The following is a 72,089-nucleotide window of genomic DNA, read 5'->3' as shown; positions in this document are numbered from 1 at the left end:
GGGGTGGGGGTGGGAGTGGCAGGAGCCTCGCAACGTCATCCAAGCATAATATTTTGAGGGAAAGAGCCAAGAGCTCAGGCTTTAAAATGATTTCTTCTGCATCTTGGTGAGTGTGTGCACGTTTGTGTGGTCACCAGGGCCGAGGGGTTTAAGGTGCACACAGACTGGAGGGGCTATACCCTGGAGCTCTACCCCTACTCTCATAAGCTGGAAAATAGCGAACTCGATGAAGAGAAACCTCTTCCAGAACCAGACTGTTTTCTAGTCCCTGGCCCCTATTCAAGCCGTGGCTCACGCTCCAGATTAAAGGAGGAGTGGGGAGTCAGAACAGGCCGCTGGAATAACCAACATCATTCATTGTAGCTCCAGTATAGTGGGAAACAAACCCAAAGTACACCTGCGGGGGCTACCTGCATATGTGATGATACATTATGGATATAGGTAGAATATTATTTGTCATGAAAAAAATGAGAGTGCTCTGTGTGTAGGAACATGGAAAGATCTCCATCTATTGGAAGAATGGGTGTCTGTTATGCTACTTCTTCTGGGGAAAAATAAGAATTCATATTTTTTTTCTAGTATATACATTAAGGACAATATAGAAAACACGGGGACCACCAATTAAAGCCATCCTATAAAGAAGACTTACACCATATTCACAGGTCAGAAGCTTCACTGTTGCAGCTGTCAGTTCTCCTCAATTATTCTTTAAAAAAACCTTTAAATTTTATTTTTTACTCTTTTAATTTTTTATTTATTAAATTTTTAAATTAAATTAAATTAAAAATTTTTTTCAGTGTTCCAAGATTCATTGTGCACCACACCCAGTGCTCCATGTAATACATGCCCTCCTTAATACCACCACCAGGCTCACTCATCCCCCCGCTCCCCTGCCCTCTGAAACTCTCAGTTGGTTTCTCAGAGTCCACAGTCTCTCATGGCTTGTCTCCCAGTCTGATTTCCCCCAACTCACTTCTCCTCTCCATCTCCCCATGTCCTCCGTGTTATTCCTTATGCTCCACAAGTAATTTTCACTGTTTTTAATTTGAGTGTAGTAGACAACGCTTTTTGGTTTTAGGTGTACAACTTAGTGATTTGATAAGTTTGTATATTATGCTGTTTCCCACAAGCTACCATCTGTTCCTACACATTGCTATTATGATATTACTGAGTATCTTCCTTATGCTGCGTCTTTTATTCCTGTGACTTTGTCATTTCATAACTAGAAGCCTGTATCTCTTACTCCCCTTCACCTATTTTGTTCGACCTGCTACTCCCTTCCCCTCTGGTACCATCGGTTTGTTTTATGTATTTATCGGTTTGATTCTGCTTTTTATTTGTTTATTCTTTTTTTTTTTTTTAAGATTCCAGTTATGAGTAAAATCCTACCCTATGTGTCTTTCTCAGTCTGACTTATTTCACTGAGCAAAATACCATCTAGGACCATCCATGTTGTCTCAAATAGTTAATTCCCCTCCATTACACTATGGATTCAATTCAATGCCAGTGGAAACCCCAGCACGATTAATTAATTAATTAATTGTGTTTATTTAATTTTAATTTCAAGTCTTTATTTAAATCCCAGTTAATTAACATACAGTGTAGTATGTAGTATCAGTTTCAGGAGTAGAATTTAGTGATTCATCACTTACATACAACACTTAGTGCTCATCATAACAAGTGCTCTCCTTAATGCCCATCAAACTATGTCCCCTCGCAACCCTCAGTCTGTTCTTTTTAGTAAGAACCCATTTAATGGTTTGCCTCTCTCTCTTTTTTGCTCCTTCTGATCATCAGTTTCATTTCTTAAGTTCCATATATGAGGGGCACCTGGCGGCTCAGTGGTTAAGTATCTGCCTTTGGTTTGGGTCATGATCCCAGGGTCCCTGCATTGGGCTCCCTGCTCAGCAGGAAGACTGCTTCTCCCTCTCCCACTCCTCCTGCTTGTGTTCCCTCTCTGTGTTTCTCTTTGTCAAGTAAATAAAATCTTTAAAATAAAAATAAAATTCCAGGGTGCCTAGGTGGCTCAGTTGGTTAAGTGACTGCCTTCGACTAAGGTCATGATCCTGGAGTCCCTGGATCAAGTCCCACATTGGGCTCTCCGCTCAGTGGGGGGGGGGAGTCTGCTTCTCCTGCTTACCTCTCTGCTCTCTTTCGCTCATTCTCTCTGTCAAATAAATAAAATCTTAAAAAAAAATTCCATATATGAGTGAGATCATTTGGTATTTATTTATTATTATAAAATTGAGGTGAAAGTCACATAGCACAAAATTTACCTTTTTAAAATGACCAGTTTGGTGGCATTTAGTACATTCGCAACCTCTATCAGTTCAAAACATTTTCACTGAAAGCCGACGTTTAGAAAATGTTCTAAAATTATTTCAATCTCCTGAAAAGGAAGCCCTGCAGCCATTAAGCAGTTGTTCCTTGGATTGCGAAAGCCTCACCCTGCCTCACCCTGCCTTCATGTGGCTGCCTTCCTCTGTGTCTCTTCTCTTTTTATAAGGACATCAGTTACGGAATTAAGGCCCAACAGAATTCAGTGCATCAGCAAAGACCCAATCTCCAAATAAGGTTATATTCATGGACACTGGGGGTTAATTAAGACTTCAGCATGTCTTTTTGGGGACACTGTTAACCCTTTCTGCCACCAATATGCATTCTGTTTCTGGATTTCCCTATTCTGGGTATGAGATTTTGCATCATAAATACTAATTATAAAGTTACCACTCATTCTAGAATGAAAAGCTACTGTACTTTGAACTCCTAGTTTGCTCCAATGGACTTTTCTTTTATAACAGGTACTCCCAACTTCCCCCTTTTCTCTATAAAACAGCATTCTTCTCCTTTGCTCTCCAGACTTGCCTATAGTTTTGCCATAGCTTGCTTGTCCTGGATTGTAATTCCTTGCTATTCCCCAAAATAGCAAAACCCCATTTTTGCTGATAAAATAACTGACAGTTTTATTTTTAACATTAACAGTTCTTTAGTAAGTCAAGTCTTAATTCTCTTCCATCCTTTCATTCTACTCCTCTCTCGCCTAATGACATTTGTCCTGCTTTGACATGTATCATTAAATTCATTTGCATCTTTGAGAAGTCTGTGTTGTAGTTTGTGTTTTTATCTTTAATTTACGACTAGTACAATTCTCTGGAACAGGTTCTTTTTAATTTTTTCTCACAGAATTGTGATCTATGTCCATTTTGCCGTGGGGACAGTGGAAACAGAGTTAGAAAATAGAGTTATAATTGCTAGGTGTTCCCAAAATGGAGCCAGGAGGCCATTAGGAAAACAGTTTATGCACTTCCACACCCAGATGGAAACAACTCTCACACCTGAGCCTTAACCACATAACCACATCCTGCAACATTTCATGTATTAGATAGTCAAACTTAAACTTTCTCAGCATCAGTCACAACTTTTTCAACAACAGTTATATAACCTTGCAGTTTTGGTCTTTATAACCCCTAATTTCTCCCCCAAATTGGGACACTCATTCAATTCCTCTTGAGTCTTTTGTCTCCTGAATTGCAACTCCTAAGACCCCAAATAAATGCGTTGTTGGTTTATACAGCCTCAGTCTGAAATTTGTTAACTATATTTCCATGGTGTATGTGTGGTATACATGATGTATGTGTGGTATACATGGCATATACATGGCATATACATGTATACATGGTATACTGTGGCTCTTTTTGCAACATCTCCCCCACCCGTGGCCTCACCTTCCTCGTCTTTGATACTCACAGAGGAGTGCCCCATGTTTGTTTTAATTTCCATTTTTCCTTAGGACATTTGACCTTGAACAATCTTTCTTGTATGTATTGGTCTTTAAGGTTTCTCCTTGTGTGGATTGTCTTTTCATAATATTTTTTTTCCATAATGCTGCCTGTTCATTTCTTCTCAAGTTGTAGAATATATTCTGGCCATTGACAGATGTTTTAAATATCTTTTTCTGGGAAGTGATAAAAGAAGGAGATTTGGAACACAAAGAAGGAAGAAAGAACAACAGAAAAAGTGAACTATGGGGAGATATAAAAACTATCTTCCTCTTGAGCTTTCTAAAATGTGTTAGATGCTTAAAGCAAAATTATTGTCTAATGTGGTTCTCAGTGCTTGTAGAGAAAATATTTAAGACCATTATAGTCTAAAGTGGGGAAGGATAAAAGGGCCTAAATGGAAATAAAGCCTCTACACTTAAACATTTTTTAATATCTTTTTCTTATCTGGCTTCTACTGTTGTGTGTATGGTGACTGTCATTGAAGAGAAACCTTCAGTTTTGATGTCATCAAAGCCAACAATTTTCTTTTTTAGGTTTTTGCTTTAGGGATTAAAAAATATCATCTACATTATTTTTTTAAATGAAAGTTTGAGATAACTGTAGGTTCACATATAGTTTTTTTTTTAAAGATTTTATTTATTTATTTGACAGGCAGAGAGGCAGACAGAAAGAGAGAGGGGGGAAGCAGGCTCACCACTGAGCAGAGAGCCCGATGCAGGGCTGGATTCCAGAACCCTGGGATCATGACCTGAGCCGAAGGCAGAGGCTTTAACCCACTGAGCCACCCAGGTGCCCCTCACATATAGTTTTTAAAAATGTTTAATTCAAGTATAATTAGCAATACTGTGTTATATTAGTTTCAGGTGTAAGATCTAATGACTCAGCTATTCTATACACTTCTCAGTGCTCATTAAAGTAAGTGTACTCTTAATCCCCTTCATCTATTTCATCCCTCCCCCCATTCAGCTCCTCTCTCGCAATCACCACTGTGTTCTCTATATTTAAGAGTCTGTTTTCGCCCGGCGCGGTGGCGCGCGCCTGTAGTCCCAGCTACTCGGGAGGCTGAGGCAGGAGGATCGCTTGAGCCCAGGAGTTCTGGGCTGTAGTGCGCTAAGCCGATCGGGTGTCCGCACTAAGTTCGGCATCAATATGGTGACCTCCCGGGAGCGGGGGACCACCAGGTTGCCTAAGGAGGGGTGAACCGGCCCAGGTCGGAAACGGAGCAGGTCAAAACTCCCGTGCTGATCAGTAGTGGGATCGCGCCTGTGAATAGCCACTGCACTCCAGCCTGGGCAACATAGCGAGACCCCGTCTCTTATAAAAAAAAAAAAAAAAAAAAGAGTCTGTTTTCTTGTTTGTCTCTTTTATTCTATGTTCTTTTGTTTCTTAAGTTCCACGTGTGAGTGAAATCATATGAAAACAGATGAATATATGGGTAGATGTGTATATGTATGTACATATTGGGTATATGTATATATGTATATACACATAATGACATATTAGTCATCAAAAAGAATAAAATCTTGCCATTTGCAATAATACGGAGGGAGCTAGAGTGTATTATGTGAAGCAAAATAAGCCACAGAAATATAAATACCATATGATTTCACTCATATGTGGAATTTAAGAAAGAAAACAGATGAATATTCGGGAGGGGGGGAATGGAGGGGCAGAGGAGGGAAGCAAACCATAAAAGAATCAGTGATAGAGAAAAAACTGAGGTTGATGGAGGGAGGTGAGTGGGGGTTGTGCTAGTGGGCGTTACGTATTAAGTAACGAATCACAAAAATTCTACTCCTGGAACCAGTATTACACTATGTGTTAACTAACTAGAATTTAAATAAAGATTTGAAAAGAAAAAAAAATAAAGCTAAGTGTATTAGACATCAGAATGTTATTCTTCCTTTCTTTCTCACTTTTGGCTGAGGCTTGGCAACAATTACTGCTCCATTTCAAGGGAAACTGCCACACAGAAATTTCAGATGTGGTCAGGAACTGATTAGATACTGTCACAACTCTCGCGTGTATAGAAGGTACAAGGTGGTAGGTGTGAAGGAATTCCTAGAAGGAATTCCTTGGAATTTCCTGAGCAATAGGAATGTCTTTTGTATGCCAATGAGATGACTGGGGTAGAGAGCCTTCAGGAGGGGGGTGCTAATGGCCAAAAAGACCAAGCCAAGGTTAGAGGGTTAGAACTTTCAGCCTCCTTCTTTCCTTCCTTCCCCCAACCTCCAGGGAGGTGAGGGGAACTAGAGACTGAGTTCAACCACTAATGGCCAGTGATTGCATCAATTGTGTCTATGTAATAAAACTTCTATGAAAACCCCTAACGGGGTCAGTTCCTCACTTGCTCAGTATTGTTTGGGGCATCTCTCTACGTTGATGTGCCTAGGTCTACTTCATTCCTTCTGACAGAGTGGTCAGTCAAACATATATTCTACTATTTATTAACTATAAAATTATAATTTTATTAAGTAAAGTTATAATACAAATATATTAATTATAAAAGATGTGGCATTACCCAGTGTATAGGCAAAACTACTGTCAAAGAAGGACTCAATCACAGAGAATGAGAACCAGGATAACTTCTCTTTCCCTCTTAGGACAGTGCAGAGGCTGTGTGCTGAGCCTCCAGCCAGGCAGAATTCAGGCCCTGCCTATATTCACACTCCAACATCTCCATGCACTTGTCCCCATCTGAATATTTGTCTCAGTGGAGCAAATACTAGTGGCCAGTACTACTACTAGTGGGCAGTAGAGGATGGCCCTGCTCTGCTTATCACATTAAGTTTGTCTAACGTTTCACTTAGTTATCTCACACCTCCTCTATATCTCGTAGGGTTGGAAAGCCAACCCTACGAAATCAGGATTTCCATTCCTAGAGCTCCAGTGTTACTACAGTATTTAGCACACAGTAGAAACCCAATAAGAATTTGCTTAGAAGTATAAAGAAAGAACTTGCTTCTAGAATAAAGGAACGAAAGAAGGAATTGTCAACCTGAAAATAAAGAACCACAATGAGATAAAAATGAGCATGTATTTGGTATTAAGGAATCGCAATTGTCGGGGCACAGATTCAGGTAAATACCCAAGCAGTGTTCCCACTCAGAGAGTGAAAGCAAAAGTTTTTATTTTTTATTTAAATTCAATTTAGTTAACATATACTGTATTCTTAGTCTCAGGAGTAGAATTTAGTGATTGGTCACTTGCATATAACATCCAGGGTTTATTACATCAAGTGCTCTCCTTAATGCCCATCACCCAACCCTTTAACCACCTTCCAACAACCCTCAGTTTATTTCCTAGAGTTAAGAGTCTTATGATTTCCTCCTTCTCTGTGTTCATCTTATTTTATTTGTCCTCCCCTGCTTTCATCTGTTCCATTTCTTAAATTCCTCATATGAGTGAAATCATATGGTATTTATCTTTCTCTGACTGACTTATTTTGCTTTGCATAATACATTCTAGCTCCCTCCATGTTGTTGCAAATGGCAAAATTTCGTTCTTTTTGATGACTGAGGATTATGTCATTGTGTGTATATACCTGTATATACATAACTATACACATATACACACTTTCTTTTTCATTCATCAGCCCATGGGTATTTAGGCTCTTTCCATATTTTGGCAATTGTTAATAATGCTGCTATAAACATTGGGGTGCATATACACTTTCAAATCTGTATTTTTTTAAAGATTTTATTTATTTATTTGACAGATAGAGATCACAAGTAGGCAGAGAGGCAGGCAGAGAGAGAGAGAGGAGGAAGCAGGCTCCCTGCTGAGCAGAGAGCCCGATGCAGGGTTCGATGCAGGGCTCGATCCCAGGACCCTAGGATCATGACCTGAGCTGAAAGCAGAGGCTTTAACACACTGAGCCACCCAGGCGCCCCTCAAATCTGTATTTTTGTATCCTTTGGGTAAATACCTAGTAGTGCAATTGCTGAGATGTTATTCAATTAATGAATCATTTAGGGTAGTTCTATTTTTAACTTTTTGAGGAACCTTCAAACTATTTTTAACTTTTTGAGGAACCTTCAAACTATTTTGCATTCCCACTCATAGTATTGCATGTAGCTTTAAACCATAAAAGGAAAGATACTTGAACAAGGAGAAGCCATTTCATTTCAAAGGTGGAAGAAAAATCAAATAAATAACCACTTTATTTAATTAAAGCAGGAAGTAGGTAAGACAGAACAAGCCTTGCTTTGTGTATACTCTCTCCCCACAGTGAGTTCCCAAATTTGAGGTGTTCATAGGCTCAGTCCTGCTTCACATATATTTATTAAAAAGAAAAACCACAGGCCCATAATGGAGTCCCCTAAGTTAAGCTCCCATGTCAGTGAACTAAGATTTAATACCTAACCTAACTGCAGTTTCAAACCCCTAACTGGAATTGCCTGGCCAGCAGTCCTCTGAGAGAACTTTCTCCCTTACGAGGGCAATCTTAACTAAGCAATATATTCCTTGCCAATAGATTCCTTTCTTTTTTAAGCCCTCTCTCTGCCTTTAAAAATATTTTCTTTTCTGCAACTCAGCAGAGCTCCTTTGTATGTACTAGATGAGATGTTACTCAATTCATGAATCATTTAATAAAGCAAATTAGATCTTCAAATTTACTTGACTGAATTATTTTTTTTAAAGATTTTATTTATTTATTTGACAGAGAGGAGGAATACAAGCAGGGGGAGTGGGAGAGGGAGAAGCAGTAGGCTTGCCGCTGAGCAGGGAGCCCAATGTGGGGCTGAAACCCAGGACACTGGGATCATGATCTGAGACAAAAGCAGATGCTTAATGACTGAGCTTAATGACCCAGGAGCCCTTTGCTGAATTGTTTTAAAAACATATCCACTTCCTTGGTTATCTTATCTTGTTTTGTGTTGTCCAGTATTGATTATAAATTGCCAACTCTCAAATTTGTCTCCCAGGTCTCTCCCCAGAATCCAGACCCAAATACCCTAATGTTTATGCCACATCCTACCCTTTATGTCTAGGATGATCTGGAGTAACTGAACATGCCCAGACTTAAATGGAACCCCTACCCCTTTCTCCTTTCCAGTTAATTGCAGTGTCACCGCCCCCCCCACCCCCGCCCCATTTGCTCTTGAGCCCATCCACACAATCTTTGTTCTTTCATGTTCCTGCAGTACTGCAGCTTGACCTTCCAGGTCTCCTGAGAATGGACTGACTTCTTTTATCCTCACAACTATCACCCTGGTCCAAATACCATGATCTCTACCTGGGATAATTGTAATTGGCCTCCCAGGGGCGGCCCACAAAAGGATCAGGACACACTGCCCCTAAAAAGACTGCTTTGGTATATTGATTATTTTGAATTGAAGGCACTCGACAAAACAGCAAATTCAGGAAGACGCTTTCTCTGAACTCCATTTATTTTTGTAAAGACAGATCTTTCAAAAGGAATTCAACTGCCATAAATACCTTGCCTGGTATTTCATCAGCCATGGAAGAATGACTCATTACAGGAGAGCAGAGTGGAAGTCCATACCCCATGCAGACAAACTTTGTCATAAACTATCAAACCTCCCATGTATTCTCCAAAGGGCCCATTCATCTTTCCTAAAAACCATTTTTTCTCTACTAAGAGGACTACATTTCCCTTACCTTACCATATTAAGATGGTAGATAAGCTCTCAAATCTCTCAGCCATGATATTCAATCTTTTTTTGTGTGTAATGTTCCGATGGTATAATATAGTAAAAAATTAATAGATTTGTATACTTTTTGTCCTGTTATTCTTCCAGTTGTGGGCATACTTCATTGACCCAGCTATAGAACCTTGGAGAACAGATGGAAACATTTCCTCGCCTACCCTACCTCTGTCCTGGCCTTTCCTCAGGCAGTCTTACCAGAAAGAGCAACCTGTGACTTTTTTTTTTTTCTTTTTGTATAGGACTCCTTTCTCCACACAACCTGCCACTAGCTTTGGCCTCGCTGGGGGAAAAACATATTCCTTGAAGGTCCTCCCTGTGTCCTGTCTGCACTCCCTCTACACCCTGCCTCCTCCTCTCATCTTGTTTTGTCTCCATCACCTCCTTATTGTTCCTCTAATGGGCCAGACCTGTTCCCACCTCTGTTTCCTTGCATTTATGGATCCAGAGAGCCCCAAGCCTCACTGTCTGTTCCCTTTCAGGTTTTACCTTTTCAGGGGTGCTTTCTTGACCACTCTAATTAACCTGCAACCTGCTTCTACTGGTCCTCCATACCACCAGCACTTGATAGCACCTGAAAGATTGTATATTTTCTATCTTTTTAAAAACATTTTATTTGACAGATAGAGATCACAAGTAGGCAGAAAGGCAGGCAGAGAGAGAGAGGTGGGTGGTGGGGGAAGCAGGCTCCCTGCTGAGCAGAGAGCCTGATGCGGGGCTTGATCCCAGGACCCCGAGATCATGACCTGTGCCGAAGGCAGAGGCTTAACCCTCTGAGCCACCAAGGTGCCCTGTATATTTTCTTTTCTTCCTTTTTTTTTTTTTTTTAGATTTTGTTTATTTATTTGACAGACAGAGATCACAAGTAGGCAGAGAGGCAGGCAGAGAGAGAAAGAGGAAGGGAAGCAGGCTCCATGCTGATCAGAGAGCCTGATGCTGGGCTTGATCCCAGGATTCTGGGATCATGACCTGAGCTGAAGGCAGAGGTTTTAACCCACTGAGCCACCCAGGCACCCCTGCCCCGTATATTTTCTACCTTAATCTACTATTTGTCTGTATCTTTTCTGGTCCCATGTACCACCCCCCGCCCCGCCACCCACCCATAAGGGAAGACATTTTTGTTTTGTTTCCTACTTTTTCTCTTGTAACTAGAAAAATATATAATGATATGATCCATAAACACTAGTGAAATGGATACATGAAGAGGAGGTATTTGAATGGAAGTGAACAGGGAATGCATTCAAATTTCCACCTTTAAGACTCTCCATGTATGGAAAGGATGAACCAATGATGAGCCTTAGATGAGCCTTCTCCTTCATGTGTGTGTGTGTGAGGGGGTGGCTTTTTTTATAGTTATCACAGCAGAGAAATTCACTTACTTCTACTTACATACTTACTCTTCAGAGACTGACTCATTGCAGACATGTTTGATGTTCTCTCTGCACATCCCCTGGAATCCCTTTAGTCATGTTTCTGAAGGGTGTGCCCACCCAAGCTGTTCAGGTGCTTCAGTGGACTTCTCTCTCTGTAATTCCCTGGAGGATGAGCAATTCCATGTTGAGCTAGTGAGTCACTCACCAGGAGGAGGGGAGCATCACGGAAGTCCAAGAAACGAGGGAGCAAAGGAAAAACCTCAGGACAGAGCCTGGATGAGTGATGTGTTCATCTAAACTCCATGCCTGAATGAATTCCTACCACATGAATTCCCACCCTACTACCCAGACCTATACTAAACTTGAGGTTGTGTGTGTGGTTCTGTTAAACATCATTCTCTTCAGTAAGAATCAGGATAGGGTAACAAGGGCAGGGGTCTTGGTAGGATCCTCAGGACTTGTCATCCAGCCTGGGGAAGTGTGTTCACTGATGGAAACAGAGGAAGAAGTAGGAGGGAATGTGAGAAATTTATATTAATAAAACTTCATATGTGTGTGTAGACATACATTTCTCATTTCATCTTCTTAATAGCTCTCCAAAGGCATTATACAACCCTTTCTGTCTTCAGATGAAGGATCTGAGTCTGGGACCTGAGAGATGTGTACCTGGAAGTCTTTCTAGGGGACCTCCCAGGCATCACTAGGGGCCTGTTCCCTAGAGCTTGAGCAGGTTCTCTGCCCTCTCACACTCTGTGAGCCACCCAGGAGGAGATATAGTTCACTGCACAAACACCACAGCTTTTCCACAGCCAGCAATGCCTCTCAGCCCTCCATGCACAAGCCAGCATCCCATCACTGCAGGTGCAGTTTGCTCACCCACTAAATCCGGAGAGAAAAGAGGTTTCTGATGTCAGCGATCACAGATATTTCCACTAAAACAACAGAAAATGTTGAGTCTGATGAAGTGTCCCCTGGAGCCCCTGACCTGGGAATACTCCACGGAACTATTCTCCCTGGGAAATGCAGGCACTGTGTGCTCCTGAGGTCACTGCACTGAGCAAGGGGCTGGAGAGCCACTGTCCTGCCTGGGTAAAGTGTGAAAGACAGTAGGAAGGATGACAGCCTCTGACTTGAGCCCCTCCCTCAGGAAGACTTGGGTGATAGTTGCAAACCCAGACTGACAGGATGTGAAAGTGAAACCATCATTTCTTCAAAGAACAAAGAGTTCCAGGAAAAGAAACAAAAAAGTGTTTTGACTTCAGGAGGCTCAGGGACAGAGGGGAGGGCAAAGAGACACTAGGGCCATGCAAGACACGTCTCTGATAATGCCTGTGAGGGCATCTAGCCAAGACTCCCATGGGAGCCCTACAAATAGGGAGGAAGGCTGTGAGCAAGTTTCCAAGGCTTCCAGTGAATGAGAGAAGCATTTTCCATCAGAAACCCTAACTTTTTGTGTCTTTCTGTTTCTTTCACTTTTAAGAGTCCTGTTGCTGGCTGCCATGTTGTCACACTTGGCCATGATTGACCCTGGCAGATCGTGGGGTCACATCCCATGAACAACTTAAACAACTAGGAGGGGTTTTGGGGAAATTTGACAAAACAGTAGGGTAGGATTCTAAAATCATATGGATTCTAAAATTTATACAGACCATTATAAGGTAAGTAGAAAGAGGCTGGATTCTAAAATTTATATTGACCATCAAGAGGAAAACACCAGAATTTCTTTAGAAGAAGAAAATAAGAGGGTCTGCTGTATCAGATAACATTTATTTTAATGGGATAGTATCTAAAACAGTTGATTTGGGCATAAGGATTGACCAACTGACTCACAGAAAGAGGACACAAGGCCCTGTGTAGGATTCAGGCATGTGTGGAGTTCTATGTCATGGGAGAAGTGTATGAAGTGTATTGGATGTCAGTGGGTATAGAAGGCAGCATCTAGTAAACAGAGCGGACAAACTGGTTCTCCACATGGACAGAGGTTACTGAATCTACTTATATCACTTATGATAATCAACTCCAGATGGATTTAAGACCTAAATTTCAAGTGGAAACTGTAGAAAGAAATATAGCTATGCTTAGAGAAAGTTTCCTTATATGAGATGGTACATGTATAAAGATACCAAGATGATAGCTGTATAGAAGAGACTGGCCAATATGATACTTTTGACTTTTTAAGATTTACTTGTTTATTTGACAGACAGGGAAGAAGGGGCAAAGGGAGAGGGAGAGAGAGTGTCAAACAGATTCTGTACTGAGCATGGAACCTGTCAGAGGGCTCCATCTCATTACCTCAAGATCATGACCCAAGCTGAAACCATGTCTGTCGCTTAATAGACAGCATCACCCAGGTGCTCTGAGAAATTAATCTTTTTACATAGTGTTGAGATTAAATATTAAGAACCAGTAGAATGCTTTTGTCTTTACTGAAGATGGTCTGTAAGATGGTGGTTTGGGTCACTTTCTGGGAGTTGTCTCAGTTTTCCTGCGTGTCTCGTGTATATATGGGAGGTGTTCCTGGATTTCAGGCCTTCTGACTTTGACATTTACACCACTGGCCTTCCAGTTCTCAGCCTCCAGACTCGAACTAGTAAACTGCTGGCTTTCCTGGTTCTCCAGTGCACAGACTTCTCAGCCTCCATCATCACTGGCGGTGGTGGTGGTGGAGGGAGTTAATACGATGCACGTGTCTGCATACATGATCAGACTCTAACAAGCCTAGAGCCAGCTGTGTCTTTGTAAGTCAACAAAAAGAATATATTTCCTCAGCATAAACTGTTCTACTCACCATAGCAGTGAAACTTGTCTTAATCTCTGGCTCTGGAGTTAGGCTTACAACACATGATAGTGGTAAAGGCTAAATGCACAATGTGTGAACATCCCTAGCCTTGTGCCAGGAATGCACTAGGTGTTCAATAAACAATGGTGTCGGGGGAGGAGTCAAGATGGCGGAGAAGTAGCAGGCTGAGACTACTTCAGCTAGCCGGAGATCAGCTAGACAGCTTATCTAAAGATTGCAAACACCTGAAAATCCATCGGCAGATCGAAGAGAAGAAGAACAGCAATTCTGGAAACAGAAAAATAACCACTTTCTGAAAGGTAGGACCGGCGGAGAAGTGAATCCAAAGTGACGGGAAGATAGACCCCAGGGGGAGGGGTCGGCTCCCGGCAAGTGGCAGAGCAACAGAGCACAAAATCAGGACTTTTAAAATCTGTTCCGCTGAGGGACATCGCTCCAGAGGCTAAACCGGGGCGACGCCCACGCGGGGTCAGCGTGGCCTCAGGTCCCGCAGGGTCACAGAAGGATCGGGGTGTCTGAGTGTCGCAGAGCTTGCGGGTATTGGAACGGGAAAGCCAGCTACAGAGACAGAGCCGACAGTAAGCTTGCAGCTCGGTGTTACCTTGAACCGGTTGCAGGCTCAGTGAGCTCGGAGCGCGGGCGGAGGTCAGGCAGAGGGGAGTAACTGGGCACTGTTCTCTGAGGGCGCACTGAGGAGTGGGGCCCTGGGCTCTGGCTCCTCCGGGCTGGAGACCAGGAGGCCGCCATTTGTATTCCCGTCCTCCGGAACTCTATGGAAAGCGCTCAGGGAACAAAAGCTCCTGAAAGCAAACCCGAGCGGATTACTCACCCCAGCCCCTGGTAAGGGGGGTGCAATTCCGCCTGGGGCAAAGACACTTGAGAATCACTACAACAGGCCCCTCCCCCAGAAGATCAACAAGAAATCCAGCCGATACCAAGTTCACCTACCAAGGAGTGCGGTTTCAATACCAAGGAGAGCAGCAGAATTCCAGAGGATGAGAAAGCAAAGCACGGAACTCATGGCTTTTTCCCTGTGATTTTTTTTTTAGTCTTGAAGTTAATTTAATTTTTTTCTTTTTCATTTTGTGTTTTTTTTCCTCGCCTTCTGGTAAATTTTTTTTAAACTTTTACCTTTTTCTTTTTTAACGTTTTTTAACTAGTTTATCTAATATATATATTTTTTCTTTTTTATATTTTTCTTATTTGTTTTCTTTTTTAAAATTCTTTTCCTTTTTTTTTTTTCTTTTCTTTCTTCCTTTTTGAACCTCTTTTTATCCCCTTTCTCCCCCCTCACAATTTCGATCTCTTCTAATTTGGTTAAAGCATATTTTCCTGGGGTTGTTGCCACCCTTTTAGTATTTTCCTTTCTCCTTCATATACTCTTATCTGGACAAAATGACAAGACGGAAAATTTCAACACACACAAAAAAAGAACAAGAGGCAGTACCGAAGGCTAGGGACCTAATCAATACAGACATTGGTAATATGTCAGATCTAGAGTTCAGAATGACAATTCTCAAGGTTCTAGCTGGGCTCGAAAAAGGCATGGAAGATATTAGAGAAACCCTCTCGAGAGATATAAAAGCCCTTTCTGGAGAAATAAAAGACTAAAATCTAACCAAGTTGAAATAAAAAAAGCTATTAATGAGGTGCAATCAAAATGGAGGCTCTCACTGCTAGGATAAATGAGGCAGAAGAAAGAATTAGTGATATAGAAGACCAAATGACAGAGAATAAAGAAGCTGAGCAAAAGAGGGACAAACAGCTACTGGACCACGAGGGGAGAATTCGAGAGATAAGTGACACCATAAGACGAAACAACATTAGAATAATTGGGATTCCAGAAGAAGAAAGAGAGAGGGGAGCAGAAAGTATACTGGAGAGAAATATTGGGGAGAATTTCCCCAATATGGCAAAGGGAACGAGCATCTAAATTCAGGAGGTTCAGAGAACGCCCCTCAAAATCAATAAGAATAGGCCCACACCCCGTCACCTAATAGTAAAATTTACAAGTCTCAGTGACAAAGAGAAAATCCTGAAAGCAGCCCGGGACAAGAAGTCTGTAACATACAATGGTAAAAATATTAGATTGGCAGCTGACTTATCCACAGAGACCTGGCAGGCCAGAAAGAGCTGGCATGATATTTTCAGAGCACTAAACAAGAAAAACATGCAGCCAAGAATACTATATCCAGCTAGGCTATCATTGAAAATAGAAGGAGAGATTAAAAGCTTCCAGGACAAACAACAACTGAAAGAATTTGCAAACACCAAACCAGCTCTACAGGAAATCTTGAAAGGGGTCCTCTAAGCAAAGAGAGAGCCTACAAGTGGTAGATCAGAAAGGAACAGAGACCATATACAGTAACAGTCACCTTACAGGCAATACAATGGCACTAAATTCATATCTCTCAATAGTTACCCTGAATGTGAATGGGCTAAATGCCCCTGTCAAAAGACACAGGGTATCAGAATGGATAAAAAAACAAAGCCCATCTATATGTTGCCTCCAAGAAACTCATTTTAAGCCCGAAGACACCTCCAGATTTAAAGTGAGGGGGTGGAAAAGAATTTACCATGCTAATGGACATCAGAAGAAAGCAGGAGTGGCAATCCTTATATCAGATCAATTAGATTTTAAGCCAAAGACTATAATAAGAGATGAGGAAGGACACTATATCATACTCAAAGGGTCTGTCCAACAAGATGATTTAACAATTTTAAATATCTATGCCCCCAACGTGGGAGCAGCCAGCCAACCATATAAACCAATTAATAGCAAAATCAAAGAAACACATCAACAATAATACAATAATAGTAGGGGACTTTAACACTCCCCTCACTGAAATGGACAGATCATCCAAGCAAAAGATCAACAAGGAAATAAAGGCCTTAAACGACACACTGGACCAGATGGACATCACAGATATATTCAAACATTTCATCCCAAAGCAACAAAATACACATTCTTCTCTAGTGCACATGGAACATTCTCCAGAATAGATCATATCCTCGGTCCTAAATCAGGACTCAACCGGTATCAAAAGATTGGGATCATTCCCAGCATATTTTCAGACCACAATGCTCTAAAGCTAGAACTCAACCACAAAAGGAAGTTTGGAAAGAACCCAAATACATGGAGACTAAACAGCATCCTTCTAAAGAATGAATGGGTCAACCAGGAAATTAAAGAAGAATTGAAAAAAATCATGGAAACAAGTGATAATGAAAATACAACGGTTCAAAATCTGTGGGACACACCAAAGGCAGTCCTGAGAGGAAAATATAGAGCGGTACAAGCCTTTCCCAAGAAACAAGAAAGGTCTCAGGTACACAACTTAACCCTACACCTAATGGAGCTGGAGAAAGAACAAGAAAGAAACCCTAAGCCCAGCAGGAGAAGAGAAATTATAAAGATCAGAGCAGAAATCAATGAAATAGAGACCAAAAAAACAATAGAACAAATCAACGAAAGTAGGAGCTGGTTCTTTGAAAGAATTAATAAAATTGATAAACCCCTGGCCCGACTTATCCAAAAGAAAAGAGAAAGGACCCAAATAAATAAAATCATGAATGAAAGAGGAGAGATCACAACTAACACCAAAGAAATACAAACTATTATAAGAACATACTATGAGCAACTCTACGCCAATAAATTTGACAATCTGGATGAAATGGATGCATTCCTAGAAACATATAAACTGCCACAACTGAACCAGGAAGAAATAGAAAGCCTAAACAGACCCATAACCAGTAAGGAGATTGAAACAGTCATTAAAAATCTCCAAACAAACAAATCCCAGGGCCAGACGGCTTCCCGGGGGAATTCTACCAAACATTTAAAGAAGAACTAATTCCTATTCTCCTGAAACTGTTCCAAAAAATAGAAATGGAAGGAAAACTTCCAAACTCATTTTATGAGGCCAGCATCACCTTGATCCCAAAACCAGACAAGGATCCCATCAAAAAAGAGAGCCTTAGACCAATATCCTTGATGAACACAGATGCGAAAATACTCAACAAAATATTAGCCAATAGGATTCAACAGTACATTAAAAGGATTATTCACCACGACCAAGTGGGATTTATTCCAGGGCTGCAAGTTTGGTTCAACATCCGCAAATCAGTCAATGTGATACAACACATCAATAAAAGAAAGAACAAGAACCATAGGATACTCTCAATAGATGCTGAAAAAGCATTTGACAAAGTACAGCATCCCTTCCTGATCAAAACTCTTCAAAGTGTAGGGATAGAGGGCACATACCTCAATATCATCAAAGCCATCTATGAAAAACCCACTGCAAATATCATTCTCAATGGAGAAAAATCGAAAGCTTTTCCGCTAAGGTCAGGAACACGGCAGGGAGGTCCATTATCACCACTGCTATTCAACATAGTACTAGAGGTCCTAGCCTCAGCAATCAGACAACAAAAGGAAATTAAAGGCATCCAAATCGGCAAAGAAGAAGTCAAATTATCACTCTTCGCAGATGATATGATACTATATGTGGAAAACCCAAAAGACTCCACTCCAAAACTGCTAGAACTTGTACAGGAATTCAGTAACGTGTCAGGATATAAAATCAATGCACAGAAATCAGTTGCATTTCTCTACACCAACAGTAAGACAGAAGAAAGATAAATTAAGGAGTCAATCCCATTTACAATTGCACCCAAAACCATAAGATACCTAGGAATAAACCTAATCAAAGAGGCACAGAATCTATACTCAGAAAACTATAAAATACTCATGAAAGAAATTGAGGAAGACACAAAGAAATGGAAAAATGTTCCTTGCTCCTGGATTGGAAGAATAAATATTGTGAAAATGTCTATGCCACCTAAAGCAATCTACACATTTAATGCAATTCCTATCAAAGAACCATCCATCTTTTTCAAAGAAATGGAACAAATAATTCTAAAATTTATATGGAACCAGAAAAGACCTCGAATAGCCAGAGGAATATTGAAAAAGAAAGCCAACGTTGGTGGCATCACAATTCCGGACTTCAAGCTCTATTACAAAGCTGTCATCATCAAGACAGCATGGTACTGGCACAAAAACAGACACATAGGTCAATGGAACAGAATAGAGAGCCCAGAAACAGACCCTCAACTCTACAGTCAATTAATCTTCGACAAAGCAGGAAAGAATGTCCAATGGAAAAAAGACAGCCTCTTCAATAAATGGTGCTGGGAAAATTGGACAGCCACATGCAGAAAAATGAAATTGGACCATTTCCTTACACCACACACAAAAATAGACTCAACATGGATGAAGGACCTCAATGTGCGAAAGGAATCCATCAAAATCCTTGAGGAGAACACAGGCAGCAACCTCTTCGACCTCAGCCGCAGCAACATTTTCCTAGGAACAACGCAGAAGGCAAGGGAAGCAAGGCCAAAAATGAACTATTGGGATTTCATCAATATCAAAAGCTTTTGCACAGCAAAGGAAACAGTTAACAAAATCAGAAGACAACTGACAGAATGGGAGAAGATATTTGCAAACGACATATCAGATATAGGACTAGTGTCCAGAATCTATAAAGAACTTAGCAAACTCAACACCCAAAGAACAAATAATCCAATCAAGAAATGGGCAGAGGACATGAACAGACATTTCTGCAAAGAAGACATCCAGATGGCCAACAGACACATGAAAAAGTGCTCCATATCACTCGGCATCAGGGAAATACAAATCAAAACCACAATGCGATATCACCTCACACCAGTCAGAATGGCTAAAATCAACAAGTCAGGAAATGAGAGATGCTGGCGAGGATGCGGAGAAAGGGGAACCCTCCTCCACTGTTGGTGGGAATTGAAGCTGGTGCAGCCACTCTGGAAAACAGCATGGAGGTTCCTCAAAATGTTGAAAATAGAACTGCCCTATGACCCAGCAATTGCACTACTGGGTATTTACCCTTAGATACAAACGTAGTGATCCAAAGGGGCACGTGCACCCGAATGTTTATAGCAGCAATGTCCACAATAGCCATACTATGGAAAGAACCTAGATGCCTATCAACAGATGAATGGATCACGAAGATGTCGTATATATACACAATGGAATACTATGCAGCCATCAAAAGAAATGAAATCTTGCCATTTGCGACAACATGGATGGAACTAGAGCGTATCATGCTTAGCGAAACAAGTCAAGCAGAGAAAGACAATTATCATATGATCTCCCTGATATGAGGAAGTGGTGATGCAACATGGGGGCTTAAGTGGGTAGGAGAAGAATAAATGAAACAAGATGGGATTGGGAGGGAGCCAAACCATAAGTGACTCTTAATCTCACAAAACAAACTGAGGGTTGCTGGGGGGAGGGGTTTTGGGAGAAGGGGGTGGGATTATGGACATTGGTGAGGGTATGTGCTTTGGTGAGTGCTGTGAAGTGTGTAAACCTGGTGATTCACAGACCTGTACCCCTGGGGATAAAAATATATGTTTATTAAAAAAAAAAAGAACCAGTAGAATACCTGTTAAATAAAGCTTCAAGAAAACTAAAAAAAATATTGTATAGACATGCATATGTAAGTGATAAGGCCACAAAAAGGAGAAAAGTATCATAAGCATATACTTCATGAAGTTGTTACCCAGGCCATTGTTAGAGATGTTCTATTTCTTGGGATGATTGTTCAGTATGTAGATGACCACTGTATTACCTGAGTAAGTAAAAGATACAAAATAGAGAAATATCTTAGTTCATTTCAGATTGTTGCTGTATCTATTCTTCTGTGTGTATTCGGTCCTGAATCTCTCCCTCCTGCTGTATTTTGGGGACATCAGAGAAATGTCCTCCATCTGACATATAGAGACAATCACTGCAATGATGGGACAAAGACTGAGAAATCATTCAGGGAGGAAGCATTGGGCAAGAGAGTCTGAAATTCCAGGTAGAAGCAATGGCAAGGCAAAGATGCAGGCTCACACATGAACTTGACATCTGGCTGTGGATGCAGAGGAGCACACACAGCCAGCCAATTACAGCTGCTGATAGTAAGGTAGGAAAATCCTCTGAGGCCCTGGTACCCTGGCAGTGATGGGGCTCTTTGTAGAGGGTGAGAGAAAGCTCCCATAATGGACTCCCCAGGGTTCATCTGCTCCCCAGCAGTGTGTGAGAATCTCTCTGGACATGGTGCTCTCTGTTGGGTTGGCTGAGGTCCGCAGTGTCCTTTGCACCCAAGGGGCTGGGGGCTGATGCCCCAGAATGCACAGCACAAGGTCCAGACTCAAACTCACTGCTCCTAAGTCACCATTCAGAAATCAGGATATGTCCTAATTTATGAGGATATTGTAACATTCTCTCTGCTCAGAGGAAAGGAAATCAATTACTTTTTATGTCCAGAGCAGAGCTCCTGCCTATGGAGACAAAAGAATGTCTGGATCCTGAGATTAACCTGTATTTGGGTACACATGTATACACACTAAAACTGGCACATATTAAACAGTGCCTCATGCCTGAATCCTTTGTTTGTCCATGAGCACAAATATTGTACAACTACTGTAAAGGACCAAGGACGTGGACAGCACATATGTGCTTGGCAGATTGCTCTGCTGGCCATTTATAGAGGGCTTTGTAGCTGAGACCAAGTGCACAGCTCCTTCTCCACTGGTCAGTAGTGGCTACAGTGCTCAGTGGGCTGATGCCTGATATCCAGAATGCACAATTCACAAGTCATAGTCCGACCCTCTGGTCTGAGCCCTCTGTGATCACATGACTCTTCCTCAAGACAAGTGGATGAGAACAGGTGTGGGATGGTCACTCTAGTGCCCATAACAAGTGGAATTGTCCTCTGGACACCAGCACAGCTGGTGCCTCTGAGGGTGAAATCCCTACTGGGCCACATCGGAGGTCTGCAGGCCTCTGCTGACTCCTCCCCCATGGAGCAGGAATCCATGGAAGAACGTGGAGCCCAGGAGAGACATACAAAATAGCAGACAGTACTTGAGGCCAAAATGAGCAGTACTAGGATTTGGGCCCTCATTTGGTGGGGGACAGGTGCATGGACACCAGGTGAGATCACAGCTGAGGTGAGGAAGAGAATTCCGTGGTGGCTGGAGCATCCTTACTGTGGTCTCTGTTGGTGGAAGTGAGTGATTCCCCTGAGCTGTGCAGGTTGGGTAATGTCAGGGAAGAGTTTTATTATTTATTTATTTATTTATTTATTTATTTATTTATTTATTTAAAAGAGTGTGCAAAGTCTAAGACCAAGTCTAAGATCAGGATACCAGTAGGTTTTGCTTCTCCTGAAGCCCCTCTCATTGGCTTGTAGTTGGTCATCTTCCTGCTGTGTCTTCACATGGCCTTTCTGTGTGTGTGTGTATCCCTGGTGCTCTTCTAAGGACACAAGTCCTACTGGATAGGCTCCCACCCATCTGAGGGAGTTAATCTTCACTATCTCCTTATACAACCTCCTACAAATACAGGTACAATGGGGTCTAGAGCTTCAACATAGGACTTTGGGAGGGATATACTTCAGTCAGAACAAATCGTAGTCGAAAATAGTTTATAGTAGCAGTACTCCGTGTGTAATGTAAGAGATGGACTAGAAAATGGTGTGGGTATGTCTGAGAACCCAGCACCCCTGGGGAAATTCATTCAGAGGAAGACCCAGGAGGATGACCCAGCAGCTCCTGCAGAACTTAAAGGACATGATTCAGGAAGCTGTTTCAGAGGTGGATGTGTCCATCACCATGTAACCTCCTCAAGACAGAAATCGGTGGTCACAGGCATCAAGTTATAAGTGTACTCTGTATTTGAGATATAAGGGTAGGAAATCCTTCTCAACTGTCTTATAGTAATAGAAATATAGAAAATATCTGAGTGATGGGAGATTTGAGGCTCTTCGATTAAGTAATGCATTCTCTTTCTTTGGTGCAATGTGTTAAGAATCCATATGTTGGGGGACCTGGGTGGCTCAATTGTTAAGTGTCTGCCTTTGGGTCAGGTCATGTTCCCAGGGTCCTGAGATAGAGCCCCACATTAGGCTCTCTGCTCAGCGGGAAGCCTGCTTCTCTTTTTCCCACTCCTACTCACCCTGCTTGTGTTGCATCTCTCGCTGACTCTCTCTCTCTGTGTCAAATAAATTTTTAAAAAGTCTTAAAAAATTAAAAAAAGAGGGGTGCCTGGGTGGCTCAGTGGGTTAAGCCTCTGCCTTTGGCTCAGGTCATGATCTCAGGGTCCTGGAATCGAGCCCCGTGTCCGGCTTTCTGCTCAGCGGGGAGCCTGCTTCCCCCCCTCTCTCTGTCTGCTTCTCTGCCTATTTGTGATCTCTCTCTCTGTCAAATAAATAAATAAAATCTTAAAAAATAAAACAACAACAACAAAAAAAAATTCATATGTTATGAATTACACTCCTATTTCTGGAGACGTTTCTACACAGGTGTACCGGAAACATGTATAAGATGTTTACAGGAGAAGTCTTTGAAGAGAAAGAAACAACTGTAAAGAACCCCTATCCAAAATGTCCACTGACAGGAAATAGATAATATGTTCTACCTTTGCAAAATGGAAAACACATGCGATAGAAACAATTGTAAATGAAAAGCAGCTTACAGAAGATTCTATTTTTCTAAAGCACCCAAACACACAAAATTATACAATGTATTGTCTGAAGAAACACACATAAATGGTAAAAACCAATGAAAGCAAAAAAAAAAAAAGTTAAAATTTGAAGGATTTGTACTTCTGAGATGAGATGTGGAGAGAATATGGGGTAAAGCTTGTGGAAATATTCAGTGATATAAGAAACACCTAGTTCCTCATTCGGGAGTTGAGTACACAAGTATTTATATTTATATCTTGCTTTATTCTGCGTGTATGTATGCATGAAATATCATATATCCTATTGTAGTTAGCTGCTGAACACATATTACTCTTAGGAAATGTAACAAAGGACAATGCCAAAGCTGAAGAACATTGTAAGCAGACATTATCTTTTTCAATAGACTACTTTAGAGCAGTTTTGGGTAAATAGCAATATTGAGCAGAAGGTACAGAGGGTTCCCATGTACCCCATGCCCTTATACAAGTACAGCCTCCCCACTGTCAACAACTCACACCATCCTACAGTTCATGAGCTCAAACTGACCCATCTTTCTCCGTCCATGTCCATAGTTTACATTGGCTTCCCTCTTGGGGTTGTGTATTTTATGGGATTTGACAAAAGTATAATTTGTCTGCCATTAGCCCATCATTACCACATCACACAGAGTGGTTTCACTGCTCTAAATGGCCTCTGTGCTCCATCGGCTTGTCCCTCCCTCCCCTGAATCCTTGGAAACCACTAATCTTTTTATTGAATTTTAGTTTTGCCTTTTTCGGAATGTTACACAGTTGGAATCGTGCAGTATATAGCCTTTCCAGATTGGTTTCTCCCACTTGGTAATATGCATCTCCATGCCTTTTCACATCAGCTGTCATTTAAGGATGCTTCTGAATGGAGTGTTGATGGAAGTGCTCTAGGTCATCAGTCCCTGGTGATATTTCTGACATAGTCCCTAGGGATGAAGAGTTCCTACAATTTTCCATGGAGATAACCAGGCGACCATCCAAGGAATGCGAATGGAATTGATATTGGGCTTTTTACTGGCAAAATGGCATGCTGGAAGGAGATAGATCTTCAGAATTCTAAGATGAAATGATGTTGTATCCAGAATCCCACACTCAGGCTATGTATTGAAAGTGAGCACTAAATAAAAGTATTAATTGGAAATGCAAAGACTAGAAACTTTACCTCCCAGGGAACTTTCCCCCTTCTCACTTTATTTGAGAATGGATGCAATGTAAATGAACAGGGAACAGGAAATCCAAGACCAGCACAATGTAATGGACAGAAGTGAGCAAGGCCTGTGCTCCAGGCTGGGAGAGCAAGTAGTCCAAGTGAGAGCAGGAATTAGAGGTGTTGTACAGAACTTCTTCAGGGAGAACCCTAGCCTGCTGTTCCTCAGGGGAGTGCTCACATTCTACTGTCATTTACTCTCCTTCCAACTACTGAGCATCACTCTTTTTTACCCCTTCCTTTTCTTAAATATAGAGCCTCAAACTGGATAACTCCGTATGGCCTGAGGCTGAGTGAAAAGAACTGTGAATGTTGGCATGGGTTGGTCCTTCAACAGAAAGCTGGGAAGGACATGTCCAGGGGGGCAAAGAGGGAAGGGCTGTGATTGAAGAAGGTGCAGCTTCTTCATGCGAGGTCCATGCAGGAGTGACCGTCACAGACAGAGGTCATTCACAGCTACCTTTCTGTCAGGAGCTTCTTGATGTTATGATCTGTTACCTGTTGTTGTGGAACAAATACCCTGAAACATAGTAGCTTAAAAAACAAGTGTTTATTTGCTTATAGACACTCTCTAATATAGAGTATCTTGTAAAGCCAGAAGCTGCAGAATTTCCATAACAAAATTTTTGTATTCTTGGTCATTCCATTCTTGCTGGCACATTCCATTAGTCATTCCAGGGAAGGATTAAACAAAGCCACAAAAATAGGAGACAATGTTGGAGGCCATCTTAAAGGTGCCCACCACTGACCTAGGGGCAGGTCAAGATTGTGATTTCCCTTCGTATTGGACCTCACCCCTGCTGGGACTCCCTGTTGCACTGAAGAAGAAACTCTCATCAGAGCTTTTGATCACTAGCCTTCTTGAGGATCTCTCCTCTTTTGTCTTTGATTGGTTTTCTATGTTAGCTTCCTATGTGGTACAATACATGATCTCAAACTCCCCAGTAGAACTCGGGCTTCCTGGTGTGACCTGGTTTTCTTTGTGGCTGTGCTATGGGAGGCTCCAGTGGGTAGGAGCTCTTCTTTACCCTCCCTCATCATGATCACCCAGAAGAGGCAGGTTAGGGTTGGGTTTACACTAAGAAGTCTGAACCTACAGTCATTCTGACCTCTGAAACCCTTTGACTACTCATCTCAATTGTCTCATCCCTCATTCTCGGGAGATCTCAGGATGCAGGATAGTGATCTGTATGGGACTGTCTTCTGCTTCATGAACTTTCCAAAAGGGAAACTTAAGCTGAGTTGGAGAAAGAATGAGAAGTAACTGTGGCTTCAAGGCTTCCATGTGAATGCAGGTCTCTTCCAGCAAACTTTTCTCTTTCCATTGGACGGACAATCTGAGGACGCTCATCTTTTGGTGGAACTGTCTTTCAGTGTTATCTCTTCTTAGCCGTGAAGAGAAGGAATATAATACCAAACATTTATAGAATTACATGCCTGACACTATTCTTTGTGCTTTATTTGCCTTAATTCATTAAATCCTCACGTTACCTAGATGTGGATGGGTATCTTAGGATGTAATATTTTGAGAAATTAAGAGAGAGGAATGTCAGTTGATTTGCCCAAGATCACATGGCAAGGGCAGGCTGGAACCAGGATTTAACCTTGGGATTCCTAACCACTCCACTATGCCTCTTTTGGTTCACTTCCATTCAATATTAATTTCACTCTCTATCCCAATGAATAGTCATGATAACCTCTGATAAACCCTCCTTTTTGAGCAGAAGCCTAAAAATGGGCAAAAATTTTATATATTAAGCCAGTTCAGACATCTACCAAATTCAGATTGGACTTCGCACTAGGTGAAATCTTCCCAGGTAAATAGAGTAAGCTGATGGTGGTGACAGAAATGATGCAGGGATGGAGAGTTGCTCTTGTGAGGACTGAATGATTCCCACAGTGGTGATAACCAGGTCGTGACACTTCTAGTGGTGGACAGTGAGGTTTCAAATTTTATTTGAAAAAAAATTTTTTTTAATTTCTTTTCAGCGTAACAGTATTCATTGTTTTTGTACCACATCCAGTGCTCCATGCGATATGTGCCCTCCCCAATAGCCACTACCTGGTTCCCCCAACCTCCCACCCCCCGCCCCTTCAAAATCCTCAGATTGTTTTTCAGTGTTCATAATCTCTTATGGTTCACCTCCCCTTCCAATTTCCCTCAACTCCCTTCTCCTCTCCATCTCCCCATGTCCTCTGTGTTATTCCTTATGCTCCACAAATAAGTGAAACCATATAATTGACTCTCTCTGCTTGACTTATTTCACTCAGCATAATCTCTTCCAGTCCCATCCATGTTGCTACAAAAGTTGGGTATTCATCCTTTCTGATGGAGCCATAATACTCCATAGTGTATATGGACCACATCTTCCTTATCCATTTGTCTGTTGAAGGGCACCTTGGTTCTTTCCACAGTTTGGCGACCGTGGCCATTGCTGCTATAAACATTGGGGTAGAGATGGCCCTTCTTTTCACTACATCTGTTATCTTTGGGGTAAATACTCAGTAATGCAATTGCAGGGTCATAGGGAAGTTCTATTTTTAATTTCTTGAGGAATCTCCACACTGTTCTACAAAGAAGCTGCACCAATTTGCATTCCCACCAACAGTGTAAGAGGGTTCCCCTTTCTCCACATCCTCTCCAATACACGTTGTTTCCTATCTTGCTAATTTTGGCCATTCTAACTGGTGTAAGGTGGTATCTCAATGTGGTTTTAATTTGAATTTCCCTAATGGCTAGTGATGATGAACATTTTGAAAAAAATTTTTTGATAAAAAACTATTTTTATTACATACATGCCCAGCAAGGAGAAAAATCTAGGGCTAGGGTCTGGAGTGGTTTCCAATTAGGAGAACTTCCATACAGTCTATATAGTTTGGGTTAACTGTATAAACAGTGAGATCATAGACAGAGGGTTGATTTCCTTAATGCTGATGCTCAAATTTAGTTGCCTTTGACCAACATGGGAAATAACTTTGGAGAAGAACAGAACATAGCAGGTACTTTATTTTTATTTTTAATTATTTTTTAAAAGATTTTATTTATTTATTTGACAGAGATCATGATTAGGGAGAGAGGCATGCAGAGGGAGGGGAAGAAGAAGGCCCCCCGCTGAGCAGAGAGCCCGATGTGGGGCTCAATCCCAGGACCCTGAGATCATGACTTGAGCCAAAGACAGAGGCCCAACCCACTGAGCCATCCACGTGCCTCAGCAGGTACTTTATGTGAGCAAAAATTTCTGCATAGCAAACATAATCTAACAGGCACTACTTCCCATGACAGGCCCACCATAAGCGTGTGCATATGAAGAGCATGGAACCTCTTGGTGTTTGGTACTTAAAATAGTCAGGTTTGCCTTTTCGATTCAACAATTTCTCAATCCCAGTAAAATGGCCTTTGAGTCCACCCCCTGTATCCTTTTTTGGATATAAATGATTTGGGCATTTGCTGAGGATAGATATAAGGACAGAGCTTTACAGGACACAAGACTGGCCTTGGATCCTGGTACCACTACACAATACTTTTCGGAGAACAACTAAACACACATTCTCCAATTATACTTCTCCAAAGGGAACATCCCAAAGGATGTTCTATTCTCTGACTCCAGATGTGTCTCTTTGAGTCCATGTACTGAGAAGTGAGAACTGAAGGAACAGAAGAAAATCAAGAGGCCTTGGAAAAATGATGCCAATGTTAAGTGATAAAGGGATGTCAGAATGAGACTGTATGTCACACTGTGCAATCTTTTCTTCCATCTTTGGATCCCAGCTCATTTAATAAATGAGAAGTAGGACATATTTGGAGATTTGCTGAGATGTGGGTTCAAAATGTTCTAGTCAGCTCATCTACCTCAAGGAACTTAGAACTAACAAAAGTGGAAATACTGAACTGATTGAGAATTCTAAAGGATACAGTGTGAGGAGAGGACCGCAGATATCCTGACTTTCCCCAAGAAGGAGCCTGCTGAGACCTTACCCTTCAGATGGCAGTATCTCTCAAAACTTTCTTCAGGATGGTGTTGGTGCCCTTGGCGACGTTGTCAAGGAGGCGCCACTGATGCCACGCTCTAAGGCAGTAGAAACTGGTGTTACCTACAAATGGGATTCTGTTCAGAACCGAATATAAGCAAGTGTCTGTATTACAATTTGTCCATGAAAATATCCAGTCCCTGCTGAGGACAGTGTGTAGATCCTGAGACTTCATAATGGCCTTATACTCCTCCATAGGTTTTCCCATACTCTGGGCCACCTCCTGGAGAGACTCATCATCCAAACCAAAGAATGAGTGGCAGACATTCAAAAACTTCTCAAGGTAATCTGCATTCTGGATGCCGAAGCTGTCCTGGAAAGACTCTGAGCGTGTTTGCCTCCAAAAAGTGATTGCTTTGTCATTAATGATCTTCCCATAGGTGTCAGACAGGTTCTGTTGGGGCTCATGATACCTGATGTCAGACACTTCTTTGCACAACCTCTTCCTAAGCTCTGGGAAGCCATACAAGGAGGGGTCAAAGTTGGAGACCAGAAATATGATGGGTTCATACATTCCCTCATTCTGGAGAGCTACCCGGATATTCTCCTGGATATCCTGCAGGAGTTGTTCCTTTGAGACTACTTGTGTATTGAGGTCTCTGTCCAGCTTGGTCCAGACAACGTAGAACCTCTTTCCCTGTCCCTGGATGATTTTGGCAAGCTTCACGAGATTCATGCTGAACTGTTCAGATGCAATGATGATGAAGAGGTCATACTTGCTAAACTGGATTTCCTCCAGATAGGTCTCCAGGCTTTGGGTGGCAGCTCCTGTGCCAGGTAGGTCCCATAGCTCCACACTGGGCATGTCAGAGAAACGGTAGAGAGTGGGTTTCTGGGTGGTTCTCACCACACCTGTGGGAGCTGAGTCCTCCTCCTCCTGCCCAATTCCCCGCAGTGCATTGATGAAGGAGGACATGCCATTTCCAGAGTCCCCAGTCACTGCAATTCTCACTGAGGCACTGGATGCTGTCTTCATGGTCTCCTTGACCGCAGAGACTATTTCTGGCAACTTCCATTCTTCGGAAGCTTTTTCTGTGTTCCTGACATCCGACATAGATAAGATGATCCAATCTTCATGGTGTGGCCCAGCAGAGGTAAAGGATGTAGGTGATGGGGTGTGAAGGGACGGGGAGGGCTGCATGATGTTGCTCATCAGTGGAGTAACCTGCAGAAATAGGAAAAGCAGGGGGGTTGGGAAGACCAGGCACACAGGGTGGCAGAGGAATCATCACATTTGATATTCCAGACTGAGGGTGTCAGATCCACATCTAACTCACTGTAGGCCTTTTGGATGAGAAACAACAAGCCCCTGCAAAAATGTTTGATAGTGTCCCAAAAATCTAAACATATTATTCAGTTACAGAAAACAAGGAAATCCTTCCATTTGTGGCCATATGGATGGACTTTGAAAGCTTCATGCTAAATAAAATAAATCAGACAAATACTACATGATCTAACTAACGTGTGGAATCTAAAAATAAAAGAAAGTAAATTCATAGAAAAAGGGAGACGAATAGGGGAGAGGTGGAGGAAGTGGGTGAAAGGTGGGGGAGAGTGGAGGAAGTGTCCAAAAGGTACAAGATTTCAGTTGTAAGATAAGTAAGTACTAGGGATGTAATGTACAACACGGTGACTATACATATCACCATGATACGATTTATAGAAAAGTTAAGGGAATACATCTGAATGCAGAATGTTTTCTCTTTCTTTCCTTTTTATTGTATTTTTATGAGATGATGGATGTTAGCTGAACCTACTGTGGTAATCATTTCACAATATATGTAAATCAGATCATCATGATGTATGCCTGAAACTTATATAGTGGTGTTTGTCTGTAACATTTCCATAAAACTGATAAAATAATTTAAAAAGAGTCACCAAATGGCCCAGCAATTCCATTGCCAGGTATATACCCATGGGTGGTGATGACATACATCTATGTAAAACCTGTGTGCAAATGTTCATAGCAGTATTATCTGTAATAGCCCTCAGGTAGAATTAACACAGTTGTCCACGCACCGTTCAACAGATAAACAAAAGTCGTCTATCTACATCAGAGATCAGGACTGAGCATGAAAAATAAATGAAGTACTGATACCACCCACAACATAGATGAACCTCAAAACATTACTCTCAGTGAAAGCAGACAGCCCCTCGGACCATGTATTCTATGATTCTATTCACATGAAATGTCCAGAAAAGGCAAATCCTTAGGCACAGAAAATACATGGGGGTATTTCCTTCTTCTGAAGGGCAAATGGTAGGAGGGAAAAGAGGGGTGGTAGTCAAGAGGTATGGGATATCTTTTGGATAATGAAAATGTTCTAAATTTGATTATGATGGCATTACAACTTTGTGAATATATTAAAAACTAATGAAAACTTTAAAGGGCCGCGAATTGCAGAATGTATCAATTATATCCCTGAATCAGGAGATGTGCACATGTTAGGGACTCAGAGGAGACTGCTGAGGAATGCTCTGCAGCTCTGGTGCCAGTGGACAGCTCCTAAGCAGGTCACAGATATGAATGGACTTGAGCAGAAGAGTGTCATAAGGGTCTCTGTGTAAGGTGCACTTAAGTTCTCCTCCACCCCAACTGGGTGAGCAGGATGTCCCCCTGGGGACAAGTAAGCTTATGACAATTCCGAATATCCTTCAATCCTGAGGACCCACACATCTTCACTGCATATGTCTTCAGAATCCAGAATAATTTAAATTTTTTTGATAACAGTGAAAAGTACATCTTCTTCTTTCCTCTTAAGACATTTTCCATGTTGTTTACTGCTAATTGCATACCTGGGGAATCTCTGTCCCTCATCCACTTCAACATCTAAGTTATACAGACTTTCCAAATAATAACCTACTGATTTTTAAGTCAATACTTAGGTTTATACATGACTGTTTATCTTGTCACTGTTGTGATTAGTATTTTAGGTATTTAAGTTCTCTTGTGAACATTCTCTTATAAATTGTGCCCTGAGGTAAAATCTGCAAGCATTTTATAAGGCAGGATTGGGAAAGAGAATTGGTTGGGATTACCTAGGGGATTCTCCTCCTGGGGGCTACACACAAAGTGCTTTCATAGTCTCACAGGTTATGAGTCTTTGCTGTGGTAATTTCCCCTAAAAAACCTACTAACAGTTTCATACTAACAGCATTTTTCATATAGCTAGAACAAACAATCCTAAAATTTGTATGAAGCCACAAAAGACCGCAAATAGTGAAAGAAAACTTGAGAAAAAGAAAACAAAGCTGGGGGTATCATGATTCCAGACTTCAAGTTAGATTACAAAGCTGTAGTGATCAAAACAGAATGACACTTATCTCATATATTTATGTGTTTTTATGAGTATGTGTATAAAACCATTTTTTAAAAAGATTTTATTCATTTACTTGACAGGCAGAGATCACAAATAAGCAGAGAGGCAGTCAGAGAGAGAGAGTGGGAGAAGCAGGCTCCCTGCTGAGCAGAGAGCCCGATGAGGGGCTCAATCCCAAAACCCTGAGATCATGACCTGAGCCGAAGGCAGGGGCTTTAACCCACTGAGCCACCCAGGTGCCCTAAAACCACTTTTTAAATAAACATCTTTCATTAAAATGTAAGTGTAATAAAAACAAAGCAAAACAAAACAAAAAACACCTGTATGGTACTGGTGCAAAAATGGACACATAGATCAATGGAACTGAAGAAAGCATCCAGAACTAAACTCAGAATTATATGGTCAATGAAACTTCAAGAAACAGGAAAGAATATCCAATGGAAAAAAGACAGTCTCCAACAAATGGTGTTGGGAAAACTGGACAGCAACATGCAGAAAAAAATTTCTTACAGCATATACAGAAATAAATTCAATTATCCTTAATTATCCAAATGTGAGACCTAAAACCATAAACATCCAAGAAGAAAGCATAGGCAGTAACTTCTTTGACATCACAACTTCTTTCTCGATATTAATCCAGAAAGGAAGGGAAACGAAAGCAAAAATAAACTATGGGGACAACATGAAAATAATACATTTTTGCAGAATGAAGGAAACAACAAAACTAAAGGTAACACACAGAATGGGAGAAAATATTTGTAAAGACATATTGATAAAGGGCTAGTATACAAAATATATAAAAAAACTTATACAACTCAACACTCAAACACCAGATAATCCAATTGAAAAATGGTCAGAAGACACAGATAGGCCTTTTTCCAAAGAAGACATCCAAATGGCCAAGAGACATATGAAATGATGCTCATCATCACTTATCATTAGGGAATTGCAAATTGAAACTATAATGAGATATTACCTTACACCTGTCAGAATGGCTGAAATCAACAACACAAGAAACAACAGACATTGGTGAGCATGTGGAGAAAGCAGAAACCTCTTGCATTGTTGGTGGGAATGCAAACAGGTACAGACACTCTGGAAAACAGTATGGAGGTTCCTCAAAAGTTAAAAATACAGCTAATCTATGACCCAGCAACTGTACTATTAGGTATCTACTTAGAATACAAAAAAACTAATTCAAAGGGGTACATGCATCCTGAAGTATATAGCAGCATGATCAATCATAGCCAAACTATAGAAAGAGTCCACGTGTCCATGGACTGATGAATGGATAAAGAAGATGTGGTGTATGAATACAAAAGAATATTACTCAGCCACAAAAATGAAGTATTTTCATTTGCATTGACATGGTTTGAGCTAGAGAGTATTATGCTAAGCAAAATAAGTCAGAGAAAGACAAATACCATATGATTTCACACGTGTGGAATTTAAGAAACAAAACAAGCAAAGTGAAGCAAAAAGAGAGAGGCAAAAGAAGACACAGACTCTTAAGTATGAAGAACAAACTGATGGTTAGCAGTGGGGAGGTAGGTAGGAGGATGGGGAAAACAGAGGATAGGTATTGGGAAGTGCACTTGTGATGAATACTGACTGATACATGGAAGTACTGAATCATTACAATGTACACCTGAAACTAATATTACACTGTATGCCAACTAACTTGAATTAAAAAAACTACTGTTTTTATCTGCACAAATGCAATTTTTAAAACATATTATAATTCAACGCTGCCTCTTTGCTGAAGAGTTTCCCTATGAGCCCCATGAGGCCTTCTATTCCATGAGGGCTTCCCTTCCAGACCCATCTATGGGGTCTCCTGATGCTGCTGGAAGGCTAGTCCTCACACTGAATCAGAAGGCCCAAAGCCCATCTGTAGGAGAAATTTCTCATTGGCCTACAGGTCCTGTGGTGTAGTTTCTTGCTCTCCTCCTCCACCAAAACTACCCCACTTGCATCTTCACTGATGGTTCTGAAGAAAACTTTCCTGTGATTCTTCTTACTCCCTCCAACTCTTACCACAGTGTAGGAATGTCCTGTTTCTGTGAGTCTGTCTGAGCTGGGTCTTTTGCATGGCATTTCTTGATTAATCTTCTCCAAGCTCTATTAGGTAAGTGATATTATCCCTAGCTACAGATGAAGGTATTTCCCAAATGTGATCTGTGAGCATCTCACAGATAAGAAATAAGCTTGACAGTCTGGAAAACAGTATGGAGCTTCCTCAAAAAGTTAAAAATAGAACTACCCTATGACCCAGCAATTGCACTACTAGGTATTTACCCAAAGGATACAAACAGTGATTTGAAGGGACATATGTACCCCAATGTTTATAGCAGCAATGTCTACAATAGTCAAACTGTGGAAATAATCCAGATGTCCATTGGCAGATGAATGGATAAAGAAGATGTGGTGTGTCTATATATACAATGGGGTATTACTCAGCCATCAAAAATTAAATCTTTCTATTTGCCATGATGTGGATGGAATTAGAGGGTATTATGCTAAGCAAAGTAAGTTAATCAGAGGAAGACAATTATAATTTCACTCATATGTGTAATTTAAGAAATAAAACAGAAGAACATAATGGGAGAGAAGGAAAAATAAAACAAGATGAAAACAGAAATGGAGACAAATCATGAGACTCTTAACCCCAGGAAACAAACTGAGGGTTGCTCAAGGGGAGGGGGAGGGATGGGGTAACTGGGTGAAAGACATTAAGTAGGACACCTGATAAAATGAGCACTGGGTGTTATGTAAGACTGATGAATCACTGAACTCTACCTCTGAAACTAATAATACACTATATGTTAATTAATTGACTTTAAATAAAATAAAAAAAAAAGAGAGGGAGGCAAATCATAAGAGACTCTTAACTATAGGGAACAAACTGAGGGTTGCTGGAGGGTGGTGAGTGGGGGCATGGGCTAAATGTGTGATGGGCATTAAGGAAGGCACCTGTTTGGATGAGCGCTGGATTTTATATGCAACTGATGAATCACTAATTTCTACCCCTGTAACTAATTATATGTTATATATTAACTAAATTGAATTTAAATAAATAAAAAGAAGAAACAAGCTTGAAGATAACAAAGCAATGATGGAGGATCCCAGATTTACTCCAATAATGCCATTTTATGTTTCTATCTGGATAGGAGGGGAGGGTGATTCTAGTTAGTGTTGAATATCCAGGCCCAGGGGCTGAGGGATGGCTGGATGATGAGATGCTCCTCCTGGGGATGTGGGTCCACTTATTGCTATCAACTGCCACTTACCTCTCCCTAGATGCACCCTTCTTAATTTGGGGAGAGAATGAAAATCACAGTCCTCTCTCAGCTCCTATCCTCCCAACACATTAAGGAAAACTCATTGCTTTGCAAGTATGAGGAAAAAATCCTACAATGTGTCATCAGATCTTAGAAACTGTTACAGGGAAATTGACTGTCCCCCCACCCTTGGGAGATGGATGCATAATGATATGATCAGGAGATGCTGGGAGTTCAGAGGGAGGGAATCTCATGAAATATGATGTAATTACCATCTCATCTGCCTTGTGCCCCCAAATCTTCAGGGTCCTCCACCAGGAGCCCCTGTGACAAATTTGAGGTGCAACAGGTCAGCAAGGATGGTGCCTCCTCCCACAGGAGTGCAGGTGCCCTGAGCTCGGTGAGGGAGTGAGTGACATGGTGGGAGAATGTGCATGGACAAAGCTGGCTAAAAGCCAGAAAGATGGAGCTCTGGTCTGGGTCAGGCTCGAGGAACACTCTGGAGTGAGAATCCCTAAGAGTAGCCTTCCCTTACCCTTAAACTCAAAGCCCTCTTTAAGACCTCTCTTGACCTTTCCTAACAATAGCCCAAGTTCTTGTTTATGGGGGAACACAGAGGTTTCCGAAGGTCTTACCAGCCATCCTGGCTCCAGGGAGATGATATCCTGGGTGAGTTCCAGGCTCACTGACTTGGTTGTATGAAGGGGTTTCTTCTGCTCCTGAGCATGCTATGTATTCTGGTTGCCTATAAGTTTGCCTCTAGTATGGGATGGGGAAGGCTGGATGGGTCTCATGGGAACCAGGCTAGCTAGGACATAGGAACTGAACTAAAACAAAGGATTCAAGACCTCTTGAATCCTTTTCTTGGTTTGTCTAAATTCCATCGCAACCTTCACATGTTCCCATCTCACCTTGACTTCCTGTGTGTTAGATCAATTGAAAAACAAAAACAAAAACAAAAAAACCTCTGTCTCTTCAAGAGATGAAAGTCCCAGAAAATATTGTGTCATCCCATGTTAGATGCCTGGTATCATAAAAATACACATATACAGGTCTTGGCACTTATAGTAAATAATTCCTTAGACTCTCTGGTGCCCTTAGTGCCTGGCAGGTATGGGACATATTTCTGCTAGATGAATGAAGCACAATGCATCATTGCATATCCTTCACTCCTTAGTTGACAGATAAATTAACTTTTCTTCCTAAATCTGTCATCTGAAATGTTGAAGCCAGCTCTGCCCCAGCCCTTTGGAAAGCAAGTAGGGGCTGGTGAAGAGTATGAGCTCCCCACCCCAGGGTGGCTAAGGGAGGTAAGCACAAACTTGAAATCTTCTGGATCATTTCTGTGACTATGTCTGACTCAACCATGTACTTTGCAAAGGTCTCTTCACCTGAGTACCTGTGCTGGGCCCTACTGGAGGGGGTGACTGAAGCCCTACAGCACAAGCCACAGCTCCCTGTTTCCCATTACCTGCTTATCTAGTCCCTGCCTTACTTGTGGTGCTAGACAACCCTGCATGTGGAACCCTCTCAGGGTCCTTTAAGACAGCAGTATGCCCATGTGACACTGCTAGGCCAGGCTGGAACAAGGGTAAACCCACGAGAGGTAGCAGGTTTTCCAGGAACGGTCAGTGTGCAAGTGCTGGCGTGTGTGTGTGTGTGTGTGTGTGTGTGTGTGTGTGTGTGTGTGTGTATGAGCCTCCAGGACACCAAGGCTCAGAGCACTAACCCAGAAGTTGAGGAGATGCCAGCAGAAATAAGCCTGGAAAGCAAGTGGCCCCCAGGCTCAATTTTTTGCAGGTCATACCATGTTATACCTCTGATCTTCCCTATCTGGAGAGGGTTTCTTTAGTCCTTGACTAAAGAAACATATACTTTTATGGAGGGAACCCAGGGAGCAGATTTCAACTGGAGAGGGCAGTTGTGCTTGCAAGGAGAACCAGACCCTGCGAGCAGACCTTTCAAAGTCTCCTGAAGGATACCATCAGTAAAAGATGCATTTCACAAAGGAACTAAATACCCACGCAGCACACATGCACTCACACACATGAATACACCTGACGAAAGACTTTACCAACAATCCCCTACATTCCATTTTGACCTATTGCATCTGTTCCAATGGGTAACTTTTTTGAACTCTTGTTACACTGCACCAAACAGATTTCATGATCTAAGAAGCACAATGAAGAACACTCATTAGTGCATTTCCCATGCAGGATCCTATAGAGTTCATGTCATGCCCAATGATCTGGAGCTATGAAGCCGGGATCAGCCTTGGCCCAGACAAAAAATCCGAGGCATCAAGGACTTTTGTGACTTTGAACTCACGGTGGATCAAGCCCCACATTTCCCCCCATTTTATCATCATAGGGAAAGGGTGAGGGGGAAAAATATACATACTGCTTTATTCTAGGAAAGTGTAATAAACATCTGCATCATCAGTGGGCATGAAACACAAAAGGACCTGGTCTGGGAAAAAGTATTTCAAGAGTCCACCTCATTGAGGTAAAGGATGGAGGTGGTGTCCAGCAATAGGGACAGTTTCTCCTATGCAGATACACATGTCCACTGTTACACATTGTCTAAGGTCTGCTAGACCCCTTGTCCCTGAAACCCCACCCCCACTCCCTAATCCACTGGAGGTTCAGCTGGACTTTCCAATTCCAGGTTACCCCAGAAATTTCCACTGTCCCATCAGAAGACCACATCCTCCCGTCCCCCCCAACTGCCATGAATATGGAGATGAAAGGCCCATTGTCTCCACACTAGAAGGTAGAATTGGTTTGGTGCAAAGTACAGGGTTCTGAGTTTTGCCTCTGAAGAATGTCAGAGGGGGGCCCTGTTGTCAATACTCACTGAAAGGGATAAGCCAGTCCCCAAGCTCCCCTGCCCTGGTGTCAGGCTCTGCCTTTCATGTCTTCCCTTCTGCAGGGTCATCAGCCACATTGGGTTTTACCCCCTGTCACCCCTCTCACTCACCTGCTCCAGGAAGCAGAGGGTGACTATGATCAGGCAGATTGGTCCTGCTGGCAAGTTAGCCCTCCCAGGGAATGGGTCAAGCTCTCAGGGAGAGATGCCTACCTCTGAGATTCCCCCACAACAGGTTCCAGGCTCAGATTGCTCCCGAAGGAACGAAGGGAGTTGTGCTGGGTTGAGGTTGTCTTAGAAAGAGTCCAGACAGAAGGGGCGGTGGGGAGAGGACCCAGGAAAGAGAAGGCAATCTCACAGTTTTCTGCCCAGTCCTTTCAGCTCAGAGCTGAGCGATTTCTGAGTAAAGCTGGGAGCACGGCTCTGGGGGGAGGGAACACTCCAGTTCTCAAAACAGGCCTGAACCGGTTCCATCTTCAGCTTTCTGGAGGGTGGGGGCTTTTTGGCATTTGCCCTGGTTTGTGCAGGGTAATTTGAACACTTTCAGCCCAGAGGCTGAGAGCAGCTGCCTTATACCTAAGAGTCTTACTCTGATGCCAGTGTCCAGACGGGTGAGAAGTCCATATTTAACCCCCTTGAGGCTGGCGGCTCAGATGGGTGCAAACACTGCCTGCCAAGTTACTCCTTAGGGCTGCCCAACATGCTCAGCTCAGCGGCTAACTCCCTTCTGCCTGCAGAGATCAGACTGCAGAAGTGACATCCATGGTGGATTTCTCTTCCTGCCCCCAGCTGTGACCTTCCCTGGTGTCAATATACCTGCCCCAGCCAAGTGAGGGTCTGAGCTCAACACAGCTCATGAATGACTTGATGAGTGTAAAAGCTGTGTGAACTCTCAGGGATTGTTCTATCCTCATCCTCCTGTGGGAGCAGCAGTGAAAGACCCCCAGGGTGTTTGTGTTCAGAAGGGAGGCCCCAGGAAGGGGGCTGTGTGACTTTGACGGGGTGAAAAAGGAGGTCTGTTGTACAAAGTTTCTGCTGAGATTGCAAATGTCCATAACAAGTTATGAAATCCTTCTGTGGCTAAGATCCTGTGACTTCGTCATTGTCATCCTTGATTCCTCCCCTGGGTCATGAAAGAGCAGCTGACAGGTTGTGCAGAGGAAAGGCAAGGATCATTTTAGTGAGCCCGTTACAAGGGACATGGCCAACAGAAGGAGCTGCCTTTGAACTTTGACACCACAGAGGAGGCAGAAGGCTGGAAGGTTTGGACTATACTTGTTCCAAGATCCCAATGGGGCCCTGAGCATGGGCCTTCATAGGACCCTTCTTCCTGAGGGACATTCACCACACTAGGCCATCAGCTGCACTGCAAATGTCCTACCTGGGTGAGTCTTTTCCTATAATTGTAGTTCCCCTACGCCATGCTCCTCCATGTAATGAGGGCATTGGGAGGAAGAATGAAGAGAGAAGCCTACTCTTTTCCTGTCCCTGTTGCAGATGTCTCACCCAGTTGGAGGAAGGGCTGAACCAGGACAGGGGACATTTCTGTTCTACAAAAGTCTGGGGATTGTGTATTACACTGACTGGACATCTACTCATCTGAGTGGAACCAGGAGAGGAGGGATTTCTAAGCCATTCGTTCCTAAGAAGAATTTATTTCCCTTTTCTCTGAACAGAGAGAACATAACAACATCTTTATAAATCATATTTCCTCATTTCCTAATGGTGATTTAGGAGCAGCAAGTCTGAGCTGGACCTTGAGCTGTGTATTCTGGGACATCAGCTCCCAGCCCCTTGGGTGCAGAGGACACTGTGGACCTCAGCCAACCCAACAGAGAGCACCATGTCCAGAGTGATTCTCACATACTGCTGGGGAGCAGATGAGCCCTGGGGAGCCCCTGATGGGAGCTTTTTCTCACCCTCAACAAAGAGCCCCATCACTGCCAGGGTACCTGGGCCTCAGAGGATTTTCCTGCCTTCCTACTGAGAACTGTAATTGGCTGTCTGTGTGTGCTTCTTTGCATCCATGGCCAGTTGTCAAGGTCATGTATGAGCCTGCATCTTTGCCTTGCCATTGCTTCTACCTGGAATTTCCATCTCTCTTGCCCAGTGCTTCCTCCCTGAATGATTTCTCAGTCTTTGTCCCATCATTGCAGTGATTGTACGTCAGATGGAGAACATTTCTCTGATGTCCCCAAAATACTGCAGGAGGGAGAGATTCACGACCGAGTACACACAGAATAGACAGAGCAACAATCTGAAAAGAACTAAGATATTTGTCTATTTTATATCTTTTACTTACTCATGTAATATAATGATCACTTAACACTGAACAATCATCCCAAGAAACAGAACATCTCTAACCACTTATATCTCCTCGTGTGTTCCTATTTACTCTAGCTCTGTCCCCAGCCCCTGGGTGACAATGTCATGCAATATGTGTTTATGATTCTTTTATTTGTGGTGTTATCACTTATATACGCATGCCTAAACAATATATTGCTTAGTTTTCTTGAAGCTTTATTTAAGGGGTGTTCTATGGGTCCTTAATATTTAATCTTTTTTTGAAGATTTTATTTATTTATTTGACAGACAGAGATCACAAGTAGGCAGAGAGCAGGCAAAGAGAGAGGGGGAAGCAGGCTCCCTGCTGAGCAGAGAGCCGACGCGGGGCTCAATCCCAGGACCTTGAGATTATGACCTGAGCCAAAGGTTGAGGCTTAACCCACTGAGCCACCCAGGCACCCCAATATTTAGTCTTAACACTACACTAAAAGATTTATTCCTCTCTATATAACTATGGTTCATGCTTTTCGATGCTGTGTAAGTCAACTTATTTATCAGTTTTCTGTCAACGCCTATCCTCTCTGTTTTGCAGTTATGAAGACCTCTGCTGGGAGCATATGTCCACATGTCTTCTGCACATTTTTGCAGAATGACTCTTTGGTATAGTGTTAGGAGTAGAAATGCTGAGTCCTAAGGCACATGGATGTGCCATTTTATGATTTGGCTGTATTGTTTCTTCAAAGTGATTGTATTGATATACATTCCCAGCAGCCACGTTTCAGAGATTCTATCAATCAACATTCTCACCAGTACCCAATTTTTCCTGACTTTTGAAAATTTGCAGTCAAACTAATTAACACTGTCATCTTGTAGTGCACAGAGGTGCATTTGTCTCATTAGTAGTTAATGTGCAGTATTTTCTCTATTTTTTGCCCAAATATATTTCTTTTTTTTTTGAGAAAGTTCTATTCATGTCATGCTGAATTTTTTTCTCTTTTTCCTAGTGATTTCTGGAATCTTTAAAATCTTTCCTTCCATTGATCTTTTTTTGGTTACATTTTGTGCAAATTATCTTCTTCAGATTTGTGGATATTTTTAGACTTTTTTTTGTATTTGATTTCATAAAGAAAAACTTTACACTTTTCTAGAGGCAAAGGTATCACACTGGTCCATCTGTTTTATACAGCTGTCATCTTGGTATCTTATTTTTTTTAATATAAGCTTTTAAAAATTTATTTATTTTCAGCATAACAGTATCATTATTTTTTCACCACACCCAGTGCCCCATGCAATCCGTGCCCTCTATAATACCCACCACCTGGTACCCCGACCTCCCACCCTCCCCCACTTCAAACCCCTCAGATTGTTTTTCAGAGTCCATAGTCTCTCATGATTCACCTCCCCTTCCAATTTACCCCAACCCCCTTCTCTCTAACTCCCCATGTCCTCCATGCTTTTTGTTCTGCTCCACAAATAAGTGCAATTATATGATAATTGACTCTCTCTGCTTGACTGATTTCACTCAGCATCATCTCTTCCAGTCCCATCCATGTTGCTACAAAAGTTGGGTATTCGTCCTTTCTGATGGAGGCATAATACTCCATAGTGTATACGGACCACATCTTCCTTATCCATTCATCCGTTGAAGGGCATCTTGGTTCTTTCCACAGTTTGGTGACCGTGGCCATTGCTGCTATAAACATTGGGGTACAGATGGCCCTTCTTTTCACTACATCTGTATCTTTGGGGTAAATACCCAGGAGTGCAATGGCAGGGTCATAGGGAAGTTCTATTTTTAATTTCTTGAGGAATCTCCACACTGTTCTCCAAAGAGGCTGCACTAACTTGCATTCCCACCAACAGGGTAAAGAGAGTTCCCCTTTCTCCACATCCTCTCCAACACATGTTGTTTCCTGTCTTGCTAATTTTGGCCATTCTAACTGGTGTAAGGTGATATCTCAATGTAGTTTTAATTTGAATCTCCCTGATGGCTAGTGATGAACATTTTTTCATGTGTCTGATAGCCATTTGTATGTCTTTATTGGAGAAGTGTCTGTCCATATCTTGGTATTTTTATACAGGTTTCATCTCCTTTAAGAAATCTTTCCCTAAGAACAGCTATGTTCTCTTCTTCAGTTCCCATTGAAATTTAGGTCCTAAGTCCATCAGGAGTTGATTATCATAGGTGAAGTAAGTAGAGATTCAGTATCCTCTATCCATATGGAGAACTGGTTTGTCAGCTCTGTTTACTAGATGGTGCCTTCTATACCCACTGACATCCCATGTATGTCTCCCAAGCAACAGAATTCCACACATGCCTGAGTCCCATCCAAGACTGTTCCTTTCTGTGGGCCAGTTAGTCTACCCCTGTGCCAGCATCCAATTGTCTTAGATACTATAGCATGGAAATAAATCTTACAGCTCCTCTTGTAGATCCTTATAGATATAGAACCTCCTATGTTCTTCTTCTTATAGAGATATTTTGTTATTTTTCCTCCTGACCCGCCATATAAATCTTAGAATCTAGGTACCTTGTTCCCTTTTTTGTGTCCATTTCCCTGGTATCTTACCAAATTTCCCCAGAGCACCTCCTGGTAGTGGAAGTTGTTTATGAGTAATTCCCATAACCTGCCAGGGAAATCTATGCCCAAGTGGGATGATGGGGCAGCCAACAATAGGGGCCCTAAAAATGAAAGAAATGGAAAGACAGAGAGAAGTTATAGTCTTTTTTCTTTCTGATGGGAAATACTTCTCAGTCACTGAAAGCTTTGGAAGCTTGTTCACAACCTTCTTCCCTGTCCCCAGGGCTTGCCTGGGAGTCTTGGCTAGATGACCTCACAGGAGTTATCTGAGACCTGTCTTTCATGGTCCCTGGTGTTTCTCTGCCTCCCCCTGCTCCCTGAGCCACTGAATGCATAAGATCATCATGTTTCTTTTCCCGGAACTGCTTGTTCTGCAGAGAAACAGTAGTTTCACTTTCGTGTCCTGTAAATATGGGCCTGCAACTCTCAGCCAAGCTTTCCTGAGGGGGGCCTCAAGTCAGAGGCTGTCATCCTTTCTGTTGTTTTCACACTTTCCCGGGCAGGACAGAGGCTCATGGCAGTGACTTCAGGAGCACTCAGTGCCTGCATTTCTCAAGGAGGACAGGTCTGTGGAGTGTTCCTATATCAGGGGCTCCTGGTATACTCCACTAGACTCTGAATTTTCTGTTGTGTTAGTGGAAATATTTGTGATACCCGACATCAGAAGCCCCTTTTTTTCTTGGAGCTGATGAGTGAACAAATTATGTATGTGAAATGATGGGAAGAACTTGGAGAACTGAGCTTTGAACTTGCAGAAATGAGCAGTTAAGTTTGGCAAGTAGAGAGCAAAGATTCCATTGAGTTCCTTGTGCCATTCTCTTTGCAGAGGAGAGAACTATTGTCTGAAGAGATCTCTTCTCCTTCCTTTTTAAAAAGCTGAGGGACACCTGGGTGGCTTTGTTGTTAAGCATCTGCTCAGGTCATGATCCCAGGGTCCTGGGACTGAGCCCTGCATTGGGCTCCCTGCTCAGCAGGAAGGCTGCTTTTTCCACTCCCACTCCCCCTGCTTGTGCCGCCTCTTTCACTGTGTTTCTGTCAGATAAATAAATAAAATCTTAAAAAAATAAAAAATAAAAATGTGAACATTGTATGAAAATTTAAAATAAGCAGAATTTTTACTAGGTGACTATGATTGGAAACTAAATTATGTTGTAATGTGAATCAGTCCTTCACTACCATAGTGCTGTTTAAAACTCTGAGTTTTTGTAGCCATAGCAATATAAAATAATCCTTAGTTGGGCATTATTTTTGTCCATTCAGGCCCTAACAAATTCGACAGACTGCATGGCTTATGAACAGAAATTTACTTCTCATACTTCTGGAGGTTAGAAAAACCCAGTTAAAAGTACCTGTAGATTATATAGTTAGAGCTCATTTCCAAGGTGGGCATTTCTTCCTGTCACCTCACATATTAGAAGGGGCAAACTAGCTCTGTAGGGATCTTCTGGTGATGACGAGTTTGGAAAAGGACAACAGCATTTGCCATTCTTAGTCTCTTAGAGTCTAAGTAGGATGTAAGACATTGGCAGTTTCTGGGGTAACTTGGAATTGGGAAAGTATGTCTGGAACACCAGCTGGACCTCTGGTAGATTAGGAATAGGGGTGGGTTTTCAGGGACAAGAGGTCTAACAGACCTCAGACAATGTATAACAATGCTCATGTCTATCTGCATAGGAGAAACAGTCCCTATTGCTGGACACCAACTCCATCCTTTACAGATGATGTCAGTGAGGTGGACTCTTGTGTTGTGCTTTATGTCCATTGATGATGCAGATGTTTATTACACCTTCCTAGAATAAAGCAGCATATATATATTTTTCCCATCACCCTTTCCCTATGATGATAAGATGGGGGGAAATATGGGGCTCGGTCTGCATTGGGTTCATTCACAAATATTCTTTTTCTTTTTTTTTGTAAATATATATATACATATATACACACATACATACATATATACAGATGTATATATGTATAAACACACACACACACACACACTCTATCTTTATCCATTCATCTGTCAATGGACATCTAGTCTCTTTTCATAGTTTGACTATTGTGGACACTGCTGCTATAAACGTTGGAGTGTAAGCGCCCCTTGGGATCACTACATTTGTATCTTCAGGGTAAATTCCCAGGAGTGCAAAAGCTGGGTCTATTTTTAATTTTTTGAGGAACCTCCATATTGTTTTCCAGTGTGGCTACACCAGCTTATATTCCCACCAATAGTGGAAGAGGGTTCTTTTCTTGTGTCTGTTGGCCCTTCTGGATGTATTCTTTGGAGAAATGTCTGTTTGTGTCTTCTGCCCATTTCTTGACTGGATTATTTTGGTTTTTTTGGGTGTTGAGTTTGGTAAGTTCTTTATGAATCTTGGATTCTAGCCCTTTTTCTGATAAGACATTTGCAAATACCTTCCCCCATTATTTTGGTTGTCTTTTTATCTTGTTAACTGTTTACCTTGCTGTGCATAAGCTTTTTATCTTTATGAAGTCCCAATAGTTCATCTTTGCCTTTCTTTCCCTTGCCTTTGGAGATATGTCTAGGAAGAAGTTGCTGCAGTTGAGGTCAAAGAGGTTGCTGTCTGTGTTTTCTAAGATTTTGAAGGATTGCTGTCTCACAGTTTGGTCTTTCATCCATTATGAGTTTCTTTTTATGCATGGTGTAGAAAATGGTCCAGTTTGATTTTTCTGCATGTGGCTGTTCAATTTTCCCAACACCATTTTTTGAAAAGACTTGCTTCTTTGGATATTCTTTCCTCCATTGTCAAAGCTTAGTTGACCATAGAGCTGAGAGTCCCTTAATGGGTTCTCTATTCTGTTCCATTGATCTATGTGTCATCTGTTTTTGTACCAGCACCATACTGTCTTGATGATTACAGCCTTGTAATATGGCTTATAGGCTGGAATTTTGATGTCTCCAGCTTTGGTTTTCTTCCTTAACATTCCTCTGGCTATTTGGGATCTTTTCTGTTTCATACAAATTTTAGAATTATTTGTTCCAGCTCTGTGAAAATGTTGATGGTGTTTTGATAGGTGCCGCTTCCTGACAGTGCATGGGAGAAGAATGAGGCACAAACAACTCAGATGCAAGAGAAAGGGAGCAGGAGACAACAGTAGAAAAGACTGTTGTCCCAAACAACTCCTCAGTCCTGCTTTTATTGGATAGAAACGGTAATCAACAGAAGAGCCGAAGAAGGCCAAACATTAGTCATATGCCTTGTAGATAAACAAGAAGGAAGGCAAAATATGTCTGGACAAACAGTATAAAGTTTATAGTTGAGCAAGCACATTCAAAGGACTTATTCAGCTAGCCACAGGCACTCTTGGGGAGGGGTGGGGGTGGGAGGGAAGGGGAAATAACAGAAAAATGAAGCAGGCCGCTTTCCTCCTTGAGCGGGCGCAGCGTTCTCAGCTGCTTGGCATCCTTGAGGCAGGTGGTGTTCCTCCCTGAACAGGCTGGGCATCCCCCGCTGCTCAGCTTCAAGGCTGTATATCCGTCCTCTCCCCCAGAGGCCTGTTGCCAGTATGTGTTTTTCTTAAGACTATATCTAAACATGCTTGATAACTAGTAAAATTTCTCATGGGTTATATTTTAAGTAATACATTGTTCTGAGGGACAGTTGCAGATAGGGATTGCCCTGAGTGTGTAGATTGCTCTGGGTAGCATAGATATTTTAATATCTGTTCTTCCAATCCATGAGGATGCAACATTCTTCCATTTCATTTTTAAAAATTTGTTATGTTATGTTAGTCACCACATAGTACTTCGTTAGTTTTTGATGTAGTGTTCCATGATTCATTATTTGCATACAACACCCAGTGCTCATTGCAACACATGCCCTCCTTAATACCAATCATTGGGCTAACCCATCTCCCTGTCCCAAAACCCTCAGTTTGTTTCCCAGAGTACATAGTCTTCATGGTTCATCTCCCCCTCTGATTCCCAACCCTTCAGTTTTCCCTTCCTTCTCCTGATGTCCCCTATTCCATTCCTTATTTTCTGCATGAGGAACCATATGATAAATGCCGTTCTCTGCTTGACTTATTTCACTTAGCATAATCCATGTCAATGCAAATGGTGGATATTCATCCCTTCTGATGGCTGAGTAATATTTCATTGGGTATATGAACAACATCTTCTTTATTCATTCATTTGTTGAAGGGCATCTTGGCTCCTTCCACAGTTTTTTATTTCTTTGTGTCTTTCTCAATTTCTTTCATGAGTGTTCTATAGTTTTCTGAGTACAGATCCTTTGCCTCTTTGGTTAGGTTTATTTCTGGGTATCTTATGGTTTTTGGTATAATGTAAATGGGATCGACTCCTTATTTTTTACACATTGTTAGTGTATAGAAATGCAACCAATTTCTGTGCATTGATTTAGTATCCTGACATGTTGTTCAATTGCTGTATGAGTTCTAGTAATTTGGGGGCAGAGTCTTTTGGGTTTTCCACATAGAGTATAATGTCATCTGCAAAGAATGAGAGTGTGACTTCTCCTTGTCAACTTGAATGTCTTTCATTTCTTTTTGTTGTCCAATTGGTGCGGCTAGGACTCCTAATACTAAGCTGAAAGATAGTGGTGATAGTGGATATCTCTGGCACGTTCATGACCTTAGGGGAATAGTATTTGCTGTTGGCTTTTCGTATATGGCTTTTATGATATTAAGGTATGTTCCCTCTCTCCCTACACTGTGAAGAGTTTAATCGAGAAAGGATGCTGTGCTTTGTCAAATGGTTTTTTGGCATCAAATGAGAGGATCATATGTTTCTTGTCTTTTCCTTTATTAATATGGTGTGTCATGTTAATTGATTTTCAAATGTTGAACCACCCCTGCATCCCAAGAATAAACCCCACCTGGTTGTGGTGAATAATCCTTTTAATGTACTGTTGGATCCTATTGGCTAGGATACTCTCACTGAATATGTAGGCATCCATGTTTATTAGGGATATTGGTCTGTAATTCTCCTTTTTGGTGGGGTCTTTGGTTTTGGGATCAAGGTAATGCTGAACACATAGAAAGAGTCTGAAAGTTTTCCTTTTTTTTTTTCTTTCAAAGAAAATTTCTATTTTTGGAACAGTTTCAGGAGAATAGGTATTACTTCTCCCTTAAATGTTTGGTAGAAATACCCTGGGAAGACATCTGGCCCTGGGCTCTTGGTTTTTTTGGGGAGATTTTTGATTATTGCTTCAATTTCGTTGCTTGTTATGGGTCTGTTCAGGTTTTTTATTTCTCCCTGTTTCACTTTTGGTAGTTTATACTTCTCTAAGAATGTATCCATTTCTTCCAGGTTGCCTAATTTGTTGGCATATATTTGCTCATAATATGTTCCTATAATTGTTTGTATTTCTTTGGTGTTGGTTGTGATCTCTCCTCCTTCATTCATATTTTTATTAATTTGGGTCCTTTCTCTTTTCTTTTGGATAAGTCTGGTCAGGAGTTTATCAAGCTTATTAATTCTCTCAAAGAATCAGCTCCTAGTTTCATTGACCTGTCTTACTGTTCTTCTGGTTTCTATTTCATTGATTTCTGTTCTAATCTTTATGGTTTCTCTTCTTCTGTTGAGTTTAGGTTTTATTTGCTGTTCTTTCTCCAGCTCTTTTAAGTGTAAGATTAAGTTGCATATTTAGGACTTTTCTTATTTCTTGAAAAAGGCTTGTATTGTTATGTATTTCCCTCTTAGGACCATCTTTGCTGTATCCCAAAGATTTTGAACAGTTCTGTTTTCATTTTTATTTGTTTCCATGAATTTTTAAAAATTCTTCAGTTTCCTGTTTGACCCATTCATTCTTTTTTTTTTTTTTTAAGGTTTTATTTACTTATTTGACAGAGATCACAAGTAGGCAGAGAGGCAGGCACAGGGGTGTGGGGGTGGAGCAGGCTCCCTGCTGAGCAGAGACCCTGATGTGGGGCTCAATCTCAGGACCCTGAGATCATGATCTGAGCCAAATGCAGAGGCTTTAACCCACTGAGCCACCCGGGTGCCCCAATCCATTCATTCTTTAGTAGGATGTTCTTTTACCTCCATGTATTTGTGTTCTTTCCAAATTTCCTCTTGTGATTGAGTTCCAGTTTCAAAGCACTGTGGTTTAAAAATATTCAGGGAATGATCCCAACCTTTTGTTACTGGTTGACCTGATTTGTCACCCAAGATGTGATCTATTCTGGAGAATGTTCCATGTGTACTCAAGAAGAATGTGTATTTTGTTGCTTTGGGATGGAATGTTCTTAATATATCTGTGAAGTCCACCTGGCCTAATGTGTCATTCAACACCCTTGTTTCCTTGTTGATCTTTTGCTGAAATGATCTGTCCATTGCAGCAAATGAGGTGTTAATGCCCCCTACTATTGGGGCACCTGGCTTAAAGGTGCCCCAATAGTAGGGGACTGCTGCTCTGCTTTTGGCTTAGGTCATGATCCCAGGGTCCTAGCATTGAGCCCCACATTGGGCTCTTTGCTCAGTGGGAAGCCTGCTTCCTCCTCTCTCTCTGCCTACTTGTGATCTCTGTCTTTCAAATAAATAAATAAAATCTTTAAAAAGTTCCCTACTATTATTTTCTTATTATTCATGTGTTTCTTTAATTTTGTTATTAATTTGCTTATATAATTGACTGATCCCAAGTTAGGGACAAAAATATTTACAATTGTTAGGTCTTCTTGTTGGATAGATCCTTTAAGTATGATACAGAGCACTTCCTCATCTTTTATTACAGTCTTTGGTTTAAAATCTAATTTGATATAAGGATTGCCAGCCCAGCTTTCTTCTGATGTTCATTAGTATGATAAATGGTTTTTTACACCTCACGTTCTTTTTTTTTTAAACTATTTTAAAATTTATTTTCAGTGTAACAGAATTCATTGTTTTTGCACCACACCCAGTGCTCCATGCAATGCGTGCTCTCCATAATACCCACAACCTGGCTCCCCTAACCTCCCACCCCCTGCCCCTTCAAAACCCTCATGTTGTTTTTCAGAGTCCATAGTCTCTCATAGTTCATGTCTCCCTCCAATTTTCCTCAACTCCCTTCTCCTCTCCATCTCCCCATGTCCTCTGTGTTATTCCTTATGCTCCACAAATAAGTGAAACCATATGATAATTGACTCTCTCTGCTTGACTTATTTCACTCAGCATAATCTCTTCCAGTCCCATCCATGTTGCTACAAAAGTTGGGTATTCATCCTTTCTGATGGAGGCATAATACTCCATAGTGTATATGGACCACATCTTCCTTATCCATTCATCTGTTGAAGGGCATCTTGGTTCTTTCCACAGTTTGGCAATTGTGGCCCTTGCTGCTATAAACATTGGGGTACAGATGGCCCTTCTTTTCACGACATCTGTATCTTTGGGGTAAATACCCAGGAGTGCAATTGCAGGGTCATAGGGAAGCTCTATTTTTAATTTCTTGAGGAATCTCCACACTGTTTTCCAAAGTGGCTGCACCAATTTGCATTCCTACCAACAGTGTAAGAGGGTTTCCCTTTCTTCACATCCTCCCCAACACGTATTGTTTACTGTCTTGTTAATTGTGGTCATTCTAACTAGTGTAAGGTGGTATCTCAATGTGGTTTTAATTTGAATCTCCCTGATTACACCTCACTTTCAATCTGGAGGTGTCTTTGGGTCTAAAATGAATCTCTTGTGGACAGCATTTGATAGGTTTTACTTAAATTTTTTTTTAAATTTTTATTAACATATAACGTATTATTAGCCCCAGGGATACAGGTCCATGGATCGCCAGGTTTACACACTTCACAGTGGTCACCATAGCACATGCCCTCCCCAATATCCATAACCCAACCACCCTCTCCCTCCCCTTATCCCAGTAACCCTCAGTTTGTTTTTTAAGATTAAGAGTCTCTTATGGTTTAAGAGTCTCCTGTTCCTATCTTGTTTCATTTTTTCCTTCCTTACTCCCCAATCCCCCACATTGCCTCTGAAATTCTTCATATTAGGGAGATCATATGATAATTGCTTTTCTTTGATTGATTTATTTCACTCAGCATAACACCCTCTAGTTCCATCCACATCGTTGCAAAAGGCAAGATTTCATTTCTTTTGACAGCTGCATAGTATTTCATTGTATATATAAACCACCTCTACTTTATCCAGTCATCTGTTGATGGACATCTAGGTTCATTCCATAGTTTGATTACTGTGGACATTGCTGCTATAAACATTCAGGTGTATGTGCCCCTTCGGATCACTACATTTCTATGTGTAGGGTAAATACCCAGTAGTGTGAATGCTGGGTCATAGGGTAGCTCTATTTTCAACTTTTTGAGGAAACTCCATGCTGTTTTCCAGAGTGGTTGCACCAGCTTGCATTCCCACCAACAGTGTAGGAGGTTTCCCTTTTCTCCAAATCCTCGCCAGCATCTGTTGTTTCCTGACTTGTTAATTTTAACTATTCTGACGTGTGAGGTGGTAACTTACTGTGGTTTTGATTTGTATTTCCCTGATGCCAAGTGATATGGAGCACTTTTTCATGTGTCTGTTGGCCATCTGGATGTCTTCTTTGCAGAAATGTCTGTTTATTCTTCTGCCAATTTCTTGAGTGGATTATTTGTTCTTTGGGTGTTGAGTTTGATAAGTTCTTTATAGATTTTGGATACTAGCCCTTTATCTGATATGTTGTTTTCAAATATCTTCTCCCATTCTGTCAGTTCTCTTTTGGTTTTGTTGACTATTTCCTTTGCTGTGCAAAAGCTTTTGATCTTGATGAAATCCCAATAGCTCATTTTTGCTCTTGCTTCCCTTGCCTTTGGCGATGTTCCTAGGAGGACGTTGCTGCAGCTGAGGTTGAAGAGGTTGCTGCTTGTGTTCTCCTCAAGGATTTTGATGGATTCCTTTCGCACATTGAGGTCCTTCATCCATTTTGAGTCTATTTTCATGTGTGGTATAAGGAAATGGTCCAATTTCATTTTTCTGCATGTGGCTGTCCAATTTTCCCAACACCATTTATTGAAGAGGCTATCTTTTTTCCATTGGACATTCTTTCCCGCTTTGTCGAAGATTAGTTGACCATAGAGTTGAGGGTCTATTTCTGGGCTCTCTATTATGTTCCATCGATCTATGTGTCTGTTTTTGTGCCAGTACCATACTGTCTTGATGATGACAGCTTTGTAATAGAGCTTGAAGTCCGGAATTGTGATGCCACCAACTTTGGCTTTCTTTTTCAATATTCCTCTGGCTATTCGAGGTCTTTTCTGGTTCCATATAAATTTTAGGATTATTTGTTCCATTTCTTTGAAAAAAAAATAGGATGGTATTTTGATAGGAATTGCATTAAATGTGTATATTACTTTAGGTAGCATAGACATTTTCACAATATTTGTTCTTCCAATCTAGGAGCATGGAACATTTTTCCATTTCTTTGTGTCTTCCTCAATTTCTTTCATGAGTACTTTATAGTTTTCTGAGTATAGGTTCTTAGCTTCCTTGGTTAGGTTTACTCCTAGGTATCTTCTAGTTTTGGGTGCAATTGTAAATGGGATTGACTCCTTAATTTCTTTCTTCTGTCTTGTTGTTGGTGTAGAGAAGTGCGACTGATTTCTGCGCACGGATTTTATCTCCTGATACTTTACTGAATTCCTGTACAAGTTCTAGCAGTTTTGGAGTGGAGTCTTTTGGGTTTTCCACATATAGTATCATATCATCTGTGAAGAGTGATAGTTTGACTTCTTCTTTACCCATTTGGATGCCTTTAATTTTTTTTTTTGTTTGTTTTGTTTTCCGAGGCTAGGTCTTCTAGTACTATGTTGAATAGCAGTGGTAATAATGGGCATCCCTGCCGTGTTCCTGACCTTAGTGGAAAGCTTTCAGTTTTTCTCCATTGAGAATGATATTTGTGGTGGGTTTTTCATAGATGGCTTTGATAGTATTGAGGTATGTGCCCCCTATCCCTGCACTTTGAAGAGTTTTGATCAGGAAGGGATGCTGTACTTTGTCAAATGCTTTTTCAGCATCTATTGAGAGTATCATATGGTTCTTGTTTTTTATTAATGTGTTGTATCACATTGATTGATTTGCAGATGTTGAACCAACCTTGCAGCCCTGGAATAAATCCCACTTAGTCATGGTGAATAATCCTTTTAATGTACTGTTGAATCCTATTGGCTAATATTTTGGTGAGAATTTTTGCATCTGTGTTCATCAAGGATATTGGTCTGTAGTTCTCTTTTTTGATGGGATCCTTGTCTGGTTTTGGGATCAAGGTGATGCTGGCCTCATAAAATGAGTTTGGAAGTTTTCCTTCCATTTCTATTTTTTGGAACAGTTTCAGGAGAATAGGACTTAGTTCTTCTTTAAATGTTTGGTAGAATTCCCCTGGGAAGCCGTCTGGCCCTGGGCTTTTGTTTGTTTGGAGATTTTTTTAAAAAAGATTTTATTTATTTGACAGGCAGAGATTACAAGTAGGCTGAGAGGCAGGCATAGAGACAGGAGGAAGCAGGCTCCCCACTGAGCAGAGAGCCTGATGTGGGGCTGTATCCCAGGACCCGGAGATCATGATCTGAGCCGAAGGCATAGGTTTTAACCCACTGAGCCACCCAGGAGCCCCTTGTTTGGAGATTTTTGATGACTGTTTCAATCTCCTTACTGGTTATGGGTCTGTTCAGGCTTTCTATTTCTTCCTGGTTCAGTTGTGGTAGTTTATATGTCACTAGGAATGCATCCATTTCTTCCAGATTGTCAAATTTGTTGGCGTAGAGCTGCTCATAGTATGTTCTTATAATTGTCTGTATTTCTTTGGTGTTGGTTGTGATCTCTCCTCTTTCATTCATGATTTTATTTATTTGGGTCCTTTCTCTTTTCTTTTGGATAAGTCTGGTCAGGGGTTGATCAATCTTATTAATTCTTTCAAAGAACCAGCTCCTAGTTTCGTTGATTTGTTCTATTGTTTTTTGGGTTTCTATTTCAGTGATTTCTGCTCTGATCTTTATGATTTCTCTTCTTCTGCTGGGTTTAGGGCTTCTTTCTTGTTCTTTCTCCAGCTCCTTTAGGTGTAGGGTTAGGTTGTGTACTTGAGACCTTTCTTGTTTCTTGAGAAAGGCTTATACTGCTATATATTTTCCTCTCAGGACTGCCTTTGCTGTGTCCCACAGATTTTGAACCATTGTGTTTTCATTATCATTTGTTTCCATGAATTTTTTCAATTCTTCTTTAATTTCCTGGTTGACCCATTCATTCTTTAGAAGGATGTTGTTTAGTCTCCATGTATTTGGGTTCTTTCCAAATTTCCTCTTGTGATTGAGTTCTAGCTTCAGAGCATTGTGGTCTGAAAATATGCAGGGAATTATCCCAGTCTTTTGTTACTGATTGAGACCTGATATAGGACCGAGGATGTAAACTATTCTGGAGAATGTTCCATGTGCATTAGAGACGAATGTGTATGCTGTTGCTTTGGGATGAAATGTTCTGAATATATCTGTGCTGTCCATTTGGTCCAGTGTGTCCTTTATGGCCTTTATTTCCTTGTTGATCTTTTGCTTGGATGATCTGTCCATTTCAGTGAGGGGAGTGTTAAAGTCTCCTACTATTATTGTATTATTGTTGATGTGTTTCTTAGATTTTGTTATTAATTGCTTTATATAGTTGGCTGCTCCCACATTAGGGGCATAGATATTTAAAATTGTTAGATCTTCTTGTTGGACAGATCCTTTGAGTATGATATGTGTCCTTCCTCATCTCTTATTAGAGTCTTTGGCTTAAAATCTAATTGATCTGATATAAGGATTGCCACCCCTGCTTTCTTCTGATGTCCATTATCATGGTAAATTCTTTTCCACCCCCTCACTTTAAATCTGGAGGTGTCATCAGGTCTAAAATGAGTTTCTTGTAGGCAACATATAGATGGGTTTTTTTTTTTTAAGATTTTATTTATTTATTTGACAGAGAGAAATCACAAGTAGTTGGAGAGGCAGGCAGAGAGAGAGAGGGAAGCAGGCTCCCTGCTGAGCAGAGAGCCCCATGCGGGACTCGATCCCAGGACCCTGAGATCATGACCTGAGCCAAAGGCTTAACCCACTGAGCCACCTAGGCGCCCAGATGGGTTTTGTTTTTTTATCCATTCTGTTACCCTGTGTCTTTTGATTGGGGCATTTAGTCCATTAACATTCAAGGTAACTATTGAGAGATATGAATTTTGTGCCATTGTATTGCCTGTAAGGTGACTGTTCCTGTATATTGTCTCTGTTCCTTTCTGATCTACTACTTTTAGGCTTTCTCTTTGCTTAGAGGACCCCTTTCAATATTTCCTGTAGAGCTGGTTTGGTGTTTGCAAATTCTTTCAGTTTTTGTTTGTCCTGGAAGCTTTTCTTTTTTAATGTATTTATTTGACAGAGAGAAATCACAAGTAGATGGAGAGGCAGGCAGAGAGAGAGAGGGAAGCAGGCTCCCTGCTGAGCAGAGAGCGTGATGCGGGACTCGATCCCAGGACCCCGAGATCATGACCTGAGCTGAAGGCAGCGGCTTAACCCACTGAGCCACCCAGGCACCCCGTCCTGGAAGCTTTTTATCTCTCTTTCTATTTTCAAAATGATAGCCTAGCTGGATATAGTATTCTTGGCTGCATGTTTTTCTCGTTGCTCTGAGTACATCATACCAGCTCTTTCTAGCCTGCTAGGTCTCTGTGGATAAGTCTTCTGCCAATCTAATATTTTTACCATTGTATGTTACAGACTTCTTGTCCCGGGCTGCTTTCAGGATTTTCTCTTTGTCACTAAGATTTGTAAATTTTACTATTAGGTGATGGGGTGTGGACCTATTCTTGTTGATTTTGAGGGGGGTTCTCTGTACCTCCTGGATTTTGATGCTTGTTCCCTTTGCCATGTTGGAGAAATTCTCTCCAATAATTCTCTCCAATATACCTTGTGCTCCCCTCTGTCTTTCTTCTTCTTCTCTTATCCCAATTATTCTAATGTTTCATCTCTGGTGTCACTTATCTCTCGAATTCTCCCCTGTGGTCCAGTATCTGTTTGTCCCTCTTTTGTTCAGCTTTGTTATTCTCTATCATTTGATCTTTAATATCACTAATTCTTTCTTCTGCCTCATTTATCCTAGCAGTGAGAGCCTCCATTTTTGATTGCACCTCATTAATAGCTTTTTTGATTTCAACTTGGTTAGATTTTAGTTCTTTTATTTCTCCAGAAAGGTCTTTTATGTCTCCCAAGAGGGTTTCTCTAATATCTTCCATGCCTTTTTCGAGCCTGGCTAGAACCTTGAGAATCGTCATTCTGAACTCTAGATCTGACATATTAGCAATGTCTGTATTTATTAAGTCCCTAGCTTTTGGTACTGCCTCTTGTTCTTTTTTTTTTTTTTTTTTTCTGGTGAATTTTTCCCCCTTGTCATTTTGTCCAGATAAGAGTATATGAAGGAACAAGTTAAATACTAAAAGGGTGGCAAAGACCCCAGGAAAATATGCTTTAACCAAATCAGAAGAGACCCCGAATCGTGTGGGGGAGAAAGGGTATAAAAAGAGGTTCAGAGAAAAAAAAAAAGAAACAATTAAAAAAAGAAAACAAATAAAGAAAAAATATAAAAAAGAAATATATATATTAAATAAACTAGTTAAAAACCTTAAAAAAAGTGTAAAGGTTAATAAAAATTTAGCAGCAGAAGAAACAAAATTGAAAAAAAAAAACCCCACTCCATATTAAATTAACAGCAAGACTAATTAATCATGGGGGGAAAGCCATGAGTTCAGTGCTTTGCTTTCTCCTTCTCTGGAATTCCGCTGCTCTCCTTGGTATTGAACCTGCACTCCTTGGTAGATGAACTTGGTCCTGGCTGGATTTCTCGATCTTCTGGGGGAGGGGCCTGTTGTAGTGATTCTCAAGTGTCTTTGCCCCAGGCAGAATTGCACTGCTCTTACCAGGGGCCAGGTTGAGTAATCCGCTCGGGTTTGCTTTTGGGAGCTTTTGTTCCCAGAGGACGGGAATGAAAATGGCAGCCTCCTAGTCTCTGACCCAGAGGATCCAAGAGTTTGGGTCCCCACTCCTCAGTGTCCTCAGAGAATAGTGCCCAATAATACCCGTCTCCCTGGCCTCCAGCCGGGCACCGAGCTCACCCAGACTGCGACCGGTTTAAGGTAACCCCGAGCTGAGAGCTCACTCCTCGGCTCTGTCTCTGTAGCCGGCTTCCCCGTTCTAATACCTGTAAGCTCTGTGACAGTCAGACATCTCCGATCCTTCTGTAACCCTGTGGGACCTGGGGCCACACTGACCCCACGTGGGCTGCACCCCGGTTTAGCCTCTGGAGCAATGTCCCTCAGTGGAACAGACTTTTAAAAGTCCTGATTTAGTGCTCCGTTGCTCTACCGCTTGCTTTGGATTCACTTCTCTGCCAGTCCTACCTTTCAGAAAGTGGTTGATTTTCTGTTTCTAGAATTGCTGTTCTTCTACTCTTCGATCTCCCATTGGATTTGTAGGTGTTTCCAATGTTTAGATAAGCTATCTAGCTGATCTCCTGCTACCTGATGTAGTCTCAGCTTGCTACTTCTCTGCCATCTTGACTTCTCTCCCCTGTTATGTTTTAATTTTAATAATGACTTGCTGGCCCCCAAGATTAAGGAGGTAGGTGAGAAATTCCACTTTGTTAGGATCAAGGTGGACAATGATTTATACAATGAAGGGAAAAACAACCATGTCCTTCAAAAAGGACAGAGTTTTTCAGTAGATATGAGACAATTGCCTAGCTACCCTCAGCAATATCAGAGTGCCTGAGCTATGCTTTTCCTTGGCTTCCAACTTTGACATAAATGACTGATTTCCTAAACCTGGTGAAGACTCTGCTGAAGGAAACCCTGTTCATAAACACTATATCTTGTGTTGATTTTGCCTAATTTGTCTGATGCTTTCATTGAAATGAAGAAAGCTTTACTCAATTGAGAAGCTCTGGCTGGATGCTCTGACATCACTGACTTTCATTTTCTTCCACATCAGGGCCTGCTTCCATGACTCTGATTTGCCCCAGCAGAAGAAGTGCTTGAATCTTTATTTTAGCTTGGATGTGAAGTCAGTCAAAGGGATTTCCAGGAAGTGGACATATCTGTGAAGAATATCAAGAGTTTCACCAGTCCTTGAGTCTCTGGTTATTCCTGGAGAATAACTACATAACAGCCAAGGCCATGAAGTGTGCTGAAGGTCATTGCTTGGTGAACGAAGGCCTCCAAACCATTCTCTTTCAGTTTTTGAAAATATACTTTCTACATCTGCAATTCATTTGAAATCATGTATACAGTGGCCAGTGATGCTATAAAACTCTCACATGAGACTTTAGAGAGTCAATGGTGTGGTAATCTGAGAAAAGCTAAGAAGTGTTCCTTCTCTACACACTGAAGCTTACCAATTGGCAGTTTGGTGAGCTTGTTATGGTTAAGAGCTTTGGCTCACAATCCAGTTGTCTTCATTTATTCACTTTCTTACCTGTTTATTCAGCATTAATTGAATAGTCACAATTACGTGAAGATCTAGGGCTCCTTCAGCAGACCTCAGCCATTGCCTGAGTACTTTCCAAATGTGTAGTATAGATACTGCAGCAAATAAAACAAACCAAGTCCATGCTCACATGAACCTTCCTATTAGGGGGGAAATACAAGAAATAGTGGAGAAATGAAAAGGTGACATGGAGTCCAGGAGTGGTGGTGCTATGAAGAAGAATAAAGAAGTATCAGCAGAGAGGGAGGCCTCTCTGAGGACTTGACCATTGAGAAGAGACACAAAATATGCATATGTAGGATTAGTGTCCCTGGTGGAGGGAACAGCAAATTCTAAGGTCATTAAAAATGCAAGGAGCTTGCCACGTCCATGATTACCTGGGGGGCCCCTGGGTTGCAGTATACAGTAGTGTGCACAATGGGAGAGTGTTAGGAAAGGAAGGCTTACAAATAATCATGGACCAGTGATGTAGAATACTGGAGGGCCTGGTAATTTCTTGAGAAGTTATTCTAATTATGATGAAACCATTGAAGGGAGGCTTTGGAAGGAGTTTGGCAGATAGATGATCAAGGAGTCTGACTAGATAAGCCTAAAGAACCTAACGTGCCTATTTAGTTGTTCAGTGAGAGAAGGCACAGGATTGGTTGAGTGAGAAACAGAGGGTGTGAAAAGAGCCTGGACTCCAGATGTATTTTGAATATAGTCCTGCCAAGGTTTGTTGACCTGCTGGGGGAAGATAAGGGAGGGGAATCATATGCTGGATTTGTCCTGAGCATCTGAATGAAGAGAAGTGCCTATCAAGGAGTTAGGGAAGGCTCTAGGAGAGTAGCCCTGATGCTAAGGGTGAAGCAGGGGTGTCAAGAATCAGGAGCTCAGAAATGGAACTATGAGACTTGAGGTGTCTGTTTGAATTCGGAAAGGAGATGCTGTGTGTGATGAGGGAGCAGGAGGCTGGCTGAGGACAAAGCAAAAACTGGCACCTTGCACCCCCTCTCCACCTGCTCCCCTCAGTAATGTGTGTGACACTCCTCAGGCACCCCTGACTGCCATAAGCAAGAAACAAATAGTTAACTTGCAGAAATCACAATCCTGCAGGACAGGAGTTTCCCTTGGTTTACCAATGTCCTGGAGATTTACAACAAAGAAGCTATCTTAACAATATCACAATTTCCAGAGGCAAATAACTCAGTTCCTCAAGCCCTAAATAAAGTTAAATTTCTTCTAAACCCAAATCTCACTAACAAAGATGCTTGATAGCAGAAATGTGAATGGCTTGCCAAAAGACAACATTGATCAAGCAGCAAGACCTCCAGTATCCCTGCACCTTGTAGGCCCTCTTTAGCATATGAAAGCTTGGTTGAAACCTCCCTTTTCCCTCACCTTCCCCCAGCCGCAGGGTACATAACCTGCAATCCCTCACAACCCCGGGCCGCAGCTCTTTCTGCCCACGGGTCCTGTCCCCGTGCTTTAATAAACCACCATTTTGCACCAAAGATGTCTCAAGAATTCTTTCTTGGTCATTGGCTCCAGACCTCAGCCCATCAAACCTTACCTAGGTTCTAGAACTTCATCATGTGCACAGGTGGATATTTGTCTGAGGGTGAGCAGAGAGCATGGCTGTGCACCTTTCAAGATGTCTAACTTAAGGCATATCACTCAAAAGCATTTCCTTTTACCCTCAAAATAGGGATTGAATCACTCACTAAGGGACCTTGTGGGGATACAAAGTCCTAAGGCAATTTAACATTTACTAAAAGAAGTATGGGACAGTGAAAGTGCTCCATGGAGACACTGGAACTATTAGGAGGCACAACATAGGTAAATTAACTTAGGACAAAGAAATTTGTCATCACAAACCTTCTCTCCAGGGAACATCTGGGTCGATTTGTTAACTGCCCCACCACCCCAAATTGGTATCCACTTTACGAGCAACATTCTGGACAAGACATTTCTTTCTCAATTGAATTGCCTTAGGAGTTGTCAAAAATTGTTTAATTGTATGTAGGTCAATTTCTGTCAACTCTATTCTGTTCCATTGTTGTGTATATCTATCCTTTCTTCCATACCACAATGTCCCAATTATGCTGATTTTCTAGGAAGTCTTAGAATCCTAAAAAAGGATTTTAGGAAGTAGTGAAACAATTTTGTGTGATACTAGATTTCCATTTGTTCGAACCCATAGAATGGACACCAAGAGTGAACCCTAATGTAAACTACTGGCTTTGAGTGATAATGGTGTGTCAGTGTAGGTTCATGGATTTTAACAAAGGACCCACTCTCTGGGGAATGTTCATAGTGGAGGAGGCTGGGCCTGTCTGTGTGGATGAGGGGATCTATGGGAAGCCTCAGTTCTTTGCACTCAAGTTTGCTTTGGTCCGAAAACTGCTCTAAAAATAAAGTCTTTAAAAAATGCAAAAACAACAATAAAAAAAGAATGGGGTAAGAATAAGGTGTGTGGCTTCAAACTTTATTCTTATAAATTTCATAATTGCTTTTTTCTTATGTTTCCCTTGTTTTTCCTATGTATTTTTGGAATTAGCTTGTCTATATCTCTGAATGAAGCTTTTGGGATTTTGGTTGGGATTCTTTTCAATCTATAGATCTAATTGGGGAAAACTGCCCTCATCATTAGTGATGCTTTCAATCTATGAACACACTTTGTATTTTCTTGTATTTGAAACTTCTTATTTTCCTACATCACATTTTGTAGTTTTCAGTGTATAGCTCCCGCTTATATTTTGTTGTTTTTACCTAAGTATTTCATTTATTTGTTTTGATGTAATTTTACTGAAAAAAAAATTTAATTTTAATTTTTCATTACCAGAACACAGGGTTACTTTTGTAAAGTGGACTTCCTTTTTGTGACATTTCACTGATTATTAGTTGAGGAGGTTTTTTTTTTGTTTTGTTTTGTTTTTACGTGGTTTTTTTTTTTTTTAAAGATTTTATTTATTCTTCAGAGAGAGAGGGAGAGAGAGCAAGCACAGGCAGACAGAATGGCAGGCAGAGGCTGAGGGAGAAGCAGGCTCCCTGCTGAGCAAGGAGCCCGATGTGGGACTCGATCCCAGGACGCTGGGATCATGACCTGAGCCTAAGGCAGCTGCTCAACCAACTGAGCCACCCAGGCGTCCCTAGTTGAGGAGTTTTTTATGGATGTGTTAAGATATTGTATTTTAAGATTTTATTTATTTATTTGACAGAGAGAGAGAGACATCAAAAGTAGGCAGAGAGGCAGGCAGAGAGAGAGGGGGAAGCAGAATTCTTGCTGAGCACAGAGCTGGATGTGGGAGAGGGAGAGGCTCCATCCCAGGATCCTGAGATCATGACCTGAGCCAAAGGCAGAGGCTTAACACACTAAGCCACCCAGGCGCCCCGTGTTGAGATTTTTTGGTGAAAAACTTATGTCTCCTTTGGACAGGGGGAGTTTTGTTTTTTTTCTTTCCAGTAAGTATACCTTTCTTTTAGTCTTACTGCACAAAGTGAGATCTCAAGTAGCATGTAGTATAGATTGCTGAGAGAGGATATCCTTGTCTTGTTCTTGCTATTAGGAGAAAGCAATTAGTCTTTTAATAACATGATTAAGAATGATATTAGCTGTAGGGTTTTTGTTAGTTTATTTGTTAAAAAGAATCGTGTTCATTAGCTTAAGGAAGTTCTATTATTAGCTTATGAAAGTTTTTTTTTTAAGATTTATTTACTTTTTAAGATTTTATTTATTTATTTGACAGAGAGAGAGATCACAAGTAGGCAGAGAGGCAGGCAGAAAGAGAGGCGGAAGCAGGCTCCCTGTTGAGCTGAATGCTCTATGCGGGGCTCAATCCCAGGACCCTGAGATCATGACCTGGGCCGAAGGCAGAGGCTCAACCCACTGAGACACCCAGGCACCCAAGACTTATTTATTTTTAGAGAGATAGAGTTTGTGAAGCAGACTCCCTGTTGAGAGGGGAGCCTGATGAGGGCTTAATCCCAGGACACTGAGATCATGACCTCGACCAAAATCAAGAGCCAGATGCTCCAACCAATTAGCCACCTGCACCATCTCTGAAAGTTTTTTTTTTTTTTAAATAGTAAATGAATGGTAAGTATTACTGAAATGTTTTCCTGCATCTATTGAGATTGTTACTGGTTATTTCTCATTGCATCTTATTGCAATCCTATGTGTTAGAGTGATTAAATTTTTTTTTTTCCTACTGTTCACAGAGGAAACTCTCTCAGAGTTTTGATTCCTGGAGAGAATCTCACTTGGTTGTGACGTATCAGCCTTGTCACATATTGCTGTGACTGTTGCCAACATTTATGAATACTGCCATGCTTATATCCACGAAGGTTGCTTCCTTAGTCTTCTAATTGCTTGTAATTGTGTTTTATTTTCTTGGTTTGGTACTGAGGTGTACTGGCTTCATGAAATGAGTCAGAAGGTGTGCCTTCCTCTTCTGGAAGACCTTTATAGAATTAGTACTATTTCTTTTTTAAATGTTTGGTGGAATTTACTAGTAAAAATATAGACCTGGAATTTTTCCTTCCTTCTGCCTTCCCTCCTTCTTTCATTCCTTCCTTCTTTTTATCCTTCCTTCCTTCTCTCTTCTTTTTGGGAAACATTTTAGTTAATAGTAAGGATTGGTTGGACTGTCTCCTTTGGTAGTTTGTGTCTCTCAAAGAATTAGTATATTTTGTGAAAGTTGTTAAATTTGTGAACATAGAGCTCTTAGTATTCCTTATTATCCTTTTAATGTCCACGGGAACAGGATTGATGTCCCACATTTCATTTATTCTGTTGATAATTTAGTCTTGTCTCTTTGTTTTGCTCAGTCTGACTAGCAGCTTATCAGATTTATTGATCACTTGAAACAGCTGACTTCCTCATGTTGATTTGTAAATTTGTAAACCGTAATATTAGCTATCGTGTTATTTTACTTTCCAGTATACAATATAATGATTCAAATATTCCACAGACTATCGAGGGCTCCTTGTGATAAGTGCACTCCTTAATCCCCATCACATACTTAACCTGTCTCCTGAGTACAGCAGGAAACTAGGGGCTTGGCATTCATTAGCTGCAGTGGCGGGGCCCTGGTGGGGTCCAGTGGTGGCAATGAGCAGGGCAGCCATGGCTGAGCATGCAGAGGCTGGGGTGGAGTGAGGTAGCCTCTTGGGGTGTATAGCAGCTAGACAGGACACATGTGGCATATCTATATTTGCACGGAGCTGTCAATCCTAGGCCAGTTCCCCAATGGTTGGTGGGAGCACAGTTGCTTTAGAGGCACTGGCCAGGGGCTCGGTGTTTGGCAGCAGCAGTGGCCAGGGGCACACTACATGTGTGTAGTGTCTAGGTGGGGTGCACGTGGCACTAGCAGTACTTGCACTAGCCCTGGTGGTGCACACTGGCAGCAGGTGAGGGAGCAAGTGTCTGTGCAGGGCCTCCTGTAATACAGGTGGCTCCGCGCCTATGCTGAGGGGCAGGGGAAAAAATGGCACTTGTCAGCTCCTTTGTTCCTGGAGGAGTCCACCCACAGTCTCTCAAATCCTGACAAAGACATCTCCCTCCTGTTTACCCCAGGCATTGTACAAACTATGCATTCTGTGTTCCCTCTCTGCTGGCTGTTGTCTCTTTAAAGGTGGGGACCCATCTTTCACTGTCCCTCCAGGCTTACCCAGTGATGAGCCAGCTGAGTTTTAAAGCTGCAGGCTCCAAGTCCTGCTGGTTGTACAAACTTTTGGAATTCAGTCCATCTGGTTTTTGCGGCCCTGTGTTATGGAGACTTGTTTTCCCTTGTGTGGGCTCCCTGGAGTTTCCCCTCCTCACATGGCTACAACAGACTCTCCATAGTTAATCCTAGAGAGGAGGCCATATGCAAAATAGAAGGAAGGGCAGAGATGCAGTCAAGAACAAAACTCCCAGTGTCCTTAACCACAAAGTGGAAGGACACCACAAACACAGAGAAGGAAGAGGAACAGAGCCCACATCAGACACACCAGACATGGGGTCCTGGCATGAGGAAGATGAGTACCCATAACATTTGCTTTGAAGCCAAAGGGGCTTAAGTGTAGGAGTTTTTATAATCAGTGGTGCTTAACAACAGGTACTTGAAAAGTCATCAGACTCAGCTCTGGGTGAGCCAAAGGTCATAGGAAACTGGCCCCAGATCTTCAAGAAACAGCATAAACAAACGACACTGTTGAGATACAGTTAGATGCAGAGGTCTCAAAAGTCTCCTGGGGTGCACAGGAAGGAGATTTATTTACTAATCTCAGAATGTGCACTGGAGGGCCAAGCATCTTTAGGAGACTTCTCCAAGAACAAAGGAGCTGCTGAGTGCCACTTCTCTCTCCACTGCCACCTAGTTACCAGAACACCTGCAGTACCAGCATGAGCCCTTTCTACAGAGCTTGCTAGCATTACATGAACCACCTCCACATTCTGGAGTGTACCTCCCGTATCCAACATGTCTCATTTGTGCAGGAGTCCCTCCAAAGTATCTCCAGAGGGATCTAATCCTTCATGTAACCCTGGTAGGGGTCAGGGACCAAAACCTACCTTAGCACTGCGAACCCCACCTCCATGTATTCCAGTGGACTTGTTTCCGTCAATCCGCCCCACTTAGCAGAAGTCCCTCGAAAGCAGTTCCTGATTTCCCTCATTCTGCAAGCAGCTCCAGCTGTGTCCTGCTCCACTCCAGAGTGACTTTTAGTCCATAGATAAGGGGAGATAAACACACATATGAGTTTAATTACAGTCATAGCAGTGGGCGAGGGACAGATGTCTGTTCTGCCTTCCAGTCCAGCCCACTAAGAAAAACCTCACTGGAGGCTGCACAAGGGGAAGCCTTGTATTGAGGGGTCACTACAACCCTAAGACAAACTGTGGGCAGACATCTGGCCTGACTGCAGACTACCCACAACTAAAGCCTCAGGGACAACTTAAGGAGAGTATTCTGCTGTTTGGTGTGACAATAGTCCTGCCAAGTGGACTGTGAGCAGGCATCTGCTCTGACTCAAATACAAACCCAGAGAGCCTCCAAAAGCCCCCTTAAGAGAACAGGTACTATAGAGAAAGCAAATGGGGCCAGAGCAGTCAGCTGGAATGAAAGCAAATCCATTTTAATCATATTAAGTAGGACACACAGAACACACATGACACACTACAGATGCACCTGTTTCTGGTGAGCAGGAGACATCGGACTATGGTGCATTACAGGACCTCTTCTTCTTAAAGACACTGCTTATAAGGTCAGGAGACCTAGCTGACTTTTCTACTGCATAGAATCATACACAGAGGGTTAGACAAAATAAGGAGAAGGAGAATATATACCAAATGAAAGCCAGGACAAAATAACAGTAAAGGAGCTAACTGAAATGGAGTTAAGAAATACACTTGATAGATAATTCAAGGTAATGATCATAAATATAATGCTGACATTGAGAAGAGTAGAAGATCTCATACAGTGACAAGATAGAAAGGAAGAGTAGAGGTACTCATGGGTTGCTCAGTCAGTTAAGAGTCTGACTTTGGCTTAGGTCATGATCTCAAGGTCTTAGCCCTGCATCAGGTTCTCCACTTGGAGGAGAGTTTCTTCTCTCTCTCCCTTTGCCTCTCCCCCTCCTGTGCTTCCTCTCTCTCAGTCAAAGAAATAAATAATTAAAAAAAATAAAGAGTAGAAGATCTCACTCAGTGACCAGACAAAAAGAGAAAATATGAAATAAAAACCAGTAAGACATGAAGAACTCAATAACTTTTATTAAAAATTTACTAGAGTGAAGAAAAAATAGAGTAGAAATAATAGAAGAATAGACCAATGGCCCAGAAGACAGAGTAATAAAAAGGAACCAGGAAGAAGAGAAAAAAGAAAAGAGAGTGGCAAAAAATGGGAATTAATTGATTAAGGAAACTTGGTGACATAATAAATGTAATAAGATTCCCATTGAGGGATCCCAGAGGGAGAAGAGAGATTTAAAAAATTATTTTAAATCAACTTTTGGGACTTCATCAAGATCAAAAGATTCTGCACAGCAAAGGAAACAGGCAACAATATCATCCCACAGAATGGGAGAAGATATTTGCAAATGACACAGTAGATAAAGGGCTGATATCCAACATGTATAAAGAACTTCTTAAGCTCCACACCCAAAAACCAGATAATCAAGTCAAAAAATGTCCAGAAGACATGAACAGACACTTCTCCAACGAAGACATACAAATGTCTAGGAGACACATGAAAAAAATGTTCATCCTCATTAGCCATCAGTGAAATTTAAATCAAAACCACACTGAGATACCATCTTACATTAGTTAGAACAGCCAAAATTCACAAGGCAAGAAACAGCAAATGTTGGATAAGATGTGGAGAAAGGGGAACTCTCTTACACTGTAGGTGGGGATGCAAGTTGGTGCAGCCACTTTGGAATACAGTGTGAAGGTTCCTCAAAAAATTCAAAATAGAGCTATCTTATGACCAGGCAATTGCACTGCTGGGTATTTACCCCAAAGATACAGCTATAGTGAAAAGAAGGGGCATGTGCACCCCAGTGTTCATAGCAGCAGGTGCCACAATTGCCAAACTGTGGAAAGAGCCAAGATGCCCTTCAACAGACAAATGGATAAAGAAGATGTGGTCCATATATTCTATAGAATATTACTCAGCCATCAGAAAGGATGAATACCCAACTTTTGTATCAACATGGATGGGACTGGAGGAGATTATGCTGAGTGAAATAAGTCAAGCAGAGAGAGTCAGTTATCATATAGTTTCACTTACTTGTGGAGCATAAGGAATAACACAAAGAACATTAGGAGACAGGAGGGAAAAGAAAGGGGGGAAATTAGAGGGCATGATGAACAAAGAGAGACTGTGTACTCTGAGAAACAAACTGAGGGTTTTAGAGGGGAGGTGGGTGGGGGGATGGTTGAGCCTGGTGGAGGGTATTAAGGAGGGCATGTATTGGGTGCCTGGGTGGCTCAGTGAGCTAAACCCTCTGCCTTCAGATCAGGTCATGATCCCAGGGTCCTGAGATTGAGTCCCACATTGGGCTCTCTGCTCAGCAGGGAGCCTGCTTCCCCCTTTCTCTGCCTGCCTCTCTGCCTACTTATGATCTCTCTGTGTCACATAAATAAATAAAAAATCTTTAAAAAAAAAGGGGAGGCACGTATTGCATGGAGCATTGGGTGTTATACATAAACAATGAATCTTGGAACAGTGCATCAAAAACTAATGACATACTGTATGGTGACTAACAGAACATAATAAAAATAATGATACAAAATAGAACAGAAGGAGAGATAAAGGGTTTCCCAGAGAAAATAAACTTGGAGGAATTCATCACCACAAAATCAGTATTATAAGAAATGTTAAAGGGAAATCTGAGTGGAAAGAAAAGGCCATAATCAGGACTAAGAAAAATAAGGAAGGAAGAAATTTCACAGGCAAATACAAACATAACAAATGTATTAGGCTAATCGCTTACAAGACCAATCTCGAGGTTAAAGCAGAAAGGCAGTAAAATCAATTATATCTATAAAAATCAGTCAAGGGATTCATAGCTAAAAGGGTGTAAAGGCTGACTCCATATATATAAAGCATTGGGGTACAAGGCATAATGAATGGGTTCAAACTTAAGTGACCATCAACTTAATAAAGGCTGCTATGTGCACAACATTTACATGCAAACCTAATGCTAACCACAAATCTAAACCCTGTAATCAATATACAAAAAATAAAGAGAAAGGAATCTAAGTATATCACTAAAAAATGCCATCAAACTATAAGAGAGCGAAAGAAAAAGGAAGAGAGAAGAACTAAAAATACAAGCATACTTATAAAAAATGACAGTAAAAAAGACAAGCATATTTATCAATCAACAATTTGGTTGTAAAACAACCACATGTTCCAAACAAAAGACATATATGAGTGAGAGCATAAAAAAGCAAGACCCATGTATAATCTGTCTACAAGAGACTCAGTTCAGATGAAAATATTCATGCAGATTGAAAGCAAACTTATGCAGAAACATTTTTCATGCAAATGGAAGTAAGAATGCCAGAGCAGCAATACTTATATCAGGCAAAATAGTCTTTAAAACGAATATTGTTGGAAAAGACAAAGAAGGATATACATTATCATAAAAAAAAGAGTTCAAGAAGACGATTTGTATACACCCAACATGGGAGCACCCTATGTAACCCAAGTATCAACACACATACAGGGAATAATCATAAGGAATACGATACTAGGGGACTTGAACATTCCACTGACATCAATGGCTAGATCATCCAAACAAAAAAAATCAAGAAGAAAACAGTGGCTTTGAATGACACGCTGGACTAGATGGATGTAACAGATACATCAGAAGATGGCATTCTAACCAGCAGAATGCAGATTGTTTTCAAGTTTAAATTAAAAAAATACATGGATAGGAATGAAAATGAAAACACAGTGGTCCAAAATCTTAGGGATGAAGAGAAACTATTCTAAGATGGAAAACTGTGGCAATACAGGCCTATGTCAAGAACAACAACAACAGCAAATCTCACGAAAGCAAGCTAATCCTACATCTAAAGGAGCTAGAAACACAAGAAACAAAACACAGCACTAGACAGGGAAGGGCGTAATGAAGATTATGAATGTAATAAACACAACTGAAATCAATCAGTCAATCAATCAATCAATCCCCCAACAATTGAAAAGATCAATGAAAGAAGGAGCTAGTTCTCTGAAAAGATCAACAAGAATGATAAATGTTTAGCCAGACTCATGAGAGAAAGAGGGAGGGAGAGAGAGAGAGACATAGAGACAAGAGGATTTAAATAATCAAAATCAGAAGATAAGGAAAAGTAACTACTGACACCTCAGAAAGTTAAAGGACTGTAAGAGAACACATTGGACAGCCTAGGAAAAAAAGGCTAAATTGTTAGAAACATACACCCTTCCAAACCTCATGCAAGAAAGAATAGAAAATATGAAAAGATTGATACCTAGCAATGAAATGGGATTATAATTCAAAACACTCCCAGCAAAGTCCAGGACCACATACCTTCAAAGATGAATTCTATTAAACAGTTAAGAAGAGTTAATAACCTATTCCTCTGAAACAATTTCAAAAAACAGAAGAGGAAAGAAAACTTCCAAATTCATTCTGAGAGGCCAGCATTACCCTCAGACCAAAAGTAGATAAAGACATTATAAAAAAAAAGGAAACAACTGGACACTAGCTCTGATGAATACAGATGCAAAATGCTCAAAAAGATTAAATAAACTTAACCAAGGAGGCAAAAGACCTGTACTCGGAAAACTATAACACACTGATGAAGGACATCGGAGATGACACAGACACATGGAAATATATACCACACTCATGGACTGGAAAACTCAATAAATGTTAAACATCTAAAATATGTAACACAATGTGCAGATTCAATGCAAGCCCTATCAAAATACAAATAAACAGACCTAAAAAAAGAACCCTTAAAAGAGTCCTCAAATTTTAAAATTGGAATCACAAAATACTTTGAATATTCAAAGCAAACTTGAAAAAAAAAAGAGAACAAATCTGGAGATACCATAATTCCAGATTTCAAGATATACTAGAAAGTGTCATAATCAAAACAACATGGTATGGGTACAAAAATAGACACAATATCACTGGAACAGAATAGAGGCCCCAGAAGTAAACTCACAATTATATGCTCTATGAATCTATGCAATGGGAAAAAGACATTCTCTTCAACAAATGGAGTCGGGAAAACTGGAAAACTACATGCAAAACCATGAAACCGGACCAGTTTCTGACATCATATGTAAAAGTAAACTCAAATGCATTAAATACCTAAATGTGAGATCTGACACCATAAAAATCTTTAGGAGAGAACGCAAGAAGTGTCCAACTTTAGTTATAGCAACATTTTTTGAGGCCAGGGAAATAAAATCAAAAATAAACTATTGGGACCACATTAAAAAAAAAAAAGAAGGTTTGTACAGTGAAGGAAACCATGAACTAATCAAAAAGACAATCTACTGAATAGACAATATTTGGTAATGATCTATCCAATGAGGGGTTAATATCCTAACTGATGAAACTCAACACCAAAACCTCCCAAATAATCCAATTTCAAAAATAAGCAGAAGACATGAACAGCCATTTCTCCAAAGAAGATGTACAGATGGCCAACAGACACATGAAAAGATGCTCAACACCACTGACCATCAGGAAATGCAAACTAAAGCCCAATGAGTTATCACCTCACACTTTTCAGAGGGACTGAAATAAACACACACACACACACACACACACACACACACACACACACACACGAAACAGGCGTTGCGAGGATGTGGAGGAAAGGAACCTCCCACGTTGTTGATGAGAATGCAAACTGGTGCAGCAAATCTGGAAAACAGTATGGAGGTTCCTCAAAACCTTAAACATAGAGCTGTCCTGGGATCCAGCAATTGCACTACTAGGTAATTACAGAAAGGATACAAATAAACAGTTTTGAAGGGATTACCTGCACCCTGATGTTTACAGGAGCACTATCTACAATAGCCAAGTTATGGAAAGAGCCCAAGTGTCCATCCACGGATGAATGGATAAGGAAGTATGTGATCTATACCAGAATATTACTCAGCCAGGAAAAAGAATGAAAGCTTGCCATTTGCCATGGAGCTAGAGAGCGTTGTGCTAAGCAAAATAGGCGAGTCAGAGAAAGAAAAACTCCATAGAATCTCACTCATATGTGGAACTTAAGAAACCAAACAAATGATCCTAGGGGGATTAAAAAAGGGAGACAAGCCAAGACATAGACTGTTAACTACAGAAAAGAAAAGTGATGGTTCCCAGAGGGGAGGTAGGTGGGAGGATATGTGAAATAGATGTTGAGGAATGAGTGCACTCATCATGATGAGCACTGAGTCATGGTTAGATGTATTGAATCACACTGTTTGTACCCCTGAAACTAATATAACACTGTATGTTAACTATACTGCAATTTTAAAAATTAAAAATAAATAAATAAGTGCAAATGAATAAATAAATAGAATCTTGAAATAATTTTTATTTTGTTAAGCCAATAATTACCTTAATTTGTTTTATGCTCTGTATTTCTATAAATGTTGGGTCTTTTTGTTTAATTACACAGTTATCTAGCTTTGTAACACTGTGGTGTGTTCCAATGTAAAACAAGTTTTACTGAGTAAAATCTAGCCCTTACACTGTCTCTGCACACAGTACCACTAATTCCCCTATAGATAATGGAATTTTATTACTGAAATTGTCTTTTGTTAAATTGAAGAACATAGCAAATATTTATTCATATTTTGCACTGTCTTAGATCATCACTAACATGATATATGGACTTACTTCTTGCACTGAACAGTATATCCTGGAGATGAGAACATAGCATTGTACAGGGTGTTACTTCTTTGTACACTTGTCCTGTCATCTATTTTGCGGCTGTAACATTTCCTGCTGAAGAACATTGGATTTTTGTGTTTTACCATTTCAGTCAGTGCTGTGATTAATAGTTTTAAGCAGACATATTTTGTATTTTTTTCCAGCTGTTTTGTCCCCCCCACCCCAGGTTTATTTAGGTAAAAATGACAAAGTCATATTTATTTTAAATGTACAAGGTGATGATTTGATATATGATTACTGCAATGAAATTAATTAACACATCCATCAACTCACATATGTGCCAAATTAATTAGTACATCCATCACCTCACATATTTATCCTTTGTGTATGTGTGGTGAGCAGGTGGAGGAACCACTCTCTAACAAATTTCAAGTATTGTGTTGTATTATTGCACAGTGTTACTAAGTATAGTCACCATGCCACACATTCACCTTATAACTGAAAGAGGTGCTCTTTCAGCA

General features: G+C 41.2%; 1 protein-coding gene and 1 long non-coding RNA gene across 3 annotated transcripts; one reads left to right on the top strand and one right to left on the bottom strand.

Moving 5' to 3' along the window:
* Positions 1 to 27,412: 27,412 nt before the first annotated feature.
* On the bottom strand, positions 27,413 to 38,343 carry LOC131832676 (immunity-related GTPase family M protein 1-like). 2 transcript variants are annotated; one of them, XM_059175991.1, is made up of 2 exons: positions 38,033 to 38,343; positions 27,413 to 29,617 (listed from the first exon to the last, which is right to left on the bottom strand). In XM_059175991.1, exon 2 carries the CDS (start codon positions 29,603 to 29,605, stop codon positions 28,403 to 28,405), a length of 1,203 nt encoding a protein of 400 aa, XP_059031974.1. In that variant the 5' UTR covers positions 29,606 to 29,617; positions 38,033 to 38,343; the 3' UTR covers positions 27,413 to 28,402. The 2 variants fall into 2 exon arrangements, with proteins under 2 accessions (XP_059031974.1, XP_059031973.1); XM_059175990.1 differs by having other exon boundaries at positions 38,135 to 38,343.
* Positions 38,344 to 38,362: 19 nt separating this feature from the next.
* On the top strand, positions 38,363 to 59,720 carry LOC131832679 (uncharacterized). Its single transcript, XR_009354135.1, has 2 exons — positions 38,363 to 39,306; positions 57,733 to 59,720. It is a non-coding gene; the product is annotated as an uncharacterized LOC131832679 (long non-coding RNA).
* Positions 59,721 to 72,089: the final 12,369 nt, after the last annotated feature.

Source organism: Mustela lutreola, chromosome 5 (genome assembly GCF_030435805.1).
Source record: "Mustela lutreola isolate mMusLut2 chromosome 5, mMusLut2.pri, whole genome shotgun sequence".
In the NCBI taxonomy this organism is placed as follows: domain Eukaryota; kingdom Metazoa; phylum Chordata; class Mammalia; order Carnivora; family Mustelidae; genus Mustela; species Mustela lutreola.
The sequence above is the reverse complement of the archived record's forward strand: the minus strand, read 5'-3'. Positions and strand labels throughout refer to the sequence as shown.

What these genes read in the sequence shown, in the direction of transcription:
- LOC131832676 (XM_059175991.1), bottom strand. Translation starts at nt 29,605, where the DNA reads ATGAGCAACATCATGCAGCCCTCCCCGTCCCTTCACACCCCATCACCT.